The 69455-nt window shown below is 42.3% G+C and overlaps 6 protein-coding genes and 1 long non-coding RNA gene across 8 annotated transcripts in view; 3 read left to right on the plus strand and 4 right to left on the minus strand.

The window, feature by feature from the left end:
* Positions 1 to 27542: 27542 nt before the first annotated feature.
* tmem200b (transmembrane protein 200B) lies at positions 27543 to 28775 on the minus strand (the record flags this gene model as incomplete). The annotated part of the gene is made up of 1 exon (XM_083899783.1): positions 27543 to 28775. One exon carries the CDS (start codon positions 28773 to 28775, stop codon positions 27543 to 27545), a length of 1233 nt encoding a protein of 410 aa, XP_083755909.1.
* Positions 28776 to 37603: 8828 nt separating this feature from the next.
* LOC310935885 (tRNA selenocysteine 1-associated protein 1-like) lies at positions 37604 to 40337 on the minus strand. Of its 2 annotated transcripts, none has more exons than XM_083899881.1 (9): positions 40198 to 40337; positions 39498 to 39595; positions 39318 to 39417; positions 39179 to 39228; positions 38784 to 38915; positions 38585 to 38701; positions 38261 to 38468; positions 38148 to 38181; positions 37604 to 38052 (listed from the first exon to the last, which is right to left on the minus strand). In XM_083899881.1, exons 1-9 carry the CDS (start codon positions 40219 to 40221, stop codon positions 37892 to 37894), a joined length of 924 nt encoding a protein of 307 aa, XP_083756007.1. In that variant the 5' UTR covers positions 40222 to 40337; the 3' UTR covers positions 37604 to 37891. The 2 variants fall into 2 exon arrangements, with proteins under 2 accessions (XP_083756007.1, XP_083756006.1); XM_083899880.1 differs by having other exon boundaries at positions 39318 to 39432.
* Positions 40338 to 43079: 2742 nt separating this feature from the next.
* On the minus strand, positions 43080 to 51841 carry sacm1la (SAC1 like phosphatidylinositide phosphatase a; the record flags this gene model as incomplete). Its single annotated transcript, XM_083900109.1, has 20 exons — positions 43080 to 43216; positions 43303 to 43360; positions 43461 to 43553; positions 44259 to 44352; positions 44453 to 44525; positions 44634 to 44703; positions 44822 to 44960; positions 45054 to 45152; positions 45403 to 45482; positions 45576 to 45644; positions 45727 to 45813; positions 47276 to 47361; positions 47448 to 47549; positions 47673 to 47706; positions 47792 to 47851; positions 48168 to 48317; positions 48501 to 48628; positions 49406 to 49480; positions 49562 to 49659; positions 51813 to 51841. 20 exons carry the CDS (start codon positions 51839 to 51841, stop codon positions 43080 to 43082), a joined length of 1761 nt encoding a protein of 586 aa, XP_083756235.1.
* A 783-nt stretch (positions 51842 to 52624) lies between these two features.
* Positions 52625 to 54694, plus strand: LOC310935472. The gene is made up of 7 exons (XR_014592986.1): positions 52625 to 52699; positions 52908 to 53031; positions 53324 to 53424; positions 53600 to 53651; positions 54028 to 54089; positions 54279 to 54340; positions 54534 to 54694. It is a non-coding gene; the product is annotated as an uncharacterized lncRNA (long non-coding RNA).
* A 2202-nt stretch (positions 54695 to 56896) lies between these two features.
* Positions 56897 to 60523, plus strand: cUnh6orf47 (chromosome Un C6orf47 homolog; the record flags this gene model as incomplete). The annotated part of the gene is made up of 2 exons (XM_083899587.1): positions 56897 to 57805; positions 57911 to 60523. One exon carries the CDS (start codon positions 56897 to 56899, stop codon positions 57797 to 57799), a length of 903 nt encoding a protein of 300 aa, XP_083755713.1. The 3' UTR covers positions 57800 to 57805; positions 57911 to 60523.
* A 4245-nt stretch (positions 60524 to 64768) lies between these two features.
* ppp1r11 (protein phosphatase 1, regulatory (inhibitor) subunit 11) lies at positions 64769 to 68418 on the minus strand. The gene is made up of 3 exons (XM_083899668.1): positions 68199 to 68418; positions 67075 to 67183; positions 64769 to 66172 (listed from the first exon to the last, which is right to left on the minus strand). The coding sequence occupies exons 1-3, from the start codon at positions 68274 to 68276 to the stop codon at positions 65988 to 65990; spliced, it is 372 nt and encodes a 123-aa protein (XP_083755794.1). The 5' UTR covers positions 68277 to 68418; the 3' UTR covers positions 64769 to 65987.
* A 724-nt stretch (positions 68419 to 69142) lies between these two features.
* vars2 (valyl-tRNA synthetase 2, mitochondrial) overlaps positions 69143 to 69455 on the plus strand; it is a gene marked incomplete at its 5' end in the record, with an annotated part of 15444 nt that continues 15131 nt past the window's right edge. The window contains 2 exons of the mRNA XM_083900239.1: positions 69143 to 69331; positions 69436 to 69455. The exon at positions 69436 to 69455 is cut by the window's right edge and continues 59 nt beyond it. Of these exons, the coding sequence (XP_083756365.1) occupies positions 69143 to 69331; positions 69436 to 69455 (209 nt within the window). The remainder of the gene's footprint in view (positions 69332 to 69435) is intronic.

Consider the following 69455-nt stretch of genomic DNA (forward strand, 5'->3'; position numbering starts at 1 on the left):
AACATGAGTAAATGTTATTCATGACTTTCCACCTCTGGTTACACTTTATCAATATTTATGGTTTAAAAAAAAATCCATGTTATTGTGTTTTTATTTTTTCTATTTTTTTTATTTTTTTTGGAAAAAACTTAGAGATAAACTTTATCCACAGCTGAACATCATGACCTTGAGTTGACAACATAGTTCATCTCCACACATTATTCAGCACAAGGACACATTAGAATAAGCAGAGATCCTCACTCTGTCTTTGTTAATCAGAGATATCAGCTGCACCTGTCGTCTTCCTCCACAGCTGAAGCTCATCACTCAGTCAGTGTATAAACACAGAGACGAGACTCACGGCTCATTTGGTTCTCAGGCTCCAGAGAGTCAACACCTTCAGTTGACTTTCTGTGTTGTGTCTTGTGTTGGTCGTTTATTTTATTTTTCTCTCCTGTGTCCAATGACTCCTGGTTCACCTATAGATTTAAGTCCACTTGTTTCCAAGTTCATCTATCATTTCTGATAGGATTAGTGTGAGCCTGTGGGGGAGGAGGGTCAGGGTAGCTTTTATTTCAACTGCTGTCTTGTAGAAAAAACAATTTGTTGCAGTGAGTGTTTTTTTGTTGTTGTTGTTGGTTTCAGAATCTGAAAAATCCATGATTTTTAGGTCTGGTTTTCTGGGGAAATGAAACACTAGATTCATGATTTCACCATGTTTTTGTCAAATAATAAACCACAAAGCAAGTCATTTTATACACATATAAACATGGCTGGGGTTTATGGTTGTGGAAAGTCAAACAAATTAACTGAAACCTGTATTATCGTGAATGGCCATCAGGGGGCGACACCACTTATTTGTATGCAGGTCTGCGAGAAGATTTATCACTTCTTTACATCATTTAATGTCCATAATAAACAATTTTTCCTGAGAAATTGATGGGTTACCATCAGTAGTTTCAGCTTTAAAGGTGCATTATGTAATAAATCTAAAGCAACTGGCCATAAAATCCTCCTAATATGTCACAGAGACTCAGGAATAATGTTCATATAACAAACTGAACCCACCAACAACAACAGTACAGACAAAATATTTGCATTAAAAAAAATATTTTGCAGACTGCAAATCATGTTTATGTTTTGAAATCATGTTTTGGCATGTGGCGCCACCTACCGCCGTCTACACATCATTGCAGTCAGTAGAGTCTCAGCTGCCGAGCAACCACGGGTTGCCAGTTAAGTCAAAAAACGAAACCTAAAAGACCTCGGTATTTTGAATTTAAATGTAGTTGCCGTTTTTGGCCACATTCTTACATATGGCACCTTTAAATGCCTGGTTGCAGGTGAAGTTAAGCTCCGCCCCCACTCTTCCAAATATGGTCACATCTAAAACCAGGACTATTCAATTACAAACTGAGTTGGGCTGCATTTTCAAACTAAAAAGTGCATAAGTGCATTTATATATAAAAAATAAGCATGTTTGTCATCTCAAAGTGCATGAAATCTAAAAGGTGCACGATAATAGCGTTTGTTTCTCTTTAAAATAAAACACAAATTATGTCAAATAAGAGCCACAAACATCTCAAAGTGCCTTTTAACAGAATATAAAAGAACTAAAAATGCTATCAAACCTGTCAGGAATCTATGAGGGGAAAGTGAAAAGCATCTCTTTTGAATATCCAAGATTGTAGGATAATAAAATAAAAACATGGTATTGGACAAAATACTATATTTGAGGCTTTCAGAACAAGTGTTTACAAAGCACTGGGTGAGCTTTTTGTCCTGACGTCTGCGCGACCTGCACATAATAACGTGACGTGAACTCAAGTGTGCACAGTCAGGTTAATGTCACTAACACAGGTTGGTGAGTAACTGCCTGTCAGCTCACACACACACACACACACACACACACACTCTCTCTCACACACACTGGATTTGTTGATGTAGCACTCTGTCAGATTATAGCACATCTGCTGCAGCTGCCCAAAGCTAAATGACTTAATGGCACACAACAGTCTTTGGGAAAGGAGTGAGTGAGAGCAGCGTTAATGTCCTCGCTCTGTGTGGAATAAATGAGTTCATCACATGTGTCGCGCGTTCCATCACACGTGTACGAGTCTTAATTCTATTATTCTCGGGGAAAACGGCCGCACAAAAATGTCGACACGGCTCTTTTTTTTTTTTCTTCGTCAAAAAAAAGGTAGAAGGACGTTGGACGAAGCTCAGCATCCGTTTCCATCTGAGGGGTCTGAGTTCACCCGTGGAGTGAAATCAGGGTCTTGACCGTGCTGTGCTCCCATCCAATCATCCCATAATAGCGTTTGACCTTGAGTGTGACCTCAGACAAAAATGGCTAAAAGGAAGGAAAATTTAAAAAAAAAAAAAAAAAAAAACAGAGGTGGTCACAGGCTCGATGAACCGCGGCGAACCTGTGATGCAATTCTGATGAAAATCTGAAAAGGGCAAATGGATAGAGATGTGTGCACACCTGCATTGATTTACCCGTCAAAATAAAGTGTTTCCATGTCCTCGTGTGACCGACGCCACAATCAAACACCAATAATTAGCTCATAAAGAGTTTTTAATTTTCTCTGTGGAGCTGTAATTGATGTCACAACGAGATTAAAACTCCGCAGACCTGGCAACCACATGGGTCGTCCTCATAGGATAACCCTTTTTGCCTCCAGGTAGAACCTTTTTTATAAAGGTTCCACAAAGATCCCTTTTTAAAAACCCTTTATTCAGGAAAGGGGTTTTAAAGGGTTCTCTGGATCAAAATGGTTCTTACTGGAACCAGTGGTGTTTCCAAGAAACCCTTTCTTTGGGAAAGGGTGTCCAGGTAGAACCTCAGCCCTTGTAGAAGGACCCTTTTGGAACCCTTATTTCTAAGAGTGTACGCAATAATACTTGATTATTCTTATAACTGGGGACCCGATGTCCACATACACTGCCATCTAGTGGTGTCTGTAGACAAAGTAAAAATCCAAGATTGACAAATGGCAACAAGAAATTAAAAAGGACACTTTAACGACACTTTAAATCAAAGATATCCACATTTCTAGTCAAGGAAATGGACAATTCAGAGAAGGAAATAGTCCGTTCTACTAGTTAGCCATTGTCTCACGTCTCCTCAAACCAAAACATACAAGAAAACTATTCCCATTAGCACACTTTTGCTCCTTAACGTCGTCGAAAGTAGTCGTTACCTACTGCGCTAAAAAATGCATATGTTTCATGCTATGAAAACCATCCAATCAAAACCTAAGAGGACCATTTCAGCACCAAATACCAGCATCATTGTTCCCGTCGGAGAGCAATACACCGGTGGGAATGTAACGGCGAAAAAAGCATCGGAGTGAAATTAAAGTGTAAGTGCTTCATGCTGTAGCTCGGAATGTTTAAATAGGGTTATACGAGGCGCTTTAATGTAATCATGATAACCGACTGTGCGTTAAACGCGGCAATTTATGAGACGCTGCAGGTCTCCGTCGTTAGGTTTGCTTCACTTAAATGAAGCGGAATGAAAGCTTTTAACGCCGACGTGACATAATTCAATTTGGGATTGTTGTATTCGTATTTAATTTGAGAAGTTTGGATGCTAAATGGCTAAAAAATATGGCTAAAATTGCCAAAAATCTTTGTTGCAGCCATGTTATCACTAAGGTTGCATTCATCTGGCACAAAGAGTATGTAAAACACTGTCTAAATACCTCATACAATACCATGTCAAAAACCCCGTACTGGCCCTTTAACATCCACTCATTAGCATAATATTCTTGGCATCCACTCCTTCTTGTGCCCTGTAAATGGCTCGGACTTTTTGTGTAAGCACAAGTGATGCGTAAAAATGATTTGCATTTGTAAACTCCGAAGGTCTGTGCAGGGCCAGTTCAACAAATCACGCACAGCTGGCAATGGCCCCCGAGGCCCCCCCAGCTAAAAGAGAGCAGATGATTAGTCCACAGTAACAATGACAAAATAAAAATCCCCTATCAAACATAAACACAAGACTGCAATGACAGCACGGGTGGAAACATCTGAACGAGTCTTTGTAGTTTCAGAGCAGCTGACGAAAGTCAGAGTTGGTTTGGTCAACTGTAGTTTGTAACCGTTAAATGTAAACAAATGTGTTTCAAACCGCTGCCAAAAAGAGTTAACGTAGCGCTGAGTTAGCAGTCGGTTCCACGGCTCTGTCTGTTTCGACGGCTTAGAAAGTGCCCGTGAAAAGTTTCAAAAGTTTCCTGTTTTTGCCTTTTTACATATATATATAAAAAACACATGCTCCCTGAACAGCTGCCTGACCACATGCCTGCACGCTCACTCAACAGCTGCTGCTGTTCCCTTCACCATGCGGCTCCAATTAAGTTTCTTGGACGCAGTCGGAACGAGTAACGCGTAATTTACCGTTTTCTCTTTCCTCTCACTCAGTACGTTTACATGCACAGTTTAATCAAGCTAAAGCCATAGTCCGACTAAGACGGGCAATCTGTAGGTGGCGCTGTATCTCTCTGTAAGATAGTGTGTATTGTTCCAGAAAAACAAAAGGCTGTTGGGTGTTGAGATGGTTGTGTCGGACTAAGCGTATGTATGCAGGAGTAATCGGACTATGAGTCGCATTATCCAGGTATGTTAGTCCGACTAAGGCTAGTGCGATTTTAGTCCGACTAACGTGTTTACGTGATATTAAGAAAACCAAATTATCGTCTTAGTCTGACTAAAATAGGACTGTAAACATGCATGTAAACACACAGCATGTGGGTGGAAATTGGTCAAAGGTCAAAGTCCAGCAACCGCCACTGGTTTTCAATGATAAGTCATTAATCAATCAACAGAGGGCGATAGAGGTCAAGCATTGTAGCGTCTCTGTTGCCAAGCTAGTTTAACCTTGGTGCTGTTTCTAAGTACAAAAGACAAAATCCATATTTCCTTGCGTGTTGTTGACATCCAGAGAAGCTGAGTCAGACGTGTCTTTCACGTGTTGTGCACGTGCACACATACACTCATGTATGTGCATAATTCATGTGCGCGTGTTTGAAGCGACAGTCGTGCCGGTGTAAGCGTGTGCTCGTCTCTGAGCATCTGCACGGCTCTGACTCTGCGTCTGTGATTTGCTCTCCTTCCTTCAGGCTGTTTGCTCTGTCACTTTTGTTTTTTTTTTCCTTCCTCACACTCAGAGTTGTAGCATCACTTCATCTTCTTCTTCTTCTTCTTCTTCTCGGCTCCGTCTGAATTTTCTCGGCTGCAGAGGCAGCAGTGCCAGCGACGCGAGGATTATGAAGATGAAGTGTCGTCGAGTCGCGTTGATAGCGGAAAGCCGTGCGTTCCGCTGAGGAGAAGGATTTTCTGGATTGTTCTCCAGCATTAGATAATCCTTCAGAGGAGCAGACTGGACGAATACTTCTAATCATGTCCGGAATAACAATTCTAACAGTGACCACTTTCATCCCCCTTTTAAATCATCGTGGAGTTCAAAGTTAAAGCTGGAGTGTGTAACTTTTGTTGTTGTTGTTGTTCTGCCTCAATGTAACATCACTTGTCTGCTGCATCCTTCAACTGAATATAGGCTCTGTCAAGCAAAACTATCAGTCCTGACTGAGGGAGCGTTTGTGTGTATACAGCAGCAGTGCAGAGGCGGGTGGGGACAAGAGCAAGATGGCTGAACGAACCTGGTTTTTTGAAAGCAGGAAAATTCACTCCTGTGTTTTCAGTCATACAAACTAAAAACATTTTTTAAAGGTTTTCCTTTTATTTACCAATATTAAGCATCAAACCCTTGCAGCAGACGTGTTCTTTCTTCTTCTTTGCTAACATTAGCGATGTGTCATTCGCGAACGAGCCGGTTCTAAGAGCCGATTCTTTGTCGCTAACGTGAAGAGTCCCGACTCCTGCTCGTTGGGAAAAATTTTACAAATGAGTGAAAACCGAAAGAGAAGCAGCAAGATATTGGAGACTGTAAAGCTCAATGTAGGGTTAGCATGGTTGGTTGTGTACAGTTGGTTTGATTAAATGTTAAAATAGTAACAGAATGGAAAAAATGCATAAAAAATATTTTTTTTATGAAAACACTGATTAAAAAACTGCTTAACAAACACACAAACTACTCCATAATTGCTAAAACAGGGTCTAAAGCACCGAATAGTCCTCAAGACTCGCATTATCCAGGTATGTTAGTCTGACTAAGGCTAGCGCGATTTTAGTCGGACTAACGTGTTTACGTGACATCAAGAAAACCAAATTATCGTCTTAGTCTGACTGAAATCGGACTGTAAACACACTTTCCGGGCTAATTTGATTCGAATTAGAAGAACTGGTGTTAACGAGCCGAGCTAAAAGAACCAAATCTTTGGAAAGATTTCCCTTCGCTAAAAGTCACAGCTCTGCGGTTTAAAAACGGAGTCCAGAAGAAGACTTGTTTTTGGTTTACTTTAGCAGCTCTTTAGCCAAGCAGCAAACCGCGACTGGTCATTTTTTCGCGAACGGCGATCTCGCCCTACAGCGAGAAGTCGGTCACACCCACCGACCCGAGTCCACAGATTAAAACACAAGTGAGAGGGGGAGGAAAAAGTTGGTGTGAGTCAGAGTCTGCTCTACCTCCTCTGACTCAGCTCCTGTGTGCCGTTCAGCAGCTCCTCCTCCTCCTCAGCCACACAGGGATGATGATGATGATGATGATGACGATGTGAGAGGTGAGATGAGCTGCACTGCGTGACAGGGCCGTGCTCGGGCTCACTTAGCGCTCGTCTCCTCATAAAGCCTATTAGCTCCAGCGTCGTCGCTCTGACACCGGTGCGGTGAATTTTTCTGACGGTGGCGAAAGTCAACACGTGTCAGCGAGGCAAACCTGTGAGAGAGAGAAAAATACTGCAGTAGATTTGATTTGAGAGAGGGAAGAGAGAGAGAGAGGGTGGCCAGACCTTCTGCTGCTGCTGCTGCTGCTGTGTTTATGCATTATTGAAGATTCTTCACAGTCTGTGCAGAATTTCTTCTCCCCCTCTGATAAGAAAAGTATGAAGAAGTCCTGCTCACTCATGTTATTTACGCTGCAGTGTGGAGGTGACGCTGTGATTTGACTAAATCAGTGGGATGTTGGGAAGGTTGGCGACGCAACGCAGCAGTTGGGAGCCGCACATGAGTGTTTCTCTGTGATGCGTCTCCCGCGGGAAGCTGCTGTGCTGCAAACGCCGCCTTCACCTCCTTTTAATCAGGTTCCGTGCACAGACCCGACGCAGCATCAGCAGCAGCAGCAGCATCAGCAGCAGCAGCAGCAGCAGCAGCAGCACTGCAGCATTCAATTCAATTACACGGCACACAACGCCGTTTAAATGGGATTCTATTGTTGTAAAACGAGGCAACTTTCATCCAACTGAACGTGCTGCAACCTTTTCCTCGTTTGCCCGCTCTGCTGCGGTCAGTTGACCTTTTCTAGGCAGGAGCTGGCAATTAGGAGAAAGGAAGGAAGGAAGGAAGGAAGGAAGGAAGGAAGGAAGGGAGGAAGGAAGGGAGGAAGGGTCATTTGAGGAAAAAAGTTGCTGCCTGTGCAAGTCTCACCTTCTCTCTCTGTGGATTCATGGATTATCTGCACATGTTTTTTACTCGTAACAGCTTTGTATTCACACCAGTGTGAAGTGTTGCAGAGATTTGCAGATCAACCAAGGATGGAGTTTGTGTGATGAGTTGCTGAGAAAAGCTTTCAGATCTGAGGAGAACTGAAACATCATCTGCCTGCGAATCCCAGCGTTATGATATTCAAAGGGTTTTAGAGAAAAGGTGAAGAAGTCATGGAGTCTTCCTCTGCTGATACCTAAAGTCTAGGTATCGGTCCTTTTGCCCCACTTAGGTCAGGTCTAACAAAGATATAATGAGGAACACTCTGGAGACAAATCATGGGTGCCAGGGTTACACAGAGGCCTTTGTGATTTGCCAGTTTCAGCTGATCTGTACTGGGTTGTTGAAGATCATTTAAAGAAGGCCAAATAATGTTTTTCTCTTACATGAAAGACGCCTCAAAATATACACAAATGTGGGAAAATGGTGCCAGCTCCCTCTATGACGATGTTTCCTTGGGCAAAGACACTTAACACAGGTCGCTCCTTCACCATGTGAATGGGTTTGAAAGATGAGTGATAGAAGCATCTTTGAGTGGTAAATACAAACCATAGATAGATAGATAGATAGATAGATAGATAGATAGATAGATAGATAGATAGATAGATAGATAGATAGATAGATAGATAGATAGATAGATCTCACGGTCGGTTGAGTTGTAATTCTGGTGTCTGAGGATCTAGACGCTAAAGAGGCCCGAGCATCAGCTACTTTTTTGATAAATAAATCATCGGTGATTTCAAGCTGAATACATTTATCCCTTCATTCATGAATGAAATGAGGGGGTTGTTTCTGCTGAGGTTCAGACGTCAGAGGAAAAGGAAGCTTTAGAAGTTGCTCTTTATGTGAGAGGAGGAATATAGTCTAAGGGGAAAAATACCTTTATTTGACTTTTCCTCGCTAAAGGAAAAAGTGGCACTTTATAATACAACCTGCAACTTGTCCTTTATTCAGAAACACTTACAATATACACTCTTAGAAATAAGGGTTCCAAAAGGGTTCTTCTACAAGGGCTGAGGTTCTACCTGGAACCATTTTCTTCTGAAAAACCCTTTCCCAAAGAAAGGGTTTTCCAAGGGTTCTTGGTAACACTAATGGTTCCAGTAAGAACCATTTTGATCCAGAGAACCCTTTAAACCCCCTTTCCTGAATAAAGGGTTTTAAAAGGGTTCTTAGTGGAACCCTTGGAACCTTTTATAAAAAAGGTTCTACCTGGAGAGGGGAAAAAAATATTGGTAGAGAAGGTGGTGTCCAGTGTTTCCTGAAGAAAGGGTTTTAAAAGAGTTCTTGGTGGAACCCTCCAAAAGGGTTCCAAGTGGAACCTTTTTATAACAAGTATAGTTAATAAACTTTAATGTTATTCTTATGTAGACTTAAAAATGACCAATTCCTCCTCCTTTCATTGAACTTTTTAAATGTACAGTTCTTTACAAGAAGAATTACACGATAAATGTTGGGTATTTTTACACCAAAGCTGCAGAGTGGATGAAATCTGCGATAAAAGTCATGTTAAGATAATATGAACCATAGTAAAAGCATAATTTTAACCATAAATACTGCACAAAATATACATTTAACTCACCATGAATGTGAGTCTGCAGCTGGAGACGTTTGCTATTTAAAACATTGAGTTTTACAACTTGGACGCTGCTAAATATTTTTATTTCATTTTATTACCGTCTTAAGGCACCGGAGTAAAAGATACATAAGAGGAACTGCAGAACAGAGACGGAGACAGAGAGGAAAATCCAGCGCAGAGATGACGGATGGATTCAGTGTAGCATGAACACAAAGCCACTGCAGTGAAAATAAACCCAGTAAATCTCGGCGCTACAATGCAGACTACGCGGGGGGTCTTTGTTGGATTAGATTAACGGCCTCGGCAGAAGTGTTTGTCCTGTTTTTACAGAGTGTGATCCTCTAAAGGCCTGACACGACGACCAGATAAAGAAGCCGAGGGAGGTAAAAAAGAGCAAAAGTGCAGATATCACAGTCATTATCCAGCTGACGACTATTTAATCCCAATGTGGAGAAAGAGCCTGTGGGAGTCGCTGATAGTGTCATCACAGCCTGGAAGAGGACGTTTGTTTTCTTTTATTTGGCTCGACTACAATTAATGAAGGGACCGTGTGTGTGTGTGTGTGTGTGTGTGTGTGTGTGTGTGTGTGTATGTGATGGGATTGCGTTTGTAAAGATTAACGATGGTGGCGTTTCTGCACAATGAGGGGAAATTACCGACATGAGAATGAGCCAAAAGGTCACAATTATATAGACAAAAATGTGTTTTCATGAGATTTCTCATTAATCTTAACATGGATTATTATTTTGTTTTGGAGAAGATCGAACACTGAGTATTTAAGTACATTCATTAAGAGTACCGTCGTGTGTGTCCTCATCATTCATTCACCTGTATTCAACATTCATTCACTTGTCCTCATCGTTCACTCACTTGTCCTCATCGTTCACTTGTCCTCAACATTCGTTCATTTGTCCTCATCGTCCACTCACTTGTCCTCATCGTTCACTTGTCCTCAACATTCGTTCACGTGTCCTCAACATTTGTTCACTTGTTCTCAACATTCATTCACCTGTCCTTGTCATTCACCTGTCTTCATCATTCGTTCACCTGTCCTCAACATTCGTTCATGTATCCTCATCATTCACCTGTCATCAACATCCCTTCACATGTCCTCAACATTCATTCACCTGTCTTCATCATTCGTTCACCTGTCCTCATCGTTCACTTGTCCTCAACATTCGTTCACGTGTCCTCAACATTCATTCACTTGTTCTCAACATTCATTCACCTGTCCTTTTCATTCACCTGTCTTCATCATTCGTTCACCTGTCCTCATCGTTCACTTGTCCTCAACATTCGTTCACGTGTCCTCAACATTCATTCACTTGTTCTCAACATTCATTCACCTGTCCTTTTCATTCACCTGTCTTCATCATTCGTTCACCTGTCCTCATCGTTCACTTGTCATCAACATCCCTTCACGTGTCCTCAACATTCATTCACCTGTCCTTGTCATTCACCTGTCTTCATCATTCGTTCACCTGTCCTCATCGTTCACTTGTCCTCAACATTCGTTCACGTGTCCTCAACATTCATTCACTTGTTCTCAACATTCATTCACCTGTCCTTTTCATTCACCTGTCTTCATCATTCGTTCATTCACTTGTCCTCAACATTCGTTCACCTATTGTCATCGTTCACCTGTCCTCATCATTCATTCATTCACCTGTCCTCAACATTCGTTCACCTGTCCTCATTTGTTCACATTTCCTCGTCGTTCACTGCCAAAGTTTCTTGTGCGTGAATTTATTTATTATTTTCTTAAATTCAGGTCAACATTTTTTTTCACTCCAGTAAAATAGAAAAGAATTGTGGTTATGACGACACCAAAAAACATCAAAGTCACTCCTTTATATATCTATTTAAAAAAAAGTATTTTTGAGATGCAGAAGATTCATGTTTTATTCAGGTCACATCAAACCAGCCATTAACTTTGAACACCAAAATGTAATTAGTTCATCACGGAGTCCGAGTCGGCGTCGGTGCCAAATTTGGGAAAAGGATTCTCTGAAGATTGTGTGTGTGTGCGTGTGTGTGTGTGTGTGTGTGTGTGTGTGTGTGTGTGTGTGTGTGTGTGTGTGTGAGAGAATAGGACGAACACAAACATGAAAACATAGGGTAAAGTAAAATAAAATAATGCTGACGCAAGCAAACAGAAAAACCTCAAGTGAATTGAGCTTTTGTTGGACGGATGAAATAGAAATGAAAGAGCCGGAGCTCTTCAGTGATTCAGCAAAGTCAACTTTTTCCTTTTTAAGTTGTGATGCAGTGAATTGTGAATGACAGAATGCACTTTGTTCCTCACACACACACACTCACACACACTTATGCCTGATCCTCTCTCTGTGATTCAGACACGGCTCACGGTGTCGTCTCTCTCAGCAGAAACACTTCCGCAGCTTCCGTGTTATCGATCTGTTAATAGATTAAAAACCTGTAGAAAAACCAGCAGGGAACCTTTAGGTAACCACAGGAACTCTGTGCTCGTTTCCACATCGTCTGGAATCACGCTGATCCACTGATAGAAGAAACGCCCACGCTGATCTACAAAGTGCTGAGTCATAATTAACAGGAGTTTAATATAAAGACTATTTTAAAACCCAACAAGAATGTAATGTAATATTTAAAGCTCCTGTAGGCGAGATCCTTAGGGGAATTATTGATCAATAATACCAAAGAAAATGTTTTTTAAATCTTGCCTACTGTAAGGGAAATTCTTGATAAATACAAACACAATACTTGTCCAGTTGTTATTTAGGGTTTTGTTGTTTTATTGTTTCAGTTTTGAAACAAAACGCGTAAAAACGGAAAATTATCGTTGTTTATCATTTATTAGATCACAAAACCCTTCAAAAACTCACATTTTTCCACCCAAATTTGAGCCGGCTCACTGGGCTTCTTCTCCGAGAAGTCAGAAATGAATCTAACATAACATTCAACCACTAAATAATTAACTAAATTACTATAATTTGACTTTATCAAGAATGAAATTGAGCTCCTGGCTCACAAACAATGTGATATGAGTCTCATGAGGTTAGGTCTTTATGTTCATGTGTCGTCAATCTGTTCTAATAAATGTTTAAAATGCCATCTTTTACTGGGGTTTTATGACACACAATATGTTATTATATGAGTTTTGCACCAGGCAAATACTCAACATTACACTAAAACTAAGCATTTACATAAAATAAAAACAATTAAAGACGCGCAAACCCGCTCTAAAAACTAATTACCAACTAAAAACTAACTATCCTCTCTTCACTGCGTCTATATTTACCATATTACTGTCTCACGCTGTTCCTCAGGTCTCTGAACAGTGAACTGTATGTGGAAAAAATAGACGCCTTGAAGCTCATATCCACTGTTTCTATCGTCGACCTGTTCTATTTTCTGCTGTTTTCAGGTGCTCGTGCTGTCACAAACCCCCCAAAATATTGTCATCTGTAGTCTGGAAAACCGTGTTTTTTAGGCGAGAGAACCCGGAATTTAATGTCATCCGCTTAAATGTTCCATTGATTTTCTTAGCGTTTAAACGACAAAAAAGCCGAGCCGTTTCCCGACCTCGAACGAGAGAAAGTGTAACGGCGGTGATTCGTTTAAGCGTCTGTCAGGAAATAAAAGGCCTCGGTGATTCTCTCTCTAATCAGACGCTCTCTGTGGAATCCCTGATCACGGCAGCATCTCGGTAAAGTTGCGCGTTAAAAGACGAGGCAGTGAGGGGGGAAAAAAGACCTCGGAGAGTTTTTCGAGCGACTGTGATCCAGCATTTCAAATCCTCAGCCATCAAATCACATTTACTCAATTATCCGTGTAGGAGGAGGAGGAAGAAGAAGAGAGCAGAGCGCTGCATGTTTGCGCTGCTTGGATCTGGAAAAAAGCGTAGCTGAATTATCGTGTAACGATTGGTTCAGGGATGCTGAACTCTCATGGACTGACCCCTCAGGCTGACTTTCCTCCCCCTCCGTGTTCACTCCCTAATGAAAGATCAGCAGGAATAAAGAAAATGAGTCATCAGTGTCGGAAAAGAAGGATAAAAGAAAGAACTGAAATGAGGAATACAACAAAAGTGCGTTCTCTCGACTACCTTAAGAGGAATTATTGTACGCGTAAGTCGTGTGTAACGGTGTTTTAAAGGTCTGCTGTGTATCATTTAGAAGGTTTTATGGGCAGAAATGACTAGGTATTTCCTTTTTAAATGTGTTTGCGTGCGTGTAGAACTGCTTTAAAATGGAATACGGTGAGGTTTCGGCAGACTGAGAGTCGTGGATGTTACTGTTTGATCAGACTGTAGCGCGGAAGATCACAGCTCTTCATTTAGACGCCGATCAGAGCAGCCACACTGTTTGTCCTCAGGTGGGTTTGTTATGTGAGTGAGGCGTGGCCAGGCTTTTTTTTTAGTAAACTTTACTGCAAGATATACGCTGAAAATGATCTTCACAGAGGAAGAGGAGGAGGAGGAAGGGTTTTGGTCATTACTTGGACTTCCTCATGGGTGTTTGCTTGTTTTATGGAGGCCGTCATTTCACACATATATATTTTCTACAACAGGAGTCTTTAACTTGAAATGACTCAGAGACTCTGAACGTCTACTCTGGTCAGTAGGGGGTGATATGATCTTCAAATTATTATTATTATTATTATTGCAAAAATTATATTTGTGGTAATATTTCAGCGTTTGTTTTGATACACTCTTAGAAATAAAAGTGCTAAATAGAACCATATAAGGTTTTTCTGATTGTCCTCATAGGAGAACCCTTTTTGGCTTTATATAGAACCTTTTTATAAAGGTTCCACCAAGAACCCTTTTAAAACCCTTTATTCAGGAAAGGGGTTTTAAGGGTTCTCTGGGTCAAAATGGAACCATTAGTGTTACCAAGAACCCTTTCTTCTGGAAAGGGTTTTTCAGAAGCAAATGGTTCCAGGTAGAACCTCAGCCCTTGTAGAAGAACCCTTTTGGAACCCTTATTTCTAAGAGTGTACAGCAACTCCGTTAGTGGGTGAAATCATCGTACAAATGCGATAGTTATCGTATGTCTGGCAACACTGAACGATGTTTGTTTACCCTTTAAAACTGTCGCTCTCATAAGAGTTTGATGCGTTCAGTTGGCTTCGGAAAATCATGTGATCCCCAGTCTCAGTCGGTTTGTGTGATCTTCAGGTCTTTTCAAAATCTGGAACGACTATGAAAGTTCGTATAGTTTGTCCGCACCTTTAGTTAAAGCTCCACCTACTAACACTTCCTCCATGTGGTGGGATTTTACCTCAAACACTCTTGATAACCCTAACCCTAACCCTGGAGGAGCTGGATCGTTGACTTGTTGACTCCAAAACCCCATTGCACCCGATCTCCACTGGGTGGATGGTTGGATGCTTCCCAATCTGACTCTTCACAGTCTGCTGCCAGGTCCGAGTGCTCGAGCTGTTTTTAGCTCATGTGTCGCGTGATAAGCCCTAACCCTGGGTCATCTCCCACACCTCTTACCAGGGATTAGGAGTGATCTCGTTGGGGTCGCTCGTGGCTTCTGCTGGCTCTCTCCTGGTCAGACAAAAGGAAACACTTGGTGTTTACGACGACTCCACTATGTTTCTCCAGGAGCTTCGCTAGTTTCCTCTAGAACCTGGTTGTGCCGCCATCTAAAAGGGTCACTTCCAGACCACAGTGGTAGGTTTTGTGGGCGAGGAAGATTAGCTGCCTTCATAAGCCTGTGGAGCTTCCAGGTATATGACCGTGTGGCTGGTGTCCTCCCAACGGATCCACGCCTTAATGAACTAAATGACTTTATAAACGTTGAAATTGCACTTTTTATATATGCAACATTAAAGTCTAATAGCAGGGTTTTTTATTCCGGGAGACGAGGCTGGTTCTAAAATGTGTCCGCACTAATGAACAAAAGGCTTATTTTTTTTGTTGTTTTTATTTTACCTTCGAGGAAATGAGGTAAAATATGACGTCCAAACGCAAAGTGTGATCTTTTTAATTTGCTGGAATCGTTTCTTCCAGCGCGGCCGATAAATACCGGACGACAGCGTGGAAACGACAGTTTCCGCTCTTGACGGAGAAGCCACAGTTTCCGTTGCCCCGTGTCTGCCAGACACTAATGCACCCGGCTATATTAGCTAATGGAGAGCAACTTTTATGTGCCAATGCAAATGATCCTGGCAGCGTTTTGAATAAACAGAGCCGTTAGTCAGCGCTCTTTTCTCTTCGTCCTGCTCTGTTTTGGTTGGCAGTGTGTGTGTGTGCATGTGCGTGTGTGTGTGTGTGTGGCGGCCGATCAGCTGAGCAGATGGAAACACGAGCTGTGGTCTGCACACACACACACATGTATATACATCACGATAAATCTTCAGACACACGTAGCTCGTTGCGTGGCCTCCTGCAGCCGCGTGCGTTAGCTTCCTGCGTTAGCTTCCGCAGCGAGGCCCCCCCGCCTGCTCGCTTTATGAGCTGGTGGTTTTCCCCCAGAAGTCATCTTGTAAACAACCAATTAAATGGAAAGAGATGGCGAGGAGCTGCATGCCTGACCTGGAGGAACCGTAAAATTTAATAAGGAGGGTAAAAAAAAATGTGCAGTGTCCAGGTTCTGGAGGTTCTCGCTGAGGAGTAATTGCAGTGGCCCCTTTTTCCGTCCTGTCACTGTTCACAGCCACAGGCCGTATATAAGACCAGTGACTCCAGGAAGGAAGCAGCAGTTAATTAAATAGCCACCAGGGGGTGAACTCGGTGAATGAGCCCAATTCGCACTGAGTGACGCGTTTTCCCTGAGGTGTAAGTGTTGCTGTTGGTGTTTTAATTCTTCTACAGTAGAATAAGATGTACGTTTTTGTAAATAATGTTTGCATTCAGAGGGAAATGGATGATAAAATATGAAAATATGACCTTGTCAGCACTTTAGTTTGTAAAGGTTTTGCCTTTTCAATTAAAAATAATTCATGTGAGATTTAAGAAAGAACCCCAACCTGCATACCGCTTAAGCAAGCTACTTTTTTACTTTGACTTGAGTACATTTTGAGACCAGTACTTTTACTTGTACTTTGGTAAAACCTCATCAAAGTAGTGGTACTTTTACTTCTACCTTACATAAATACTGACTATATAAATACTGTAAGTCTTCCAGTTTGCACGGTGAGTCTGAGCAGGAAGTTAATAGCTCACTCATCTTCTGGCGCTTTATCTTCCACATGAGGGTCACAGGGGGCGCTAATGCCAATCAGAAGGTCGCCATTTTGTTAATTATGTGCCATTTTAGAGGGGAAAAAAGGTGCCAAAACTCTCTAAACGTCATGGATCGCGAATGTCAAAGCTGGTTAGTGTGCTTACTGAAAGGCAGCACACTATTGTCCTTCTTAAGTTTTCTTATTCCTGTCAGATGTTTGGTCAGCTCCTGCTCCTAGAACCTTTTGAGATATCTCCACCGGTCCAACTGTGGAACGTCCGGCCGGAACCAGTGTTGTGTGGAAATTGAAGATGGTGTCAGTGACCCTTGTCGTTCTTCCGCCATATTGGATTGAACAGAAAGCGAAACTAAACTTTCACAGGTCACAAATGTTGTCCGATCTTCACGAAACTTGACGTACGTGATCCTTGGACCAAGCCTCATGAAAGTTACCAGAAGGATTTTTGATTTTCGGAAGCATTTGCCCGTCACAGCTAGACGAAATCGGCGGCGTAGCCTCGAAACAGGAAGTTAGCTCATATATCAGGAACGCTTTCATGTATGGAAACCAAACTTTGTACATGAACTCCAATATGAGGAAGCACAAGATCTGAAAAATGAAGTATTGATGAAATTCTCAACCGAAGCATCAACACAACATATTCCACCAGCTGCTCACATTAGTGAAATGCACAAGAACACACTGCAGTTCCCCCGGAAATGCATCGTAGTTTCTTTTGGAACCAGAATACGACTTTCCACTTTTTATTTACCTTCAAGCCCAGCTGGATGTTTTAGGACAGAATGGAATGTGAAGTCCCATTTGGGCTGAGGAATGAGTCTGTCAGGAGGGAGCACGGCGAGATGATTACCTGCTGCATACAAACACCAGCCGGTGCCGTTCCCTCCCTCCGCAGATTGAATAAGTGAGACAAAAAGGAAACAGGAGCTGCCGCTTTAGTTTCTATTTGCAACACAGGCGCAGAAATGTTGATTGATTCAGTGGTCAACGCGGAGCGGGGTACGCAGCCCCCGAGGTTTGTTCTGTCACACTGTTCATAATACGTACGTGGCAAACGGACGAGATTATAGATTTCTGTTTGCTTTCCTTTGTTCAGCGACGCGACCGCGAGCGCGCGGGTCTCTGAAGCCACAGCGTGCAGCGACTGGGGCCAAGAAACGAAACGCCGAGCCGCAGTTCCATTAGCGTTAGTGCGAACTCGGATGTCCTTGGCCGACGCACTGACCGAGCACTCAGCTGATGAGGTCTGTGACACTCACGCCCAACGGAAGACCATATATAAGAAAATGAACTCACGTTTGGAAGCCGAGAAGTCGAGTGGACGATGCTGATTCTCGCTGTGAGGAAACGGTACGAGTGTGTACTGATACATCGAGCGATTCGTTCACCAGTTCAACGTCTTAGACTGTCAAGAAAATCTGCCTCAGCAAATCCCAGAACAATGTCAGACGTTAGATCAGTGATAAAAGACCTACAAATTGCAGAAAATGTGTTAAACTCCAACAACATTTTCTTGACTACAGTTCAAAGGTTTGGGGTCACATAGAAATGTCCTTATTTTTGAAGGAAAAGCACTTTTTTTCAATGAATATAACATTAAATGAATCATAAATACACTCTATACATTGTTAATGTGGTAAACGACTATTCTAGCTGCAAACCTCTGGTTTTTAATGGAATATGTACATAGGTGTATAGAGGCCCATTTCCAGTGTTCTAATGGTACATTGTGTTTGCTAATCACGTTTGATTAGAAAACCCTTGAAAACCCTTGTGCAATGATGTTAGCACAGCTGAAAACAGTTTTGCTGGTTCTTTATTTTGAATAAAAATCATTATTTCTAATCTTGTCAATGTCTTGACTTGATTTTCTATTCATTTTGCAACTCTTTTGATGAATAAAAGTGTGACTTTTAATGGAAAACACAAAAAAACTTATATAAGTGACCCCAAACTTTTGAATGGTAGTGTACATCAGTGATAAAAGACCTAAAAATTCCAGAAAATGTGTATTATTTTCCCGCAAATACAAAGATAATTCACAAAATTGACATCGTGTTCCATCGAAGACGATGAGAAACCAGCTAATTCGTCAACAGACGTCCTTTCAAAGTTGTGAATAAATGACTCCGCGCTAAGACAAAGGGTTCAGTGGAATTATAAATCAGGTGAGAAGTAGAATCAATCTCCTCATTGACTTCCATTCAAACTGAGTTATTTTCTTTTTCAGCCATTGGCACGGCCCCCTGGTGGCTGTTCAATAAATTGATTCTCTCCGGTTGGACGACCTGTAACTCAGAAGAATGCATTTTATCTGCAGTCTGTGGATCAAACGTCTCACGATGTTCTCACAGAAAGTGACTTTTAAAGATGTCCTGTAACGTGGTGACAAAGAGGTTAATCTGATTAGAGGTCGACGTGTATGGATTATGTTTTTTTGGCTGATGCCAAATCTCTTCTCTTGTTTTCCCTCCATCCATAAGCACAGATATAACTATAAAACTCTATCCCATCTGTATTCTGTGTCTGCACTGACTGCAGATGAACTTAAATATTAAATACACGAACGAGGTTTGCAGAGAACTACGCATTTGGGATGAAAGAATAGTTGGATTTTTGAGAAGTGGCAGAATTGAAAAGTGTCAAAAATAAGTCATAACCAGGATAAGGATCATCATCATCTGCAGACGTGTAATAAGTGATGTTTTGGAGCTCAAACACATCTGTGGTTTGCAGAGACGAGACATGAGAAGACGTTTTAGTGCATGTGGTGATGAGGTGACTGTGATCTGCAGGCGTTAAGTTTAAAACGGTTTAAAAAACAACACGTTAGTTCTTAGCGAACAGAAATAAATGTGAACGAACCAAGAAATGAGATGTGGATCACAACTGCACAAACACATGGAGACACGTTTTTAACACACACACACACACACGTTTGTACAGCTATCTTAGTGAGGACACTCATAGACGTCATGCATAACACTTGACCTAAACCCAGTTCTAATCCTAACTCTAAAACCAAGTCTTAACCCACAAAAAGACATGACAAAATCTCAAAATGCTTGCTGTGGTTTATAATGCCGCTTTTCCACGACACAGTCCCGGCACGACTCGCCTCAGCACGGCACGGTACTTTTTTTTTTCAATACCTGCTCTGGCGACTCGAGGGTTGTGACCTCGTCAGACTGCACAACCACTGATTGGTCTGAGAGTCTCGTCACTGGAAGAGTCACGAGCGCGGCGTCCGACTCGAGAATCGAGCCGAACAAAGCCGAACTGTAGATCAGTTAATAAGACTTAAAAATCCATGAAAACGTGCGTCAATCTCCAACATTTAGCGACGTAAATGTCTAAAATCTCAATATTTAACAATGGAGTCTGGTGTCATGCAGGAACAAATCTGATCGAATCTTCTTTTTTTAATGAACTGATTCTAATGATTCAGTACATTCGAAAACGACTGCTTTACGAGTCCCAAGTTACGGCAGTTTCATGCAGCCGCGCTGTGATGGCTCCGCCCACATTGAGGAGGTACTACATTATACATCTGTAATGGAAAACCAACAAAATCGTGTAGATGTGAGGCGAGCAGGGTCATATTATTTGCATTACATATGTGTAAAGGATATCTTTTTTTTACTCAGTTTATATATGTTTTTTTCAGTCATTTACAGTATTTTATTGTTCTTTACATTTATATTTTCACATACTTTTTAATTACAAGGTTTTTCCATGTTATTTCATTCATTTTGAAAAAATATATATATTTTGAAGTCATACATTTTTCGTTGGTGTCAGATTATTTGCAACATAATGGTGATGAACACTGGTCGGAAAGGAAGGGCCCCCTGGGAATTTTTGCTTAGGGCCCCTACAGACTCTAGAATCGCCTTTGGAGGCGAGTTGAGTCGTGACCGTGTAGTGGAAAAGCAGCATAAGTTCGGTCCTCACAAAGATGCACATATACAAGTATGCACACACACACACACACAGCTGTATGCAGGAGGCTCGCCTCATTCTCACAATTCATTCTGTCCATTTGATCAAAGGTTGAGGAGGGTGAGTGTGTGTGTGTGGGGGGGGGGGGGGGGGATGTCATAAATAGTACATTCCAAAAGGATGAAATCAACAGGACAGGAGGAAGAGGAGGAGGATGCGTATCTTGTTTTCATCGCGAGCTTAAGACGAGAGACGGCAAAAGAAGACCTCGTCCTTCATCATGACTGATCGTGGTGTTAGACTTCCTTCTTTTAATCACGTCACTGTAATCATCAAACTCACCCGTCGCTGAGATCTGGCACATGATGACAAATCAGAGAGAGAAAAACATGTGAATATGTAAATCCCTCTGTTTGGAAAGAAACATTTAATGAGTGAAATGGATTATGGGTACATTTAAAACCCTCTCGTTACATCATTCTGACGCTAATACTCTTCATCTGTGCGTTAAAATGTGGCCGAGCAGAATTAACATTAACAGGATTTTACTAAAACTCTAAAAGAAAAGATTTCTGGTGAGGAAAAACCATTTCTGACACTAACATGAAGGACCTGAACCTGGTCCTGGTCCTGGTCCTGGTCCTGGTCCTGGTCCTGGTCCTGGTCCTGGTCCTGGTCCTGGTCCTGGTCCTGGTCCTGGTCCTGGTCCAGGTCCAGGTCCTGGTTTGCCCTTCAGACATTCATTCTTGGACTCTTTCCACCCGAGTTAAGAAACACTTTGTCATTTTATGTTCACTTCAACTCAAACAATGACGTGTAATCGCTTGGAGGAGCATCGAGTCACTGAGTGAGTGGAAAAGCCTGGTTTTAAAGGTGCATTATGTAATAAATCTAAATCAACTCGCCATAAAATCCTCCTAATATGTCACAGAGACTCAGGAATAATGTTCATATAACAAACTGAACTCACCAACAACAGCAGTGCAGACAAAATATTTGCATTAAAAAAATTTTTTTGCAGACTGCAAATCGTGTTTATGTTTTGAAATCATGTTTTGGCATGTGGCGCCACCTACCGCCGTCTACCAATCATTGCGTACAAATAAGTCTTACACTTGCGCCCTTAAGCGCCAAAAGTGTCCCATTGAAACCCATTCAAAAATGGAAATTTTCTGCATTTGGAAAGAAAAAAAATGCTATTTCCACTAGATGGCACTGTCACAAGTGTTGCTTCTAATCGCTGACAGAAAAAAACAACTTATATTTAACCCTTTAAGGTACGCACCAAGAAATAAGCAAAGGAAAAATGATTTCTTTGCATTTTTTATTATTTTATTTTATTTACTTATGATAGCAATAACGACAATAAATATATATATATATATGTATATATATATTTTCTTTTTTTTCTTTTTTATTTTTTTTTTTAATTAGACCCTACAGTATTTCAGATACAGGCCTCTACCAAACGGTTGAGACGTCTGTTCATAATAAAATAATTCATAAAGTACAACATTAAGTATGAGTGAGTTCAGCTTGATGCATTTTTCAATGAGATATAGTGACTTAAAGTGTGCTCGACCAAATGGTTGAGTAGTACCTTAAAGGGTTAATTTAAAACATGGTGGCATCATGACAAAAATCTGCCATTTAAAGGGTTGATACTCAAATACAGTATATAATAATGTATAATATTTTTTGTGCTTAGTGATATGAGCGTGACTAATATTAGACCCTAAAGGTTAAAGGAAATGTGAAGTTTCTTCTTAGATTCCTTCTTATTATTATTATTTGTGTCTTTACGCGTTCCTGTTCTGACTGTAAACTATAATAATTCACTTGTACATAAACGATTAGATCCTCAGCGTGTATTAATACGCAGCATTAGTCAGCGTCTGTCTGTCAGTGCAAATGTGAGGTTCTTACAAATGAGTTCTTTTTTTCTTCCGCATTAATATTCATCACGCAGCAGCCGCCGCCACATATGGACTATGTTGACGGCTTCCGTCCGCGTCCGACATCGTAGTTTGTCGTAAACGTAATTAAATAGTTTATACGATGCTCATGAATACTGATGCTGATGCTGAGCTCCAGACAACGTGGTGGAGGAAGGAGTTTAAGTGAACTGGGAATATGACGAACAGGGAGAGATGATTTGTTGACGGCAGCTAAGACATAATTAGTTTTTACAACATGATGCATTTGAGTTTGCGGATGCATTATCTCTACGGGTGGAGATAACAGCTCATGTAACGGATGAGTCTTTAAAGGACAACTTAGCTTTGATCGTGGCCTCCAATTTTCACAGCGAAACATCATTAAATCACTGTAGTATTTTCCTCTAACGAACCAAGAGAGCATTGAAAGTGGATCTAAGGCCCGACAGACGGTCTGTGGCGCTCTGAGGCTGTTATATTTTGAGTTTTATAAGACTATGGGTGAATTCCAATTCCTTGCATAACCCTCAATCTCAAAAATGTGCTGTCACGATTCTCAGAAACATTAAGTTTCGGGCCAAGTTTAAGGGCTGTATCGCCCTCAATATTGAGATTTTCCGAGACCACCCTTGGGAGACAGAGGGCTACCCAGAATGCAATGCGTGTTTCGCCATAACAAAGATGGTGAAACGAGTACGCTACAAATGAAGTATTTTCTTTGTTAATAGAGATATAAAAATGATGAAAACCATTGTATTATCTTAGTTTAGGCCCATATTATGGATTACTGACGTCATTGTTTGCGTAACATTTATTTTTATTTTACGATCTTTTGTCAATAGCCGGCCGGTGCGGACAAGCAACCGAGTATCATCTTATAACTAACTGACAACCTAATAACTTGACTGACAGACAGATCGTAATAAATAATCCTGACGTAAATGTGTTCTTCTTCTTCTTCTTTTTTTTGGAGTTGACAGACTGGACGCAGCTTTCGCGTTATTCTGCCCCCTACAGTCTGAAGACGTACCTGCATTTAAGGGGTGTCCCATTTCTAAGTGACAAAATAACCCTCAACACTTGGTTTTGAGGGACAGTTAAGATTAAGGGTTGAGCTCGAGGGTTAAGATAGGAATTGGAATTGGCCCGATGTCATCGGCACAACCTTTTTCTTACATTTTTAGCGATAAGGACCTTCTCTACATGATATCATTGAGCTTAATTCCACACTGTATTTTTCTCTTTGTGACTATAGCTGTATTCGGCCGGGATTAGTTTTACATGAGGAGGTGGGGTTAAGTACTTATTACCAGATCCGCTCAGTGATTTTTGCCGTGTCAGTAATCATTACCGGACGATGTCAGTAAAGATTACTTACAAAAGGCCCCTGAACAATTATACCCCATGTAAAACTAATCCCGTCCAAATAGGGCTTAAGATGTCAGGTTAAACTCCAGGTGTAATAATGTCACGGTGAATTTTCACAGCACGTCTGGGATTGAACAAAATCACCTGCATGTTCGTTAATTTCAGGTCATTTAAGGGCCAAGAGCTGGTGTCGCTGGTGGAATATGTGCCTCTGACACACTGTGCTGAGCTCAGCTGTTTGCTCTGACTCCACACTCACACACACACAGACACAGTGTAGTGTAGTGTTCGATTTGTGCAGCTACAGAAGAGGTTGGATGTGTAATAGTTATCATACATGCCTGTGCGAAATTTCAATTTTCACGCTGAAAGAAGCACATAAGCAGAGGTTGAGCGAACAGAAATGATACAGCGGATGAACTCGTCTCCTGTCGTCGTTATACGATAAACATCCACACCTCACACCTCCTCCGTCAGCTCTCAGAGCAGAGATTACTCCAAACAGAGAAGGAGACGGATGAAGAGAGAGGAGATGAGGCCACACAGAAAGCTGGTTGTAATGTTTACTTATATCGTCTCTCTCTCTCTCTTTGGTTCCATATTCTCTCTATTGCTGCGTCAGTTCAGAGGCTGAAGGATGGACCATCTGGTTTAGGGTCAACCTACAAGGTCAAGGAGGAGATGGGTGTCTTTCAACGAGATCACCTCACTAACGTTTGAGTTGAAACCAGGTTCTTCTAGTCCAGGGGTCTGCAACCAATTTTGAGGTTAGGAGGTTGAAACTCAGTAGCAAAGGCCTACTGATCTGGTGTATGGTGATGGTGGTTCAGTCCAGGGGTCTGCAACTAACCTGGGGTTAGGTATAGGGTTGGGGTTCCGGTTGGGGTTAGAGGTTAGGAGGTTAAAACTCTGTAGCACAGGCCTACTGATCCAACGTATGGGGATGGTGGTTAAGTCCAGGGGTCTGCAACCAACCTAGGGTTAGGGTTGGGGTTTCGGTTGGGGTTAGAGGTTAGGAGGTTAAATCTCTGTTGCACAGGCCGACTGATCCGGCGTATGGTGATGGTGGTTCAGTCCAGGGGTCTGCAATCAACCTGGGGTTAGAGTTGGGGTTCAGGTTGGGGTTAGAGGTTAGGAGGTTGAAACTCAGTAGCACAGGCCTACTGATCTGGTGTATGGTGATGGTGGTTCAGTCCAGGGGTCTGCAACTAACCTAGGGTTAGGGTTAGGGTTGGGGTTAGAGATTAGGAGGTTAAAACTCTGTTGCACAGGCCTATTGATCCAACGTATGGTGATGGTGGTTCAGTCCATGGGTCTGCAACCAACCTGGGGTTAGGATTAGGGTTGGGGTTAGTGGCTCTTCAGCCCTTAAGTGGTGGCCCAAACTTGGCCAAACTTGCATATTTACTGTTTATGCCAGGCAGGTTTTGTCAAGCATGAACTATATAAAATCCAAATATTGCTTTATTTATTCCAAAGTGGGTTACTTTTAATTACATTAATTTGCCACAAACAACAGGACGACTAGGTCTGCATACATAATTCTGTAGTTTTTCACTCGTTATTGGTCATAAACAGCAATGAAATGCTTCTTTTTGTAGTTCTTAACAAACTGTCATGTTTTTGTACACATACATGTGATATTATCTTAATTTTATGGGTCAAATGCGGCTCCAGATTAGTTTTATTTGGGTGGACATAAATGGCTCTTTACTGAAGGTTGCAGACCCCTGTTCTATTTTAAAAGTAGACATTCTGTCACTGTTTACCTCCATTATCTCTTCATCAAGCATGCAAGGAATCCTGGGATACGCTGAGGCACCCACCACTACTTAAAAGCTCATGGATGGAAGATTCTTTTCTTGAAAACAGAGCAGACGATAACGCAGCCTCTTCGTCTGAGACGCAGATAATGTTGTAAACTCCGCGCCCAGAACTGCTCCTTCTTTTGATTCTTACAACTGACAGACGCGCGTTCTGCGTGACGGCTAATTAAGAGGTTGAAACGGCAGCGGTTCTTGCCTTTTTAAAAGAAGGTCTTTGACTAAAAGCTCGGCATATTATAGTGATTTTTGAGTGACTGGGACGGGACGGGGTGTCGAGAGCAGGCAATTAAGTGGTACCTCGACGGTCGGCAGCTGAATTATTGATGAGCATCTTAGACAAACGGTGTGTGGCCTATCAATATTTATGTTACATTAATGCTGACTTGTCCGGACTCTAAAACTATCCCCTAATGCTGCACCTGGACGTGGTGTTTGTTTACTGTTCAGTCCTCATGGCGGACAAGCACTGAAAAGTCAGTCTCTGCTGCTGTTGCTGCTGCTTATATAAATGATATTGCAGTTATATTCACAAGTTCAAAACTGTCTTATATATCTGCTCCTGGTCTCTACCTCACCTCTGTGCCCCGTTTTGTCCTTTCACCACAACCTGTCTAGGCACATGACTGCACATCTTTGAGTCGGCTTCTGTCAGAGATTTCTTCCTGTTAAAAGGGAGGGTTTTTTTTTTTCCACTAGTGTTTGCTCATTGTGTGAACTGTTGGGTTTCTCTACTCTCTACAATGTTGTCTATGTACAGCTAGCAAAACTTTGCTATTTTGGTATTTTGGGCAAAAATGCAGCGACTTCATGAAAACATAACACTTTATAAGTGAGGCATTGCAGCAAGTATGGAAGTATCATCAGTTTATTATGGCATGTTAGCATGTTAGACACGCCCCTTCACTGTCCTGTTTATAAAGTGCTTTATAAATAAAGTTGCATTGGATTGGATGACATCTTCGGTCCTTCATTTTACGATTTTTTTACATTTTTGGATGATGAAAACATGACAATAAAAGAATCCTCCGACACACATGTATGGGCCTGATCACAGTTAAGAGACCTGGTGATGTCATCATGTTCCCAGGTAATTGGGTTAGTGACTACAGTGTTAACCTTAATGATGCAGGAACAACAGCCAAATGTGAGACAGTTAGACCCAAAGAGTAATAAACCAGATTGACCTTGTTTTTTTTAGTTACATTTTATACACATAAAACCAACAGTGACATTAATCTGCATAATTATTATTGAGATGTAACATACTGTACATCGCTGCCATGCATTGCATTTTTCGAGTATGAAACCTCAGCCAGGGAAAGAAGAGTCCCCTTTTTCCAAATGCTCGGTGCATTCGCAAAGAGCTGTCAGCACTTTATGGGCACAGAGGTCCAGGTAGTTTGGTTCAAAAATGATTGCACAGTGAAAACAATCCTCGCTCCCGTAGAACTCTGTCTCTGTGTCCTGGAAAATGGGCAAAAAGATACGAGTTCATTTCTCACATGGCTGCAAAAACCCTTCGGTGTAGCCTTTGGGGTCGTACCTATGTTCCCCGGGTCCTATGTTCCCCCGATCGGGGAGCATTGGGTCCTATGTTCCCCACTTTGTGGAAGCCTGGGTGTGGAGCTCCAGGGTAAAGGGTTGGGGTTAAGGTTAGGGTTAGGGTTGGGGTTAGGGTAAGGGTTAGGGTTAGGGTAAGGGGTAGGGTCCTATGTTCCCCAGGTCCTTTTGGGTGAACAGCGGGGAACATAGAACCCTTTTTTAGAGAAAGTGTCCTATGTTCCCCGGTCACATACAAAGCGAGGAACATAGGACCCGGGGAACATAGATACGGTCCCGTGCCTTTCGTCGCTTCTTTGCCCCACCTCCCTACAGAGTGAGATCTGAACACGGTTCACGCTCTTCAGCAATATAAACATCTGTCGACATCCAGCCAAGCAAAAATACTTTGTGTATCGATAATCCACTGAAGATTGGGAACAGGCTGAGGTGTTTTGGAAGAACCTTGTGAAAAGAAAAAAGAAAAAGAAAAAACTGTATTCCAAATAATCTGCTCGGCTCAGTTTCTCGAAGTTTAAAAAAAAAAAAACTTTCTGAATCCGGGGGAGGAAAACGTAATTACCGTAATCACTGAAACGGCCCCGAGCCAAAACTCTTATCCCACTGCGAGCTCTGCTGCTCTAACTGGTCGAGCAGTTTGTCCACCGAGTCCTCTTTGTTCTCCAGCTTCAGGTAGCGTCTGCCGCCGGCCAGGTCTAACCGAGGCCAGCTCCGGTGAGTCTGCTCGTCCGTCGCCATCTGCCCCACAATGTCCACACAGACCTGCGAGCCGGCGTCGGGCTGCCGTCTGTGATCCTCCGCCCCCGGCGCGCCGACGCCTCCCGCCGGACGCTCGCCACCTCGGGCTACGTGAGGTTTAGTCCTGTAGCTCATGCTGTGGCAGCGCCGCTGCGGCTGAGCGGCCGGCGTGTCCACCTCGTCCACGTCCAGCGTGGACATGGAGCTGGCGGACATCAGGCAGTTGTTGAGTTTGACGAGCGTGGCGCTTGGCCGACCCAAGCAGGCGCCACCGCCGCCGCCGTCGTCTATGTGCTCAGACCGTGTGTTTAAGTCAGTCATGCTGGAGTTGCATGAATCGGAGTGCGACGACTGCAGGGAAGGTGGAGACTCGGACTTCTGGTGGTGGAGGGCTTCTGTGTGGAGGACGGCTTGTTGGTAGACGCCGTCCAGGACGTCCTCGCGCTCGGCGGCGCGTCGCGTCTGCAGCAGCGGCTCGGAGTGGGCCTGCAGACACAGGATGTTGAGATGAGCAGCGGGCAAACTGCTCACCCACTGGTAGTGTTTGGCCATGGAGTTGGCCACGGCGATGTCTTTAAGGTCCGCCGAGGGAACCGCCGCCGACACGGAGCAGATCACGCTGCGCATCTGCGCCATCAGCATCTGAGTCTCTCGGTCCCTGTTCTCGTACAGGACCGTGTTGGCACATATGAGGATGAAGAGCCCCACCCCCATGATGACAGGCCCCAGCAGCTTCATGCGGTCACTGTGGACGAGGCTGGCCGTGGACAGGAGGCCTTTAGCGCCCACGGTCCAACCGGACGCCTGCGACTCGGAGACGCTCTCCCTGTCCGCGGCTGCCAGGATGGACGACCTGGATATCCGGTACGGCCAGTAGCCGGCCACGGCCAGAGCCGTGCCCACCACCACCACGATGATGCCCAGCACCAGGAAAGCTCCGGGCATGGAGCGGATGCGAAGGCGGCCCCGGATCACGCCGTCCTTCTTCTTTCTGCTCCGCAACGTGAAGCGAGACCTCCGGCGGCCGGGCGGCGACGCTGGTTTGTCGCCTCGGGTTTTCATGGCGAGGGTCAGGATCAGAGCAACGGGCCCCCGGGTCACACCCTGTCAGAGGACTTAATGAACCAGAGAGGATAAGAGTTAATGCAAGAGTATGAATATTCATTCAGTCTGTTTAGTTTAGACACTGTTATATATATAATCTCCTTCACACATCAAACATGGACACATGGAATAAAGGTTCTGCTCAATGTATACAGTGATGGTTTCTTATCTTTCACACTCTCCTGCAGTTTGAACACTTGAAAACAAATCGTCTGCTAAAACATGAGTCAGAATTCTGAGATTAACATCACAAAAAAGTCAGAAATCGGAGATTAAAGACAGAATTCTGTGATTAAAGTCAGAAAAAGGTCAGAACTCTGAGATTAAAGACAGAATTCTGTGATTAAAGTCAGAAAAAGGTCAGAACTCTGAGATTAAAGACAGTATTCTGTTATTAAAATCCAAAAAAGTCCGAATTTTGAGATTTAAGTCAGAATTCTGAGATTAAATTCCAAAAAAGTCAGAATTCTGAGATTAAAGTCAGAAAAAAGTCAGAACTCCGAGATTAAATACAGAATTCTCAGATTAAAATCCCAAAAAATCAGAACTTTGTGATTAAAGTCAGAAAAAAATCAGAAGTCTGAGATTAAAGACAGAATCCTCAGATTAGAGACAGAAAAAAGTCAATGTCTGAGATTAAAATCAGAATTATGAGATTAAAGTTAGAAAAAAAGGTCAGAACTCCAAGTTTAAAGTCAGAATTCTGAGATTAAAGACAGAATTCTGAGAAAAGTCTGCATTTCATTCCCTGTGCAGTTTGTTCAAAATGTATTATTTAGAGACTTTGGTCAAATGAAACTCTTCGTTTGGACCCACCACAGTAAGTGTGTTACTGAGGTTAGTCCAAAGGGGGCAGCAGTGAATCTTGTCAATGACCTAAAAAAAAAAACACATGGTTTTCTCTATGGACTTTGGTGTGGAAGAGTGACCTGTTTACAAAGTGACACAAAACCTCATTCTCCTGCTGGAAGAGGCTGTGGAACGGTGAGATAAAGACTGAGGACGTTTCTGCTGCAGTATATGTTTTTGTTTTTATACATGTGTGTCCCTGCAGTCGGCCATGTTGTCACTGAGCGTGTGATTGGCTGAGACGCTGACTTACACAACCACACATCTCAAGACCTGACCCTGTCATAATGAAGCTGTTAGCACTGAGATAGCGCTAATGGGGTGGGGTTTTATTTTTTTGTAGATTTCCGGCCACATTGTTGTTGCAGTCAGTCGTCTCTGCATCAACATTCCACACACACACAGTTTGAAAGAGCGAAAAACAATGTGCATCAACCCAAGAAGAACCCAGTGACACGAGCGTGGGACGCACGCGCACAGTATCCTGTTTTTGTACGTGCGTTAAATACAGAAATGAGATGTGAGCGCTCGCCTAAGTAACCCCGAGGACAGAAGAAGTCACTGATCTCCAAGATCTAGGACGAGCCCTCACTCACTCACTCACTCACTCACACACTCACTCAGTCTTTCATGATTAATCTATGAGAAGATCTGGAGTTACTGAGAACGTGAGCTGAGCATCAACTTTCCGATGGGCGGAGCGAGGCTGCGACTGGAGCGCCGTCACCTCCAAACAGATGTGTCGCCCTCCGTGGGTCCACGGCGTCCCTCCCTCCCTCCAAAACCTCTGCCTTTATTCTTAATAAATATCAATAAAACACATGATCTCTGAGCAGATCTCAATGACATGGAACCTGAGGTCTAAATCCTCCACTTGTCATTTTCATTCCGTCTCTTTCTTCTTCCTCTTGGATCATTACCCTCTTGAAAGAGGCTTTTCAGGGCACAAGCAAAAAAAAAAAAGTAAACCCAATGGCCTCTAAAATGAATCAGAGTAAAGCTCCTCACTCTCCAAAATTGAAAGCAATGGTCTATTATAACTTAAGCTGTATCTATATATTACTTTAACGCTTCATATATAGGAGGTAGAATACCAGAGGCAGCCTTTCATTGGTAATAAACGGATGTTTTTGCAGCTACAAATCAACGGCGTGAAAGATTTAGGGTCCGAACAACTGGAATTCATGGATTTTCTTACAAAAATTATCGCATTTTTGAGGCACTAAACATTGGGGGAATATTAAGGGGAATGCGCTTAAATTTGGTGCAAAACGCCGAAACTCAGTGTCACCAATTTTCACCAAACTTGGTGGAAACATGTCACGGCACAAGACGAAGAAAAAAGTCCATTGGGACCACGGCCTCAACTCAACAGGAAGTCGGCCATCTTGAATTTGGTGCCCATCTTTAGCAATTTGCACGTTTCGTATAAATAAACAAAGCTCCTTCAGTCAGGTCTGATAGTTTTGCTTGACGCAGCATAACATTGCATTGTTTCTGTTCACAAAGACCAACAGAAGAGGCAGAATAACAAAAAAAAAAGCTTTATAGAGTGTGTTAGATTTGATGTTTACTGAAGAGGAGGACATGTTCAGCTCCAAACAGAGCTCGTAGACCGTGAGTCAGCTGATCCAAAAACAAAAGACAGAGTAACAGGGGAGAAGAAAGCAGGAGGTTCTGGTCCGGTTACGCTGTGCAATAAAAATATGACAGACTCCACTGCGGGAGGGGGGGAGAAAAAAACGATCGATTTGTCCAAAACAAAACACTTTTTGACGACTCCCTGAAGCCTAAGTGCACTTAATGGGTCACGCGTTAATGCTTTGAAATTACGACGTTTTTTGGCAACGAGCTTGTGGCCTGGAGCTGTTACAGTGAGGGGGGAGGGTTCTCCTGTACTCAGCTGATTATAGCATACACTCTTAGAAATAAAAGTAGAACCATATAAGGTTCTTCAGCTTGTCCTCATAGGAGAACCCTTTTTAGCCAACCCTTTTGGAGGGTTCCACCAAGAACCCTTTTAAAATTCAGGAAACGTTTTTTAAAGGGTTCTCTGGATCACAATGGTTCTTACTGGAACCATTAGCGTTACCAAGAACCCTTGAAAAACCCTCTCTTCAGGAAAATGGTTTTTCAGAAGCAAATGGTTCCAGGTAGAACCTCAGCCCTTGTAGAAGGACACCTTTTGGAACCCTTATTTCTAAGAGTGTAGAATAGATTTTCACTGTGTTTCCTCACCAAATTTGTTCTCCGAAGAACCCCAACCAGGTTTTTGGGCCCCAGGCAATTTTCCCCGCTTCCGCGTGCCCTGCAGAGAGCGATTTTGCGCCTTCTCTTTAAACCGTTGAAACATAAAGAACAGTATGTCAGGTAATCTGGGGAGCGGTGATTTTTGGATCTCAGCGTGAGAACTTAATTAACCGAATATAACATTACACAGTGATAAAAAAAAAAAAGCTAATTATACTTACTGTGTGGTAAACACAACAGTACAGTCATGGTTGTAAAAAAAATGCACAAATTGACTCGTGTTGCTGAGAAGAAACAGATTAGGTTCCTGCAACATCTGGCTTTAAGTGGAGCAGTTCTTATCTGTCATCGTAATGGGTTAGAAATTATACACGGACGTCTGGAATCCGGGCATATTTACTCTCGTTATAATTACGGTTTTTGCGCTTGTAAATTCACAAACAAACAAATGCAAAGGGGGGGGGGAGGACTCTCCTCGCTTCCTCTGCAGCTCCCACGCGCTCGTAAAGGAAAAGCAGGGTGGAAAAACAGCCTCAGACGCTGTAAAGTCTTACAGTTGCTGAACGCGTCACAGCTGAGTCATCGCTGTCTCTCACTGTACTGAGTAATTCTATACGTCTCAGACGGTATAAGGTGCACACACTGCTGCTGCTGCTGCTGCTGCTGCTGCTGCTGCTGCTGCTTTATCTTTATCTGTTGGAAAAAACGTCAACAGAAATGAAATCACACCGTATGTGTGTCAACAATACGTCGCCGCGGCAACGAAGCAGACTCCCATGTGCCCGATGATAAAGTTGCTGACATAACTCAGCCGCGTTGTCAGGCTCGAGTTATGAGAGTCGTTTTCCTGAGGCTAAAAGATAAAGATAAAGCACATTATCATATGTATATATTTCTTGGTCTGAATCGTGCTTATTTAGGGTGAATTCCAATTCCTTGCTTAACCCTCAATCTCAAAAATGTGCTGTCCCGATTCTCAGAAAAATTAAGTTGAGGGCCAAGTTTAAGGGCTGTGTCGTCCTCAATATTGAGATTTTCCGAGACCACCCTTGGGAGCAAGGGCTACCCAGAATGCATTGCGTGTTTTGACATAACAAAGATGGCCCCCGAAAGCAGCGAAATGAGTACGCTACAAATGAAGTATTTTCTTTGTTAATAACATATTATGGATTACTGACGTCATTGTTGCGTAACATTTATTTTTATTTCACGATCTTTTGTCAATAAGTCGTGGTGTGTGGTAACTGTCAGCTGAATATGTCCGTGGTTGTGGTATTTGTATGAGTATCATCTTATAACTAACTGACAACCTAATAACTTGACTGACAAACGCATTGTAATAAATAATCCTGACGTAAATGTCTTCTTCTTCTTCTTTGGAGTTGACAGACTGGACGCAGCTTTCGCGTTATTCTGCCCCCTACAGTCTGAAGACGTATCTGCATTTAAGGGGTGTCCCATTTCTCAGTGACAAAATAACCCTCAACACTTGGTTTTGAGGGACAGTTAAGATTAAGGGTTGAGCTTGAGGGTTAAGATAGGAATTGGAATGGGCCCTTATTCTTTGATATCAACTAAAGGGCTGCAGCTAATGATTGTTTTACCTGTTTGGTCCATAAAATGCCATCACAAACCAAATATCATTCAGTTTGAGTGACTTCTTTGAAACTTGAAAATATTCACATTTAAGAAGCTCAAAATGAAGAAAAACGTGTTTTAATTATTAAAAAACCAACATTCAAATCAATCATATATTAAGTTTAAGTTTAAGTTGATTAGATTCACCCTCCAATATGTGTACACATTTTGCTGACTCATTCTTTTTGGATGAAAAAAAATGTCAAGTCATTGTCGTAGCTTCAATATCTGATATCTTTAGTCATTTGGAAGCTGAATAACTTATTTTTTATCATGGTATATAATGTCAAATAATTTGAATGTAAACAACCTTTAACTTTGTTCATATTTAAAGTTACAAAAAAAAGAAAACAGTTACATACTCCAGTTTTAAACTGTGACATTAGAGACGTCAGATACCGATCTCGTTGACGTGTCAGGTGCTTCTCGCCCGCTTTGTTCTATTTTACTTTTTAATCTAAAATCTTCAATCTGCAAGTCCAGTAACGGAATGTTCCATTCCTGCAGTGACTAAATCACATCAGGACTGTGTGGACGCAGACATCTGATAATCAACAGACCCCCCCCCCACCTCCCAAGTACTAAAATAAACCGCTCCAGCAGTTCCATTTTTTGGCACCCTTTCTTCCCTCAAGCTACCAGAGTGAAATGGAACGGTAAAGTCAGCAGATTGGGGCGACATAACAGGTGTTAGGGTGCATTGAGATGAGCTCTTTCTCGGAAAGTTGTTCGTTATTACGTACGTTATTCAAAAGTTATCGGAGTCCCCCAATCGTAACAAGTCTAGCGGACGATTCGGTGTGAAAACGACCTAAGATTTGTCGACTGTCCGGCTTCTCAAAGTTTGGTGTCTTGTTGAGACAAACGGCCACAAACCGAGCAGGGGAATAAAGAAGAGCTGCTGGAGCGTCCTCCTTTGTTTTCTGCTGTGTCGTCATACGTTGACGTCACGCTACGTATCTGGAATCGAAACTGTACAAAACTGAACCGCAACCATGATGGAAACAGCATTAATCCCGCAAAGCCGAAATTTGCTCTCAGGGGCCCCCTACAGTTGGTAAACGGTATTGTTTGTGACAATGTTTCGTAACAAATTTGTGGAAATGCGTTGACGAGCCGATGATACCAGTGAACTCCGAAGGAACAGGAGCTCGTTTTGTCGCATTTTATGCAAATATGAGTTACGTTGCGTTATCTTTTTCAAGACATTAGTAACAAAAATCGTAACAGGAGCGACAAAGGAACGATATCGCTCCAGATACAGATTATAAACAAACAATTTAACCTAAGTAGTCTAGACCGGAGTTGGACATTAGCGAAATGTAAAACGCAGAAGGGGAACGGACTAAGATGTTTACCGTAAAGTAGAATGTTGTCGTTCGTTGACCCAAAGACCAGGAGCTCCATCGTGGTGCCGCCGCTGAAGGAGATTCGGGCTTTGACAGAGGTGACATTGACCCAGCTCTAAGTTGACTGTTGTAGCATTGAAATAATCTCGTGGGTGGAGGAGGGAATCCTGACACGGTGACACTTTAGAAACACACTTAGCCACGATGGACCGCGATCACCGGCAAGTTTGTGTTCCAGTGGAAGCTGAAGATCTGTGTGTGTGGACACCAGGAGAAGCTCGGACACCAGTGTGTGTGTGTTTGTGTGTGTGTGTGTGTGTGTGTGTGTGTGTGTGTGTGTGTGTGTGTGTGTGTGTGTGTGTGTGTGTGTGTGTGTGTGTGTCATGTAGAGGCAACCACACTGTTCATGAGCATGAGAGAAACCTGGACTGGAGCCAGATCAGTCCCTGGGAAGCCACAAGTTGTGGATTGGTGATGGAGATGTGACACACACACACACAGAAGATGACAGCACACACACACACACACACACACATAGACACACAGAAGGGTGTGGTGATGTTGAGGTTGGACCAACATCAGGATGAAACATTATTCAAAAACAGATCTTTGCAAATGATGCGTTCTCAAGTCTTTACCTTTTAGCGTCGGACAGCCGTTGAGTGGCGTGCCGTGCCGTGCCGGACCATCTCCACTAACATAGTGTCTGTGCTGTGTGGAGGTTACAGACAGACGCGGAGCGTGTGCGCTGCATTCCTCAGCGCAGCGGCATCCACGCACACACACACACACACACACGGAGAGAGAGAGAGGTTTGTGGAGGAGAAATCACTGCAGCAGTCCCTCTCTCTCTCTCTTTCTCCTTCTCTCTGAGTGTCTTTCTCTCTCTCTCTCTCTCTCTCTCTCTCTCTCTCTCTCTCTCTCTCTGTCACTTCTGCAGAACTTGCGTCTGATCCAGATCCAGTCTGAAGACGCAGAACATCCTCATCCTCCTCATCATCATCATCATTATCATTATCAAACACAACCAAAGTGTCCACAGCAACAACTCCACTGCAACAGGAGGAGACGACGAGTGGAGAGAGAGAGAGAGAGAGAGAGAGAGAGAGAGAGAGGAGGGGGGGGGAGAGGGAGAGAGAGAGCAGCAAGAGCGTGTTTGTTTTTTCAAAATAAAAGTATCCACTAAATGCCAAACAACAACAAAACGTCTTCTTAATCCAAACTCCAGTCAGTGAAATTACACTCACTCAGATTAGATTATACTCAGGATTTATCACAGGACACAAAAACCTCTATACAGTATATAAGGCATGATGTGTTGCCACCTAGTGGACGACAGCAGGTGTTGCATTGTGTGAGTTTTGAACAACCAGAGGTCGATGCGAAGTTGAATGTACATTAATTTTTGGACCCTTTTCTAGCATAAACTTTGACCTTGTCAGGACTAGTACTAGTCCTCAGGGAGACCAAAACGTGTTCCTAATGTGGCAAAACAATGACCTTGTCAGGACCAGAAGACCTCATAGAGACCAAAACCTGGTCCTAAAATGGCAGAACCTAATTCCTGAAGAACTGGTTTAAGTTTTGGCGCATGTGTGACCTCTTTATGGACCCTTTCTGGCATAAACATTGACCTTGTCAGGACCAGTAGACCTCATAGAGACCAAAACCTGGTCCTAAAATTGCAGAACCTAATTCCTGAAGAACTGGTTAAGGGCTAAGACTTGAATTGAGGTTCAATTAAGGTAAATAATGCTTTGTTTTGACTGTCCTAATGAATGGAAGTAACGCCGTAGACAAAGCTGCACAATGTGTGTGTGACCTCTTTAAAGGTCCAGTGTGTAAAATTAAGGAGCGTTTATTGGCAGAAATAATATCCATAAATAGAGCTTATGATTTGTTGGAAAGTCCACATCTAGTACAATCATTAGAATATTTAAGGACCAGTGTGTAGAATAGTGACACCTAGAGGTGAACAGGTGAATGTATGTTGTAACTCACTGGACTCCATTTAGTTCACAAGTTCATAATTGTGTGCCTCCATTAATGAAAACACCACTTTAAACAATAAGAGAAAAAGTATTTATATTCTAAAACAAGGTTGGTGATGCATTTTTCTTTTTTAACTGTTTGGAACATGGAGCAGCTAATACAACGTCGTTTAAATTGTAGCTTCTGCTAACTGCATGGTTTCAAATCACAAGTGTATAACAGTTTCCAAACAAAACTCATTCATTTTTGGAATAAGCCTTTTATATGTACTTTAAGCAACACTATGTATCACCAAAAAGCTTCAACAGCAGAGCAAATTGAGTATATCGTATAAGGGGATGATGTTTTTGAAGTGAAAACTGATTATGCAAATGAAGAACAGCTCTGCCCACACAAACCTGATGGAATAAACCAATGAAGATGAAAAAAAAAAGAGTGTTGTGAAACAGTGTTTATGTCATTTCCCGGAGTTCACTGACGAGGAATTCCTCAGTTTGTTAAAATCTGAAGTCTCACCATTAGATCATCACTTATCTTACACAATAGACCTTTAGGACACAGGCTGAGTGACGGTGGAAAAAAGATCATCTCAAGATTTCATGGAGTTGAGCAGGTGTAGATTTTATTAGATGAGCCAGTTTTTCTCAGTGGCTAAATCAAGTTGTTTAACTTGTATTTCTGCTGAAAGTTCTCCAGTTGGTTCTCTGCAACAGCAGCAGAGTGAAGAGTCAAATCTTTGTACATCCACACTTTTAAAAAAAAAATCCTGAACTATCTCTTTAACGTGTGTTGAATTCAGTGTGTTTGTGCTGAACTCAGACCTGTGTGTGCACTCCTGGTTTATAAACAATATTCATATGATGCATTACTTTTGTGCCCTTAATAAAATAATCCTTTATGTCAACAAGACAAAATAAAAATCCCTCAGAGGAGGAAGAGGAGGGGAGGAGGAACGGGGGGGTCAAGTCCAGACTACAGAGTGGACAGAGTTCAGTCTCAGCAGCAGAGCGGCTCTGGTAGGCTGGATATCAGGTGCTCCTGTTGTACCGAGAAGTCCGTCGACTGCCACTGACAGTCGATCATGGCGTCGTACAGCTCCTCGCTGTTCTCCATGAACTTCCTGTTGGCCTCGCCCACGTCAACGTCCGGACTGGGCTCTGTGAACAACAGACGACATGAAGTCAAGTTAAAGTTAAAAGAAAGTCAAACTATCAAACTGATTCAGCCTCAAATATCAATACTCGATACCAACCTTCAAGTCCGTCGTCCTCAACAGCTTCAGCTTCCTGCAACAAACAGAAAAGCTTGTTAGAATGATTCATGTATTTTAACCTCAGCTGTTCCTCAGAGAGAGAGAGAGCTCACCTGTGGTGGAGGATACTGGCTGTAATCATACTGCTGATAGTTGTAGCCGTACGCTGCTGCGTTCGGGTCGTAACCCCAGGGCGAGTAATAACCAGGGTACTGCTGCTGGTACTGGCTATACTGGTCGTAGTTCTGAGTGTAACCGGAGCTCGACTGCCAAGACTTGTCCGTCTGCTGCTGTTGCTGCTGCTGCTGTCGGTTCCTTAAACTCAGAGGGGAAAGAGAACACTCTACTGAACTCTGCCATCACCACCAACTTTGCTTGTGCTCCAGGCACAGATCAAAGTGTTTAATGTGGGGTAAAAAAAAAAAAATTGGACTCACTTGTTAGCAGCCAGGCTGAGTCTCAGAGGTTTACTGCCCAGTCCCATGGCTCCCTGACATTCGTCTAACGCTCGCTTCTGCAGCCGCTCATCTGGGAACTGAACGAAACCACAGCCCCTGCACACACACACAGATGGTTATTACAGAGCTACTCGATAAGTCTAATAACCATTGACCTTAAAAGATGTTTAATACTCACTTGGAGTTGCCTAAGGTGTCCAGCACCACTTTACCGCCTCGACAGGTCGGGTAGCGGTTGTAAAAGAACTCGTAAAGCATCCCATCGTCCACCTCTGGGGTTAGATCTCCCACAAATAGAGAATAAAGCTGACTGTAACGAGACAGAAAGATAAGAAAAAGGTTCAACAATCAATGTTATGGGCTGTGGTATTGACAGTAATGAGAACATTATTTAAATAACACCTTTTAAAACACCCTTAAGACTCTTAAGATACACTATGTATTTCAAAATAAAAGTGTTAGGACATGAAATTATGTATAGTTAACAATTAAAAACTTAGTTATGGTGCAAAATGAATCTATTAATAAAAGAAAACGTGATAATTGGAGGATATTTCTGCTCCATGGACTCACCTATTGTCTTGTTTGCCAAAGTTGGCTCGGTTTAACTTGAATCTTGTGGGCTGCGACAAAGAGACATAAACAGAGGTCATACTCTCCATAAACCAGCACCGGAAAAGAATAAGATGTGAGGAACAAGTTATGGTCATACCGGATTGGCACCAGGCAGAGACTTCCCGTTGATCTTGCGCAGACACCGCTCAGCCGTGGCCTCGTCCGTCATCTCCACAAAGCAGTAACCAAGGGCGCCGCTGTTTGACGAAACACTTTAACATCAGGATAAAATAACTGTAAACAAGAGCGGACAGCTGCCAGAGAATGCGGATCTCACCCCGTCATCTTGTTCCGGAGGATGCGCACGTTGACCACCTGCTCGCCCATGGTGGAGAACGCTCTGATGATGAACTTCTCGTCCATGTAGGTCTCCAGCTGCAGAGCAACAGGAGGGAAAAACATAGTGAGGAAAAACATTGACGGAAACATATATAGATGATCAGAGCTAATTTTACGATCAGGTAATGACTGATTTCAACGTATACTGCAATATTAAAAAGCCATGGTCTCAAAACCACTCAAATGTTTTGTCAAACCAGGCCTAAATTAAAAAAATAAATAATAATCAGCTCATAACCGTGATAGTTTCCATACATCACAAGCTCACACTGTAGAATAAAGGTTTCACAAATCATTGAATTTGAAGTGGATGAAAAATATTAAGTAATTAGCCGAAATCGCCATTTTGTCTGTTTTCAAAACAGAATAATGACTCACATTAAGACTTCTTCAATGTTCCCTGAAAAGCCACAACTCATCTCTGCTCTAGTTTAAAGCTAACCATATTGTATAAAAGCGTATTCAAGATCAAAACAACGCTTCTCTGGTGTTGAATAATGACTTAAAATAACAGTTACACGCAGTTTTTTTCAGGGACTTTTGAATGAGGTTATGTACTGTGCTAACGTCAGGCTAGCTAGCTAGCATAGCTCAACTATTTATCGCGGTGGGGGGAAAAAAAGTCGTAAATAACTCACGTTTCCCATCCATAACGTGCTCATGGCGTCGGTGGAGATGTGTACACTCCAAACTGAAGTGAGTGGAGAAGATGCGCACTGTAATTTACACTAAAGCTTCAGACGTGAACACGTTTAATGAATCCCGGGGAGACGGCACAGCAACAAAACGTGCTGACGTCACTGAAACGAGCGGAACTGTACGTCGTCTTCTTCTTCTTCCTCTTTTGCATGACGATTAACGACCGTGTGACGCATTACTGCCACCTACTGTCAACTTATATTTTCTCCCAAAATGATCGTTATATTTCTCATTAATTAATATGACTTAGTTTCTCATAATTATGACTTAAAATGACTTAATTTCTAGTAATTATGACAGAATATGACTTACTTTCTCATAATTATGACGTAATATAACTTAATTTCTCATAATTATGACAGAATATGACTTACTTTCTCATAATTATGACGTAATATGACTTAATTTCTCACAATTATGACGTAATACAACTTAATTTCTCATAATTATGACTGAATATGACTTACTTTCTCACATTTATGACATAATGACTTAATTTCTCACAATTATGACTTAATATGTCTAAGTTTCTCATAATTATGACTTAATATGACTTCATTTCTCACAATTATGACTTACTTTCTCATCATTATGATGTGAAATTACTTAATTTCTCACAATTATGACGTAATATGACTTGGCTTCTCATAATTATGATGTGATATGACTTAATATCTCACAATTATGACTTAATATGACTTGGCTTCTCATAATTATGATGTGATATGACTTAATTTCTCACAATTATGACTTAATATGACTGTTTCTCATACGTATGACTTAATTTTCTTATAATTACTTAATAATCTTATAATAAGTTTAATTTAAAATAAGTGTACAAAGCAAATGCAGCATTAAAAATAATTTATAAAAGAGGGAAAAAGGAAGAGGAACAGAAAATCAAAGTTGTTTTCACTGGATTTTTTTATTGACAGTTACTGAAACCACAGGTTTTATTCAGGCTCTGAAAAGTGTAACTTAATGCACATGTTCCACCACATACTTTGGAATAGTCCATGTTTACCTGCACGACTTAGACAAAAATAAAAGGCCCGGTTTCTAAATTAACGACTGCAGCTGTACATTAAAGAAAGAAGAAGAAGAAGAAGAGTTCACCTTTTCACCATAACCTCTGTGTTTTATTTTTCAAACGTAGCTCAGTGAAGGCGCTGCAGACTGAATCTCTTCACACCCGCACATCAAACACTCTTACATATGGTTATTATTATGGTATGGTAGGATACACATAATGCATCTCACAGCTACATCCATGGAAAAACTAGTGGTAAGAAAATAATAATAATGCCACAGAAATAACACACGGGACCGAGACGTTTACGGCTGTACAGGTTATTATTATTATTATTCTGTGTTGACTTACGGACGCGATAGTGAAGAAAACCGGTTTGGACAGTATAGACGACATGGATAAACCCTGAAAACCAACATAATAATAACAACACCTGCAGCTCGACACAAAGACGCAAAGAAAATAGACCATTTTTAGCATTTTTCTCTGTTGTTGTGTTCCCAAACATAGCTGAGTGAGGTGCTGCTGGCTGCATCTGTCACACCCGCAAATATTGGACTATTTTGATGCAGGAGGAGAGACTTTAGCTGAATAACAGCACGAGGTGGACGAGATTAAGGACACACAAGGACATTTTACGATATGTTCTGACAATTATTGCACGTAAACCGCTGTAGCGGGAGTTAATGCAAGAGAAACCAGTATAAAGTCGCTGTTAAAGAATAACAAAGCTCTTCTTACGACCCTGATTCTGTCCTCCATCTCATCCCAACTATTTTGAAAGAAGCACAAGGCTGCAACCGCTGAATCACTGACCTGTAAGACTAATATTATGTTTAACAGTTTATTAAGCACGAATAGGACTTTTGACTCGAGTGATTAAGAGTTTAAACACACTGAGCCACAGATGACGATAGAACGGTACGACGTAATTGTGCTCTTTTATTCTCAATAATCGTCAATATCAAAGACACCGTACGTGTTTTAATATGCGTCACATCTGGGAATTAATTACAAAACAATTAAGGTCACAATTATGTGATAAACGTGCCATTGCGTCGCATCTGTAAAGCGACAATAATCAAAGTTTGATGCAACATTTAGGCTAATATTCCCGATTTTACGTCAGTTGAATTTAACGTTCGATTGATTAGTGTATCGTTAAACAACGTCAGTTTACATCATCAACGTTTTTTCTTTTCATTTATTTCATATTCTTCGTCTCTCCGTTTGTTTTTTGGGGGGTTTAAACATCGCTTTTCGTCTTCATCGACCGCAACACAATAACGCAGCTTCACAAGCCCATAATTCAGCGACAGCAGCTGCTTTTACTGCTCTTCTCTGACTGAAGGTCACGTTATAACATCTGTACTTTGAGTTATGAGGGGAACATACTGCACTTCATTCCGATTTTAAAACGACACGCCCCACAATATCGTCTACAGATCCAACAAAGCAGCAGCAGCAGCAGCTAACCCACCAGCTACAGACTCAGTGTGAAGGAATGTAAACCATGTCGAGGAGTGTGTGCAGTACCAGAGGAAAGGTAACGTGTGCTATAGACGACTGACAGGAAAAACCGTAGTGTCTGACAGAGAGAGAGAGAGAGAGAGAGTCTGACGGCAGTACGGAGGCAGCAGCAGACGACAACGACGGGGTCTCGAGTCCAGATATGAGGCAGGAAATGGTGTCAATGAAGAGGTATATGAGCCTGTGGGACCCAGCTGCTCCTCACACACACACACACACACACACACACGGACACATAGACACACACACACACACCATAACTTAGTCCATCTTCTCCTTGTGAACCAGTTTGGGCGCGTCCACAAAGTCTTGGCCGTTAAAGAGGATGATGGTGGCGGTGATGGCGCTCGCCGCGCCCCAGAACATCACGTAAGCCGCCGTCTCCGTCCACGTGTCGCCTGCGAGAGAAGCAGTCAGTCACGGATGGTTTTAAAGGATTAGAGGAAGTGTGTTTTTTAAAAAATGTCAGAGGAGAGGAACCTACCGGCCATGAGGAGACACACGATGCACATGGAAAACGCCACCAGCATAATGATGGGAAGCTGTGAAAACAAACGCAAAAGCACAGTCTGAATTAGTGTAACCGTTCACTGCTGCTGCTGCTGCTGCTGCGAACAGAGACGCTGATACCGATGAACCGACCGTGAGGAACTTCCAGTCCTTCTGCACGCGAAGAGGCGTGGGAAAATCGGACTCGTCCACAGCAAAGTTACCCAAAAACAGGTCGATGGAATCCTGAACACAGCAGACATCACATTCACGTCAGATACACGGACTTAGAAATCACTAAGTCACTTAGAAATGCACTTTTTTTTGAAGGAAAAGCACTTTTTTTTTCAATGAATATAACATTAAATGAATCAGAAATACACTCTATACATTGTTAATGTGGTAAACGACTATTCTAGTTGCAAACGTTGGGTTTTTAATGGAATATGTACATAGGTGTATAGAGGCCCATTTCCAGTGTTCTAATGGTACATTGTGTTTGCTAATCGTGTTAGAAGACTATTGGATAATTAGAAAACCCTTGTGCAATGATGTTAGCACAGCTGAAAACAGTTAAAAATCATTATTTCTAGTCTTGTCAATGTATTCACTATATTTTCTATTCATTTTGCAAATCTTTTGATGAATAAAAGTGTGACTTTTAATGGAAAACACAACAAAAATTGTATAGGTGACCCCAAACTTTTGAACGCTAGTGTACACAGAAGAAAAACAGCAGAAAAACTAGGCCTATCGAACATCCAGGGTTATTATTCAGCAGCAGAAGCCTCCTCTCAAACTTTTGCGCTGCTATATGAAGCCGTCTGGCTTTAGAATTCTCGCTTCCTCTGTCATTGCACCAAAGATGTGAAAACAAAATGACAGCACTGTGGGAACTCATTTGACAATGGTTTTTTTTTAAAAAAGGGTACAGGATGTCTCCGAACGCACCTGTCTGAACCCGTCAGAGAAGTTGTTCTTGTAGTAGCGAATCATGGAGTTCCATCCGTCCATCAGCAGCCCCCACCTGGTCCTCTTCCCCGTCCTGACGGAGGAAGACACGCATTAGCCAGCTCATAACATATGTGTGTATATATGTGTGTGTGTGTGTGTGTGTGTGTGTGTGTGATGTGACAGCGCTGTACCTCGTGAAGTCTGTTTTCAAAGCTCCAGTTCCTGCGTACTGCACTGCACAAGCGTTGGCATTGTCAGCCCATGCTGGTTAGAGAGCACACACACACACACACACAGAGTGAGGAGTGAGTGAGGGGTTAAAGACACTGAAAACACAGCACACATGCTACCAGGCTACACCGAGACACATACCGTTCTTGTAGACCTTCTCGAACTCGACCTGCTCTTCGATCTGCTGGCCCACGTTCAGAACCCCGACTCTCTGTCAGTGACGCACACACACAGACGTTCATGAGATTCAGGATAAAGAAACAGGAGGATTTGGGTGAAGCTGAAACCAACATCATTTGTGGGGGGGGGGGGGGGTTTGTGCTACACACCTGCAGCTGTGACTGTAGAGAGCGTCGTGCCAGCAGACTCTGGATGACGTTGGTTCTGTCCAGACAGTCCATGCAGTTACTGCGGAAGACTCCTCTCTGCTGCGCCACCGTCTTCCCCTCCGAGTTCACCATGAAGTAACTACACACACACACACACACACACACACACAGAGATGTACGTTAATGCTCTTTTCACAGTAGATAAAACACATCTGATTACCGGTTCCCTTACCTGTATTCTTCTTGCGCCTCACTGACGGCGTCCACTAAGATCTGCAGGCGGTCCCATCGCATGTGGCTGCACTCTTTGTGGAAGTCGAAGGGGAAGTAGCTAGAGAACAGAGGAGGGAAAATGTCCTACAGTGAGACTAAGAGGAGGAGATGGTCTTCTTTTATGGCGTTACACTACACAGTCCATCATAATCCTCATCATTTCCTGTCCTTTTCTCATCTCCTGTCCTCCTTTAATCAGCTTTTTTTGAATATGCAACCTTAGAGCTGCAGCCCAACTCGTAATCGATTAAAATCCACAACTAACATAATCGGCAAAGTAGGAAAAACTCAACTCGAGCGACACTTACTTGAGCATACCGTTGTTCATCTCTGACACCATCTTGGCAAAAGCCTGTTCCAGCGGCTTCTCCGAGCCCTTCTGATTCACCTGGAAGGACGAGACAACACATAACAACGATCATAAGCTCAGTGTTTTCTGTACATCGGAGATGAGATAATAGAGAGAGAGAGAGATTCTCACCAGGTTGAGGATGGTTTGCTTCCCATAGATGAGCAGCTGAGAGTCAAAATGGCTCTGGAAAGCGTCCAGCTGTACAAAAGGGTTTAAGTGATTAGCATCTAATTCTCACATTTACAGCCAATGGGGGGGAAAAAAGGACACTTTCTCTTACATGAGTGGGGGTTTTGCTGATGATGGGTTTCGGCTTGTATTTCAGGTTGGGCCTCTGACTCCAGTAGAAAGGCATGGAGCCTCGTGTCTGCGGATGTACAAATACAAGCTGAAACGTCTGAAAATGATGGTTAAATGCTTAAAAGTGGTCGTGTACATCAGTGGTTTTACATCCCGGCACACAGGAGTTCTTGGTATGGTCAACTTTCTAATTTTTAGAGCTTTTAGAGCCACTGATTCTTACGATACATGATTAACACACACATGTAGGGTGATTATGATCTTCTACTCATTAAAAACTAGCAGCATGTAGCCGTTCTCCTCCTCACACACACCTCTTTTCACACAGGAAGTGTGTGCGTCTGCTGCAGAGCTGCTGCTGTGTTTTACAACGCTATTAATAATATAGTTTTGACTGAGCGTTTTTTAAATCTTCTGCACTCAACAACAAGACGCCGTTTCAGCGTGGAGCGACGCGTCACGAGTCCTGCAAATATGTTTCACAGCAGCAGCTTTGTTGAAAGAATTAGGATTATGGATTTTAAAGGGAATATAGAAACGCTCGAGTGCTTTTACTCGACAGTTTCAGAGAGAGAGAGAGAGAGTGTCGACGTGCTGTGAGCCGTCACAGCTGCAGTGAAGCGTCTCATCAAGCTTCTCCTCCTCCTCAACGCTGCAGCAGTCGGACTTCACCTCGGTTACTATCGAGACGCATGAGATTAAAGGCGCCATATGTAAGAATGTGGCCAAAAACGGTTACTACATTCACATTCAAAACACCGAGATCTTTTATGTTTCGTTTTTCTGACGTAACTGGCAACCCGTGGTTGCTCGGCAGCTGAGACTCTACTGACTGCAATGATTGGTAGACGGCGGTAGGTGGCGCCACATGACGCCAAAACATGATTTCAAAACATAAACATGATTTGCAGTCTGCAAAAGATTCTTTTTTAATGCAAATGTTTTGGCTGTACTGTTGTTGTTGGTGAGTTCAGTTTGTTATATGAACATTATTCCTGAGTCTCTGTGACATATTAGGAGGATTTTATGGCCAGTTGATTTAGATCTATTAGATAATGCACCTTTAAATCATTTAAATCGACTGAAAACCCTTGTTATTCGGAGTCTTTTGTGTTTTAAATTCTTCTTTCTAATAAAAACAGAGGTGATTGCTAATCAGGAGTTATCGGCTGCACCTGTTTTCTTGCACAGCTGAGTTGTAATCGGCCTGAGCTGGGAGGTGATATAAAGGAGGAGATCCAACTTCCTCAGTTGGGTTTTGGGTCTCCAGAGTGTCAACACCTTCAGTTGGCGCTCTGATTTGTGTTGGGTTGGGTTTTAAAAAGTGTATTTTATCATGTTTGGTCATTTATTTCTATGCTCTTTTAGCTTAGAGGGACACAGGATGGGTCTTAAGATGCTAACAAGTAGCTGAAAGTTGGTCTGGTCTGAGATATCTCATGCTAACAAGCCGAAAAGAAGCATACCATACAACCAAGCGTTGACAACATTGAATTTTCACCTTTATATATGTACGAGTTCACGCTCACCTGTACAAACGAAGCCTTTGCTCCCTCGTACAACGCGATCTGCTCCGTCTCCACAAAGTTAGCGGCGTGACCTTCAGAGTCGATGCCTGCGCAGACAGAGGGACACGTTTTTAAATAAAACAACCGTTCTCCAGTCGTTTCATGTTAACTCCACAAATAAATAAATTCGTACCTCGAACGTAGTATCTGACACCGGCGCGGAAGCAGCTCCTCCTGGAAATGAGGATCCACTCAAAGATCTTCCCGTTTATACGGCACGGCTTTATGACGATGACTGAGCCGCGAGGGTCAAGGAAACACTTAACCTTCAAAAAGTTATTATTTTAATCTTAATCTAATCTCAAGTGAGTCAAAGACAAATATAGGACGATATTCATTGGGGGGAAAAAAGGGATACATCCATGGACGATCGGGAGCGCAAACCTGTGAAGCTGCAGGGACAAAACAAAATGTGGTGAAATGAAAAAAAAAGAGCCAAAAACTAACAAAGATGGTGGATCAGCATTGACGCGTTACCTCTGGCTGTGCGGCCAGTTCTCTCAGGAGATTCCCGTTCCACACAAACCTCTGATCTGCCTGGAAAAACAACACAAGAGACACCAACGATGACACCAACAAACTTAAACAAGATCTTTTTAAAATCACATCGCCGAATGCCGTCAACACCTTAGGCAGGTTTAGCACTAATAAAAAACCTAAACTGGCCATGAAGACCAAGGCTGCAGTGGACAACGCTTGTGTAATCAGCATTAGCGTCTGGCTAGAGGCCAGTTGGCATCGAAATTTAAAGACCTCTGCGAGTGGGACACGGCGCCCAGTAGAATTCACATCTGCACGAGAGCAGACTGTGACACCACTGCAACAGGGACTGTTACTCCGCTCCTTTTCTCACCCTCTCCAGCAGAGTCATCTCCTGGAAGTCCGGGCTGGTGTTGGCGAGCCGCTGCAGCGTGTGCGTCAGGTCGTAGTCGGTGCAGAAGTAGAAGCCGTCCGTTGTCAGCACGTTGTTAATCATGGACAGGAAGGTCTTGTTCTCCTGTGACTGGAGCAGGAAAGAAAACAAACAAAAAAAACTCATGACGGTGCAGACTTTTGCAGAGCGTAGGAAAAGTGCACACTCGTGTGTCAAGACTGTCCAGATACTGTATCTGTATGTGTATTTAGAGTGTCCAATTTACCTAATCCCCACATTGCCATATTAGTAGAGGTTTAAAAAATAACCTACCTGGATCTCTGACAAGTGCAGCACCGTCTTCTTGTACGAGATCACTTCAAAGTCCACCACCTTCCACACCGCGTGGCCCAGGAGGCTGCCCACGTTCCTCTTCCTGGTGATGACGATCAGGTACATGCCTGCGATGCCAAAGACGGACAGAAGATAATACGCTTATTTTAGACGGTGAAAACACAAAGTTTTGACCTCAACCTTTCCCTCCAAGTGTGTTTGAGAACCTTAACACAAACCCAAACTCTACACATATTCAGTTTGTCCATTGTGGTGGATTATTGGAAAAACACGGTGGTCTATTCACCATTAATTCATAATAACACTGTCGGTTGTCGACTTTACACATTTACATTATAATGAACTGAGGCTAAAAGATTGACAATTTCCAGAAATAACACTTGAAGGAGCAGGATATATTTAAACGCACCAACCAAAATAACTCTCCTTTGCACAGTAGTACACAAAAATGGACATGAATCACAGTAGCGAGCCGTGACCTGCCTTTAAAGAGTAGTTTTAAGCTAGTGTGTGCAGGACTTTGTTCATTGTTTGGTTGCCAGGCAACAGTAGTCAAAGTCAGCAGAACTGTTTATATTGGTGGAGTCAAAATCATTGATTAAATAAGTTCTTAATGCATGACTCGAGGTCATGCTGCGGCATCGCTGCAACTTTTAAAGACAAAGTCAGTGCCATGCAGGAGGTTTGAGGAGCGTGCATTTGTCACTCTGAGGCAGAAGCTCACAAACACAGAAGAAGAAGAAGAAGAAGAAACGTCCTCGCTGAGAAGTGAAAGCCAACGTAGTCCCCCGACGCACTTGGGGAAACGCGACGTGGGACATTTAATCTCCATGTGTGGCTTTGTGTACTCAGTAAATTAACCAGACGCGACACAATGATCCTACCTGCAACCAGGCGAATGGTTCCCATGATGCCACATATCGGCCTGGTGACGGCTGATGGGGGGACATCCTTTTTACCTGTGAATTTAAGTTTATATGTTGTTATAAAAACAGGGGGGGGGGGGAGTTAATAAAAAAAAAAATGCATTTCTGGGTTACCTGCGAGGGTCATCTCATTCGAAACCCTGTCGATGGCCAGCACAGCATCTGCCCCCTCATCACAGGCCTCGACGAAGAACTTCTCTGGAGTCGTGTGCCTGAGAAAGAAAATCCAAATAAAGTGCATGGCGATCGTTTCCATGACGACATCATGGATACAGTTGTTCATCTGTGGCTCTGGAGGAGCAGCTTTACATTTGACCATGATCTCCGACTTCCTTTTGAATGATTTAGTGAATATTATTACACATTTCCCTGATGTAAAGGCAGTGTGTGGAGGAGCGTGTACTGTAACTACAGCAGCACCAGTGCATAATAAAGTCCATCTCAACATGAATTATACAGTCATCGCTACTTTTACTATGACTGAGAACGGGAACCGGACGAGGTTCAAGCGAAAAGGGAAGTAGAGACAGTCAGTGAAAGGGATTATTAAAACTGCAGTATTCCTCTGTGTTAGACAACGGCTTTAAATCCCTGCAACAGAAGAAAAAAAACGTGATCTCCTGTTGAGCTGCAGTGACGTGTGGGACACACACACACACACACACGGCCACACAAACACTCCATTGTTGGACTCGAGTAATCAAGACCACACTGAACGTGGCGTTTCTTTAAAGCAAGACGGCGGTGCGGTTAAGATCGTGTGAAACGTAATTTTACTGTGTACCGGGTGTAAGAATTAGGGACATCTACTGGTGAAGCTGTAGAAATATCGGAATCCTCCACACCATCTCCACCTTCCTTTCCCAAACAGCAAACAAACGACTGTTGACTTTGCATACCGAGAGACGGACGTCAATATTCTTTGTTTGCATAGTCCACTCCCACCGCAAAAACGCATTGGTTTGGTTTGTCCACTTGTCTGCGTTCCGTAAAGCAAAGGCCCCATGGGTGAATTTCATATAGGAAAAAGCTAATTCTAAGCTACAAATTATTACCCGATCAGTAGGGGTCGCTGTTGTGGGTTGTTTCAGGTTGTTGTGCTTTTGGCTACAGTGAGATATGGCGTCCGAGCGAGAACGACTGTTGTTGTTGTTGTTGCGGCGAAATAACATTGAAACAGTTTCTCACCTGAATTTAATATTTTTCTGTCCCGGTACGCAGTTTTTAGGTAATTTGAGGCGAGAAATTAGCCATTTAGAGTCTAAACATGTGGTGCGTGTATTAAGATATGACGTATTTATAGTTTAACAGCGACGTTGTCGGCGGTGATCAGCTCCGCCTCTGTGGACGCTTGGTCCGCACAGTGGCCGGCACAGAGCAGCGTTCCCTCAGACTGTCCTGAGAACCAATCGGAGCCCTTGCTATCTCCATTAGCGCAGCCGGAGACGACGGAGAGGCTCTCTGGCGACGTAGAGGGGTCTCCGTAAACCTACGTAGAGCACTTTAAGCAGGAATATACTGTGGCCTTTAGGGTCGAGGGTTGCCAGGTTGAGGCTAGGATGGCTAACTTTGGAGCCTACTTCTTCTGCTTGGGGGGGGGGGGGGCTTATACTCAACCTACTGGTGGGGCAGAAGTTCAGTTCGTGCACGCACCCAACACGTGGTTCAAAAATCTGGGCTGCACGCGCAACCTACGCAATTGCGACATTAACACCATTATACCAGGACCTTAAGGGGCAACTCCTTCCTTCTCAGTGGACTTGCCTGGGGGGCCCCCAAAAGCCCTGGAAACGCCTCTGCTCCATCACAGTAAACGACAGGCTGTCATAACTGTGACGCAACCCAGGCGCTATTGACCAGAGCAGCTTCATGACAGATGAACAGAGGAGGGTTTGTCTTAAACTTTCATCAGTCAGTCAGAAACAACAATGAGTCGAGAGTCATGAAGAGTAAACAATAGTGAACCTTATTGTGACACATCTACACCTCACATCCGGGTATGATTTGAAAAAAATAATAACAATAACTTTAACTTTAAGCCTCTGTGTTCGCACTAAATGGCAACAGGCCCTTTCACTGACACGAAGGCACGTCACACGCCTGCCCGTACACAACAGTGGCAGGACCGCTGCCTTCATAATGAATGAGGGAACAGTGAAACTTGGCTGGTTCTTGCTCTACCAGCCGAACCTGTCAGCGAACTTTAGCCGCTGTGTCATCTGACCGGCTGCCATTTCACGCCGCTCACGAGCGTCGCCGCTCTCGCCCGGCCTCGTCACGGACGTTCGAGGGGGGGACGGGACGAGACAGCGGGGAGAGGGGTTTAAAGAAGACACTCAGATTAGCCAGTTGTATGTGTACTTACAAATTATATCTCTCGTAGGCGGTCGCCATCTTCGCTCCGTCTCGCTGACCTCAGTGACGACACAGTGGGTTGTGTGCGCGTTGCCAGATACGAGTGGTAGACGCGAGCGGAGAGGGCGTAGCTCTTAAAACGCGGTTTACCCTCCCAGCACAAGTCAACCTGGCACCCATGACACGCGCGAAGGATGCCGGTCCTTGAAGTTCTACGACCGCGATATAGCTGCCCCTGCTTCTGCACGAGGAAAATACTCGGAATAAGATTGGATTTGTGAGTGTTTCGATCAAATGCTACTTGGAAACTGAATGTATACCTTTCTTTGGAGCGTAATCTAATCTATAATGTTGTATCTGTTACTTATTACTCATATTCTGTGTGTAAAAGGTTGTAAACATGTACAAAACTCTGCCCTGGGCATGTCATGAGCAACAGATATAATTTTAACAATGTTAATTTGATCTCTTACAACATAAATAGCCTAGCCTTTGATCTGCTCTCATCACTTATACTGAATAAAATAATAATAATAAACCCGTGTCAATAGTTCTGTTTGTAATAAAACTGCTATAACCCGTCACGTTGTTGTATTTGGTGTCAGTGTTTATGTATTTAATCATTTAATCAATTGATTGTGTTGTGTTCTCCGTTACCGTTGTTATGACGGCACTTTATTTGGTGACGCCGTGATTGTTCATTTAACGTCAGGCAGTAGTCAGGACAGATAATCAGGCAGTAATCGGGACACCTAAAGAGTCAGGTCCGGCGAAGGGCCCTCATATATAAACCATGGGCGGACGCTATCTCAGTCTTTCAGTGCTCAACTTTCAAGCGACTTTCCTACTACTTCCAGGCTGCAGCGGCTTGAAATAGCAGTTATTTCGCAACAAAAGGTAAATTCAATTGTATATGATCTTTTGTTTGCATGTTTCCTCGTCTTTAGTATACGTTTTGAAGAACAAGGTTGAACGGAACAGAATAGTTAGCGCTACTTCTGTACTGAACACGTGGTATGGCTGGTGGAAAAACACTTGCACTGGAATGGAGGACGTAGAACTGGGCCATTACTTAACATACATGTCATATTTGTTTCCTCACCAGGCTGAAGAATGAACCCTGTGATCATTAAAACTGCCGATGCGATGGCCCAGTGTCTGAAGATGTGCTGGAGGAACACGTGTGCAGATGGATGAACGTGCAAACTGCAAAACGTGGAGACATGTTGGTAAGAAATGTCACTGTAACTGAACTGTACATCTGAATAAATGTAAATATCAGTTGCTGAGAATTTCCTAGTTTTTGAAATGTGTGTAGGTTTCCCTATTGATAAATAAAACCATGTTAAGAAAAGTAGTTCTAATGGGATTACTATCTAGGTATAACATTTTTAACATTGGGCATGAAAGTGATGCATTCTGATGCATATTAATTATGAGGATAACTGCATCAAAGCATATTAATAAAATATAATACTGATTTGTGCTGAAACATTTAAAATGTCACTTTCCTGTTTTTAGGATTACACTAATGATGGCCACAGCGACCTCTGGTGGCTCCTGATGGAACAGGGTCAAGCCTCTTGAGTCTTTGATTCTACAACTGTGGCCGTGAGCTAATGGTGAGTGATGGTGTGAATTGGCGCAAACTCAACCTGCTGCTATGATGATACACTAGACTAGAGTCTCTGATTTTACAGTGATGCTATTCACAGTGCACTGAGCATGTGTCGAACACGTCTTTATATACAGATGGCACACGTGAGAACTGTTGCTAATACTCTTTGTTCTCACCAGGTGGTTTGCGCTTGGTCGACTGACTGGATTAATGAAGAGCTCTCTCCTCTGGGTAAGTGTGATTTAAGTCTCTGTTCTGGGCTCTTGACCATGTGGGATGATGATTCACTAGACTAGAGTCTCTGACTAAAGCATGAAGATGTCTTCACAGTGCACTGACCACATAACCTCACCAGAGGTTTGCTGCATTTGAACCATTTACTGCAGATCAGGGTTATTTAAAAAGAGAAATGACATGGTGGCTTATCTGTCTTAATGGAGTGACACAAAGTTAGTTGGCTGTACTGACGGATGTGAACATGATTAACCTGATCTTACACCAGTCATTTGAATGCAGTAATTGGGTCAAAGCAGCTGAACAAACTAGTGGGAGTTCCCTTGACTTTATGTATATTTCTAACATTGGGATACCTCTGTTTTCCATGCAGCTCATCCACACTGAAGTCGTCATCCTTGCTCTACAGCTGCGAGTCCCTGGGACTTTGCTCATGTAAGTTGTGAATGCATTAAACTAATGCCCTTGTAAAGCTTTTTGTCGGTGATGATTCATGATTTCGGTTCGACTGATGTATACTGATGCTTACTCGCAGCGCACTGAGACACTTGAAACTGTCTGAGGTCCCTTGACTTTTAATGTATGTGTTTTTTAACATTGGGGTGCCTCTGTTTTTCCATGCAGCTCATCCACATTGAAGTCATCGCCCTTGCTCTAAGGCTGCGAGTCCCTGGGACTTTGCTCATGTAAGTGGCGAATGCAAGTAATAACCAATGCCCTTGTAAAGCTTTTTGTCGGTGATGATTCATGATTTCGGTTCGACTGATGTATACTGATGCTTACTCGCAGCGCACTGAGACACTTGAAACTGTCCAAGTGTCTGTAAAATGTTTCAGCTGAACAAAAATGCTAAAATTGTTCTCATTTCCATCTTGATAGGTGTTGGTGACTGTGGCAGCTGAAGCTTGGATGACATGCAGACCAGCTGGACGTGGGTGACAAGGTGTTGCATGCAGAATTAAGAGATGACTGATGGCCCTGGATGACTGCTGGGGCCAATAAGTTGGCTTTAAGTTCTTCAGCTGAAATTTCTGATTTAATAAAATGGCTGAAACGCAAATATGGTTGTTTCTTTTTTCTCTCATGGCTGATATTTGTAACAATTGGAAGAAGTTGCTAAATTAAGATGCTAACTACTTGACCTTTATTAAACCAGTTGTTGCAGATCAAAGCTCCACGTGTACAAGGAAATGAACATTTGTCTGGCTCCTCCAGTTGCATACATGAAGAAATGTCTGTTTATTAAATGAGCTGCTCTTGAAAGGAATCATTGTGCTTGGTAGCCAAATATGATCAGCACTGATAACATTAAAACCCGTCATCTGTTTTTGAAACGCCTGACGGGTCTCTTCCTCATAAAATTTAGGTCGGCTTGGTCGGTTTTTTACTCTAGCACTTGCACATTCCTGTATGAGACAATATGACTTCTGTATGCTGAGCTTTAAATTTGGTTTAAAACAATGAGATTTGGTCAAATGAAGTTGCCATTTATAGGTTCATGAATCGCTGAGTCTCATGATTCCTATTTGCCATTAGTATAGTTTGTTAGCTCATGGTTTAATAACCCCTACGTATGTACATTGACTTCCGAGTCGACATACAATTTTATATATATATACACGTTAAGTTTATTTATAGTATAACCCTGACCCATCATGTTTATTGTAAACCATCATTCCATAAACACTTTTACTTTAAAATACCCTCATAAAAGGAAGTTACTGTGATGGAACATTGTGGTATGATTAGAAAACATTCCACATGACCAGACTGGTACTCTCATTGGCCCCAGGTCTGTTTTTTTTTTTTTTGTCATGTCCACATGGACAAGAAGCAGATAATTTGCATGATAAATAATGTTAATTTTCCAGGTTTAATGCTTGAGAATGCAGGCAAAACTGTGACAGTTTGGAAGGACATTGGTGAAAATAATAATAGAGTTATACAAGTGTATAAATGTACTTTTCCCACTCGAGAGGGCACATTGGGGCACCCCCCACCCTGGTCCCACCTGTGCACGCCACTGCGATACTTCCTCCTCCAAGTCCTTCCACACTTTTCGAAAAAGCTCGTCATCGCACATCAAAGCCGCTTTTCCAATTTGTCTGTTAAACACAAACTTGACTTCAAAGTTTATTAAGAAGTATATAAACTTATATAAACGCATATTTTTCTTCACTGTCGGTTGTAAAGAGTTGTGTTGTGTGGACAGAGCACAGAGGACAGACCCGAGTTTATTTTGAAGGTTGGGACAAACACCGGTAGTGAGTCCCGGCCGAAGCGTTTCAGGTATCGACGGTTGTGTCGTCCTGTCCGGCTTCAGTATCGGTATCGTCCGCCCGTCCGTCAGTGGGAACCGGACTTTCTGTCAGTCCCTCACGGCGGATATAAAACACCGCCGGGAGTGTTGTCAGTTTTCCAGCGGAATTCTGGCGCCGAGGAACTTATTCTTCTACGTTCTGCGTGGCGAGTTAAAACATTTGATGCTAACAAAGAAAAGCTAGCCGCGGTCTGTCTGTCTGTGTGTGCGTGTGTCTGTCGGACGGACAGAGGAAGAACAATAGCTAACGTCAGCTACGGTGAGTTTTTATTCATTCTGCCGTTTACGAATGTAGTTTTAAAAAGACACCGAAAACAAACAATACGTTATCAAACGATGAAACGGACCGCGCGTTAGCGGCTAATTTTAACTTTTCAGTTGAATTGTTGGCTAAAGCGAGAGTGAGTAGCACAAGCTAGCTGCCACTATTGACTTGGAACATGATGTAATAATAATAATAATAATGATAATAGTCAACTGTTTTTTTCTTGTCTTTCTTGTCTTTGCAGGTGAGAGGACCAGTGGAGCGTGTTTGTACGTGAAGTTATTTTTGGCTAGCAGGTGTTGAAAGCTATTCAGTGCTAACCTGCTCACTCTAACGTCTTAACGCATTACTGACAGCTTCACTTGCTGCCAGGTTAACACCAACGACATGTAGGCTATACATTCGACTGTGAAGTCACGTTGAGGCCGTTTGTGACTTATGTGAGTTTGGGGGGTCACCCCTTCTTCTTCAGCTGAACCGCTCAAACACGCCCACAGGTGTGTTCGTGGCCTGTGGACGTCATTTTTCCAATCCATTTGAACGAGTCTTGCAACTTCACGACTGCACCAGCAGCACATGCATGCTTTTCCTGTTCCCTCGCAGAGCCGTGCTGCCAAGTGAAAACTTAGAGAATCCTAAGATTAGAGTGAGAAAAGCATGACAGCTGTGGTAGGGCGAGCACTGGGCTGGGTGTGCTCATGGGGGGGAGGTTCTCGGTCAAAGAAGATTGAAGGGTTTGAAACTGAGGGCCTCAAGCAAAGCTACAGCAGTAAAACCACCAGCGGGTGGACCTCTTGGCTCTGGGGAGGGTGGAGACGCCAGAATGTCCAAAGTAGTCCGGAGGAGCAGTTCTGGGAGGCCCAGGAGAGAGTTCAGCCCCTGGAAGTTGAAGAGATCTATGCGGGGAAGCGTGACGGCGTGCCACGTTCGGAACACGTGTCCAGATGGTGGAATAAATACCTCCCCACTTCGTACTTTTTCTGGCCAAGACAAACGGATTCAAGCACACTAAGGCAAAGGAAACACCAGGGCCTGAGTCGAGGCGCATGGGACGATGTTGACGGGGACTTCAGGACACCACCTCCATCTCCTGTCCCGCCTCCCTCTCCCCTGACGTCTCCTTTCCGACTCTTCATGGACAGCTGGAATGTGGAAATCCTACCAGAGCACTACGAGGTCTGCTTTAACTTCCTGCGCCATTTGTTCGACCTGTTTGTCGTCGGCTTCCTGTGCACGGTGTCCCCTCCCACCAAGCTGATCCTGGAGGTGTTGGGGGTCCAGGGAGCGATGCGGCTGTGGATTCATGGCATGGCCATGTTTTTTGTGTCCACGGTGGGGATGGCGGGATTACTCTGGGTGATCCAGGAGTATCTCCCCCAGTTTGCGCTCATCTATGGCATCATACAGGCGGTGGTGATCTCTGTCAGCGTGCGACAGAGTGTGCTGTTGGACGTGGAAGAAGACGAGGTGGAGACGGACGAGGGGAAGGAGACGGATGAAATGACTGATGGTTTGATCCTGAAAGAAAAGTCTGATGTGGACAAGGTGAAGACAAGTTAAACTGATGTAAGTATTTTCATTTCTGATAACTTTTAAACATGGACAAATGTACATTTGTACGTTTTCCCTCCATCTGACCTAATAAACTTGTGTCGTGTGTGTTCCCCACAGATGCCGATGAGCCGCACCAGAGTTCGCCCAGGCGTTTGTCGTCACAGCAGTGAGTGTGACCGTCACACAGAGACTGACTCGACGTTATTGTGTTGCACATTCGATTACAAACTCACAGAAGTTGTACTTATGTCACTTTATGTTCACCTCAATTCTCTGCAAAGTTTGTCCATACATATGTGATAAAAGGGTGTCGCATACACACGGACGATTGCGGCTATACACAGTTTTTAGCATTAGCGCGTATCCTGCTGTGATAATCATAGTTAGACGTAATGACGTCGATGAATGTTGAGTGAAACATTTGTTTAACTGAAAATAATCCACAGTATTAGGCTAAAAACTGCTTTTATCGTGTTTGCGTATTACTGTGCTGACAGTTGCCTAACCTGTGGTGCATTCTGGGTGAACCCAAAACAACAACATAGCATCATAACCCAGGTTTCACACACGTCACAAAACAAACAACAAGCACAGATTATGACTTAAGATAATAAGGTAACGCTGCACATTTTAAAATGGATAAACCAGCCATTTTTAAGAGAGATATGTTTGATACATGAATGAGCTTAGTTGTTAGTGCAGTTATTTAATACATCGTTAAATAAATGTTTTTTGTTTTTTTTTTAAAAAGAAGGCTACACTACAGACTGAGATCTGATAGTTTCTCTGTTTAGACTCCCGTGTTCACTTCCCGTGGCAGAAACCGAAGTACACAAAGAGGTGAATCTTTAATCTGAAGTGTCCATTATATTTAGTTCTTTAGCCACCGCCTTTTGTTCTTTTAAAGGTGCAGTTACGTTTTCACCTGCTCCGCATAAATATTCCTCGCAGCTTTTAGTTAAACTTGACGCGCGTATATCGGACTCATTTTTTTTTAAGCACGTACCTCTCTCTACGATTTGCTTTCGCTTTTCTTAAATGTCAACCTGTGAATTGCTGCAGTCGCCTCTGCCAGGAACTCTCTTGTTAATTGTGTCATCACATAGTTATGCGCAAACGTGGACTGCCTGTGATGCTCGCGCTACTTGGTATTTATGTAAGGAACTGCGTCCGACCTGTGAGAACACGTTCCACTCCTTCGTTTGTTTGTTTTTTTGTTGAACGGAGGCACTGATGTGAATTCAAATCCGTAAATTGGCATCGAGAACACCTTTTTATCTTGTTTTTGTGAAACACTTCCCGATAACCGTTGGTAAATAACGTCGTCTGGAGAAGAATGTGGTGTTTGAACCCTTTGCAGTGGCTGCTTGCGTCGCTGTTGCTAGGTGACTCGGAGACGACGTAGTCACTGTCAACAAAGCCGTCAGCTGCACCCTCCTCCTATTGTACACTTTTCCAGGCTCTGACTTTTTCCACTTAAAGGCTCACCTTGTAAAATCTACACTCTCTGTTATCTCAAGACTGTGTTTATCTCACCAAGCCTTTTCCTACTGGAAGCTAAAGTCTGAAATCTGGTCGCAGAAGTGGATCAACAGTGCCGTGACTGTAAAATCGCCGATTTTCTCAATGTGCAAACGTAATTTTCCAGCCAGGAAAAGGTCGTCTAAACTGCGAGATGAAGCCATAAACATGTCCTAGAGATCCTCCTAGACTCCAGCTGGGAAAAGAAAGAAAAAAGATCTGGACTAGACTGGAGAGGACTTTTAACAAATGAGAACAAAGTGTTCTAGAAACGAATGACTCTGCAGGAGCTGCAGGTTCTCGCACATCTGTCTGTCGCACACAGCGAGACTAAAGTTAAGCCATAAAATCTCCTTTAATGCAGCGTTAAAACCTCACATTTTTTACGCGTTTGGAATAAAGCGCGTGCCTTTTGGAATAGAAAGACTTGTTCGGTTTCACGCGTTGAACCGAACGGGACTTAAAGTGACACTAAAAAAAGCACATGATCACATGACACTATAGTTCCTCTTAACGTCTCCCGCACGTGACGCTTCTTATCGTCGTAGGAGAGCGACGACACTAACCCGCGTAGAGATTTACCAGCAGCACACAATGTTCCAATGTGTTTATTTCTATTAAACACTCGTATGAATTAGCCTTCTGTGCAATGTTGTTACCGGTAATGTAGGCCACATGCTTTCTACATTAGTACCCAACCCTTTTGATGAAATGTGTTGTTTGTTTGTCATGCTTTTGAACTTAAAATGCACAAGGATGTGGAGACCAGCAATGTTCAGTGATGTTTTCTACTCGATGAAACGTATTTGACTTGTACGATTTATATATAGCACGTGCCACTAATCAGACATAAATTCATAAATTGATGCACAATTATGAGGTTTTTATGAGGATATTATCAGCTACAGACTTTGATAAGAAAGAATGTTTAACCACCTCAAGCTTTTTTTTTAATATCGCACCAATCTTGTGTTTCCTCAGCTCTTTTGTTGCTGTTATATTCATCCTTTGTTTTGCTTTTTCTGGAGCTTATACTGAAGTGATATTAATCCCTTGCAAGTCAAAGGTATTTTTCTATGAGTAACCGGCACGACTGCTGTATAAAGTGCTGGATCACTGTAGCTGAAAGCAACCGTGTCCTGCTTCTGTCGCTGAGGACGACGAGGAGCAGCAGGAGCAGCAGCAGCGTGTTTGTGTGTGTTATTTGAACTGGGACTCAGCTGTGAACCCCCCAGCCCACTTTAAACCATCACTACACTGAGGGTAATTTCTCCCACTGGCTAAATAAAACCTATAAATGTTCAGTCTGCTCGTCTTTGTCTTGATTTGTTGCACAATTTTAAACAGAAAGTAGTACGTGAAAGCAGTTTCCCAAGGCTTAACCACTTAATGCATTGCTCTAATCTTAACCTAACCACCCTATGCCTTCTACTGGTCCTGACAAGGTCTTAAATACAGGTCTTATAGAGTTGACGGATACAAGAACACACACACACACACTGTGTGCTTATTACTGTGCAAATGTCTTGAGCCACAATTACACGCGCCCTTAGGTTAGTTGTTTTAGTAAAGTCATACTATGGTATAATCCATTTATCAATGACTTCATTGGAACACGTCCAAAAATAGGGAAAACGTGTTCTGAACAAATGTTCACTGGTAAAAAACCTGTGTTCGACCATTTAATGACACACATCCGCTGTGAAATGGCAGGTTTGTTCAACTGATCACTTGTGTATGTATATATCCATATATCCGTATATGTGTATGTATATATCCATATATGTGTATGTATATATCCATATATATGTATGTATATATCCATATATATATATGTATGTATATATCCATATATATATATGTATGTATATATCCATATATATATATGTATGTATATATCCATATATACGTGTATATGTGCATGTATATATCCATATATATGTGTATGTGCATGTATATATCCACATATATGTGTATGTATATATCCACATATATGTGTATGTATATATCCACATATATGTGTATGTATATATCCACATATATGTGTATGTATATATCCATATGTATGTGTGTATATATCCATATATGTGTATGTATATATCCATATATATGTGTATGTATATATCCATATATATGGATATGTATATATCCATATATACGTGTATATGTGCATGTATATATCCATATATATGTGTATGTGTATGTATATATCCACATATATGTGTATGTATATATCCACATATATGTGTATGTAAATATCCATATGTATGTGTGTATATATCCATATATATGTATACATCCATATGTGTATGTATATATCCAAATATATGTGTATGTATATATCCAAATATATATGTATATGTGTATGTATATATCCATATATGTATATATATTCCTATATGTGTATATATTTATGTGTATATATCCATATATATGTTAATGTGTATATATCCATATGTATATATATATATATAATGAAAGACTATAAAACACAGTTAATTCACAGTTCAAAACTTTTACTTCACGTTAAATCAGCTCTCAAATGATGCTTCATCGTATATACAGAACGGTGCAATTACCAGTACAAGAACAATGTACATATGTAACAATGTCTTTTTTTGTTTGTTTTTAAAATGGTACAGAAAAAAAAACCGTAGCGGCGTGAGTGAAGTCAAAGAGTGTATAATCCACAGTCGCAAACCAAAAATGCTCGGACACCGACTGTGGAGGAGGAGGTGGAGGAGCAGTTTATCATCGTAGCGGTCATGCATCGTCACCTCTCCTGTCTCTGAAATAGTTCGTAGATTTCTCTTTTACTGTCATGCAGCTGAATTCAATGGGAGCCAATGGGTGTTTCATCCGACGACGAGTGCGTGGATGAGTGCGTTAATACTTCGCCGTATCATCCTCCCGTCTCATTTCACTCATTAACAACGTGTGCAAAAGAAACAATTCACCAAAATATTCCTCTGATGCCCAACAACAACAAAAAACTAAAAAGGAAAGAAGAAGTCTGATTTCCTGATTGTCCGGTGAACGCAAGAGATTCACCTTCAAAAAGAAAAAAAACAACAACAATCAAGCAGATGGGAAAACAGCAGAGGATTTAAAGGTTAAAACAGCAGCAGCAGCAGCAGCACTCCTGTTAATGAGGCCTTGTCCAATTCTAAAGCCCTCAGAGGCTGAGAGAACAGATCGGTGTGGACTGTTCAGTCAATCACTCACGACTGAACACTGAACACAAAGAAGCCACGCTTTAAAGACCGTGTTCAGACCTGGTGTTAACACATGTGGACACAGCTCTCCTCTAATCACGAGATCCGTCTTCCCCCCCCGCTCTTTACGCAAATATACACTCAGTCAGTACGTTTACGTGCACAGTTTAATCAAGCTAAGGCCATAGTCCGACTAAGACAGGCAACCGGACAACTTCATTAGACATCCGACTCCAGTTAGACTAAGCGCATAGAGCACAGGAGTAATGGGACTATGAGTCGCATTTTCCAGGTGTCTTAGTCCGACTAAGATTAGCCCGATTTTAGTCAGACTAACGGGTTTACGTGACATTAAGAAAACAGAATTATTGTCTTAGTCCGACTAAGACAGGCAACTGGACAACTTCAGTAGTCCGACTAAGTGCATACAGCACAGGAGTAATGGGACTATGAGTCGCATTTTCCAGGTGCGTTAGTCCGACTAAGATTAGCTCGATTTTAGTCAGACTAACGTGTTTACGTGACATTAAGAAAACAGAATTATTGTCTTTGTCCGAATAAGGCTAGCTCGATTTTAGTCAGATTAACATGTTTTCATGACATTAAGAAAACAGAATTATTGTCTTAGTCCGACTAAAATTGGACTTTTAACGTGCACGTAAACGCACTGAGTGTTAATATTGTGGTCAGTTAACAGATGTTCGTCCCTAAAGCGCCCTGAGGATGAGCGCATTCAGACCTGAACTTAGCAAGGGATCTGGGTGTAATGAGGGGGGGTCACTCAGGACAGATGTCAACACCAGGTTCTGGACTGGTCTTTTTGTATGAAAAGCTTTGGGAATCAAACTGCAAAACGGCAAAATTTGGCCTTAGACGATCTGATCTGATCTGAACAGAACTACAGGTCTGCATGTTTTAAAAAAATCACACAAAGATCTCAACACCACCCACATGTCCACTAGAAACACTGCAGTCACACAGCATGATGTCACCCTCATTCAGTCGTTGTTTATGATGATGTAATGGTAATCGAATAATAATAATAATAATAATAATAATGATGATGATGATAATGTCTCTTCATTCAACCACAGTCAGCTCTTTAGGCCATTACTGAGTACTGAGTCAGTCGAATCATTGTTTATTCTGATTACAAGATTTTTGCCATTTTCATAAATAATTGGCACGACCTAAATTATTACTTATTTAGGTACGTTTACACATTTTTTGTTCAAATGCAAATGCAGCGACATGCAAAGTTTCAAGTATAGAATGTTAAGTTTATATTTTACTTGGACACAAAGTGCAAATTGGGGAGACTAGAATATTGTCGTTAAATATGTTTTTTTATCTAAATGAAGCGATGTTGTATCTTATTGGTTATTACGATACGAAGGGAACTGGCCAAGAAAATAAAATCCGCACCATATATCGACTGCCCTGTTTTCTGAAGATCAGCACAGGTTCTCCAATACTGATTTATAGTGCTTAAAACTCAGTAAAGACACAAAACGATGCTATACTGGAGCTTAATTAACATGGTTGCACACGGCGGCTTTAAATAATGTGTGTGGTAATATCATAATAATGTTATTAAACGCGTGTTCAGTCAGTTCCAAACGCTCACATGATGCTGTGTCACTGCCGTTACCCTGACTGACTCAAATATGTACAAGTGTAGAATTAAGACCAGCAAATTAAAAAATAATAAAAAGTAAATGTCCTGCTTTATATACAGTTAACTGTGTCACTCACTGTGTCAGGAGCTGAGTGCACAGGCAGTCTGAATCTAATCTAACAGTGTGTGTGTGTGTGTGTGTGTTCTTGTACTTACGGTATACTGAGGACCACTGTGGGTTTTTAACCAACAAAGTGAGGTCATTTTTACGAAGTGAGGACATTTTGGCCAGTCCTCACTTTGTTTTCACTGAAATCAAGTCCTTGCGTTGTAAAAATGCTACACTTTAACAGAGATCCTCAATTTGGTACCAAAACCCGTTTTTCCAGCTCTGGAGGATTCACAAACTTTTTGCTCTGGGGCTCCACCTGCAGACATTTTATGGTACTGCACCCAGTAGTTTTTTTTTATATAGATGTCATTCATGAAGTAGATATTTGTAATTGTGTTGATTTATAAAGTGTAAATGCTGGTCCTCACTTTGTCAGCACTTTTACCCGGTCCTCAGTATACAGCAAGTATAAGAATGTGTGTGTGTTACTGTGTGCTGCGTTCCACACACGCGTCACCGTCACAGAGTCCAGTTACACGAGTCAGAGTATGAAAGCCGATTCAAGTCCATTCACGTCGCGCGTCAAACACTCCCTTTTTCTAGGAATAGGTCTTTTGGACGATGGTGTGCATGTATATTTGTGATGAGCGTTGCAAGGTTCCATGAATGCATCTCGTAGCTGTTCCTCTGAGCTGCTAAAGTCCACAGAGAAATTTTTGTGTTAATAAGTCGCCGATTTTCACTCATTGCTCTGCAGTGTGATCATATCAGGCGAAAATCGGTGAAGTCAACTGTTATCAAAAAATTAATAATCAACTAATCCATGTTTTGTTGCCGTGGTAACATCGCTGTACATCAGCGAGTGTTTATGACACGATGTGCTCACCATTCTCCTCTTTTACATACAGTACATGAGCAGTTGTTTCAATATTTATTGCCACTATATTTATATTCTATGGTGACAAACATGCGTCAAGAGAGGATTTTTAGGCTTTTCGGAACAAACCAATTTAATGCCAGTGAACATGATTTTTTTTTGTCGTCACAGCCAAAAAATATGAACATCTTAAAAAAGAACTAACCATGTACATCCTCTCATGTGTCAATAATAATAGTGAGAAATAACAATAATAAGAAAGCAGCTAACCCTTTTCAGCTCGGGAGGGTTCGATGAATCACGTGGCAGTTGAGAGGAAGAGTGCGTTCCTATTGGCTGTTGTTACTAAGCAACTGCATCTCCATGTTTTCCTTCAGTTTAAAGGTCGCTATTCCAGCACTGATGACAACTAATGTCTAAAAGAGTTATCCAATAAAGGTAATGACCAGAGTTTCCTCCAGATCCTGCCTACTGCAGCTTTAAACAGAGACGTAAATAATCATATAGTTTAGTCCTTTTTAGAGTTTTTACATACAGTTCAGAGATGGCACAATACTGCGTACGTTTTTACTTCATAGAACGCAGAGAATGATTTTCAATTAAACGCCTCCATGTGGTAATTTCCAAATGTTTTGACTGTTTTATAGCAAGTGTCCATATCCCGACCGGACTCTCTGACTCGTGACGAGAACGCAGCACCAGTCCTGCCTCGACCTCAGTGAAGAAACTTGCCTTCAAACAAAAGAAAAGAAATAAAAAGAAAAGAAACAAGTGCAGTTTTGAAATACACCATAGTCGTGGTGACAAACCACACTCACACACTCTCTCTCTATCTTGCCCTCTACAGCTTATTAATGGCTGTGCGAGCCTCCAGAGTTAGGGGGCGCTGTGGTTCCCCCGGGCCCTCTCTGTTCGTGGTTTCTCCTGCCGTGGCCCAGGACGCAGTGAGCGCTGCCACACCCTTCGTCGTCGTCTTCGCCCTCGCTTTCGGACGATGACTCCCCAAACTGTTTTGGCTTCTCGTAAATACAGCAGCCTGGAAATGGACACGACGTGATTAGATTATTAAGAGTCATGTGATCTAACAGCTACTGCGGTGATGTCTTCTGTGTCTCAAACTGAAATCAAAGACATCAGCGCGACACCGACTTCAAACGCGTGCGGTCAGAAATAGTAACTAAAAGAGAGTGTTGTGTAAAAATAGCTTTTCTGCTGCTGTTTGAGTGACACAGAGGGAGAAGTGTTTATTAACTGCAGTGAAATATGTGTGTGTTGGGACAATAGAAAATTAATTATTTATATATATAATATAATATATATATATATTTTTATTTTTTATTAATATTTTTAATTGACAATTGCAGACAGCAGCCTTTCGTTAGCCTAATAGCATAATTGCCTAAATAATTTTTTTTGGGGTAATTATGATATCTGCCTAACTTTACCAATGTGCTTGCTAAAAAAAAATAGTTTTTTTCTTGTTTTCTGAAAACGTATAAATATGTCTTAGGCAACTATGCTATTAGGCTAACGATTTATCAGTGCAAGAAGTGACTTTCCAATCAGCTGATGTATGAAGTGCATCTATTGCCACCAGGTGGCAGCAGCAGCATCAGGCTTTTGGTTGATGGAGTACATGTATATTTGTGATGATCGTTACAAGGTTCCATGAATGCATCTCATAGCTGTTCTTCTAAGCTGTTAATAAAACCCATAACTCGCCAAAGTCCATAGAGAAATGTTTTCCTATATCAGTAACACTTTATCCAATCAGGACTCAGAAGTCCACAAAGAGGCGGGTCCTCTCTGCTCATGAGGTTAAGATGGTTTATGGGAGGAGAATGTAATGACAACAATCGACTAAAACTTTTACCAAAGCAGCTTACTATACTATATGTATTAATGAGATTCCAGTATGTTCTTACGAAGGAAACTCACACTTTGATGACCTTCTGCCCAGGTGCTCATTGTCAACAGTGTCACTGGACCACTCCACCTTCTTCTCAGTCTTCCTCTTCCTCAGTTTGATTGTCAGGCTTCGTCCCTCCTGTAACATGACGACAGGTCGGCTGTGAGATACTAAACTGTACTCCTCAAAGAAATCTATATCAAATACTAAAAACTCCCTTGTTAATAACCTGGTTTTCAGTTTTTGCGAACATTGATTCGGAGAAAAGAGCCGATTCAAACGCATTACTTTTATTATTAGCGGTGGAATTAGATCGTGATTGGTTAGTCATTCAGAATAAACATCTGAGGCAGATGATCAACTGCAGGAAACAGCCAGCATCATGATTACCTTTCAGCAAATAGGTTATTGACTTAATGCACTGTTGCTTTGTTTGTTTATCTGCTTGTGAGCAACATGAGTCACAATTCTTATTACAATTTCTGAAGATGTAGGTATCTAGTATCCAGGAATAAATTATTTTAAAACAAATACAATTATAAACCTTGCAACTGAGACAGAGAAATGTATTGATACAGTGCGATTGATTGGCCTCGGTGACGGTTTGCTCTCTCAAGGAGCCGGTTACTAACTGATGTTATTATGTTTAAATGGTCAGTAAGTAAAGTGGCAGGGTTCCCTCATCCATCATGGACACCACCACAACAGATGGAACCATCATCATTTATCTCTCAAGTGTTTTCTGATACTTGCCAAGTGTAAATAAGAATGTGTTCTTCTTGTTTTGACTGATAAAATAAAGGTTAAATTGAAAAATAACCACCAAAACACCTGATTTTGTGCCTGGCTGTTGTCAGTGCATTAGACTCACAATGAAGGTGGTAATGAGTGTATAATTACACATACTCAAGACTATTAATACACACATGACTGACATCACGACGAGCTCTGACAGCAACAGAAGCTCACTCTTACTAACAGGTTAGGCCTCATCAAGCATTCACTCAGTCATGTGTAGGGAGTTCAGGATGAGGACATGATGCCTCCTCCACTCCCTTCACTGCTGCAGCGCTGTCAGTGTGACACAGTTCCACCGCTGGCAGTTAAATCAGAGCCCCCCTCTTCCTCTTCCTCCTCCTCCTTATGTACTTACCTGTTGGGGCGGCGGCGGTGTGCTAGTTTCAACAGTCTCCGTTATCGTCTCACTCGATGTCCCGGGAACCTCCGCCATCCCTGCAGCTGCTTTGCTAACGCTAACGTTAGCGAGCTTTAAGGTTGTAGAGTCGGTGTTGTGTGTGTGTGTCTGTGTGTGTGGAGTTGCAGCGTTACGTAGCTACAGTCGTCACTTCACTTTTAAAAAACAGAGCCCGTTATATAAAAAAATAATAATGGTTGTTGCTGATATGAGGCCAGCGGTGTGTCTGTTCAGCGCATCAGCAAGATGTGGCTAACATGGAGTCAAGCTACCTAGCGAGTGAGTTAGCAACACTCAAACAGGAAGTCGATTGTTTTCACGTCAAACAAAAAAACAAAATACAAAATAAGTATGACACACCAAAGCAATACGATTGCCTCAATAAGAACACATTTCTATTACATACTATACTTAGTATCAATTGACACAAATTATTTAATTTTTTAATTTTTAAATTGCTTACGTGCTTTTATTTTTAAAAATTCATGGACAGGTACGTTTTTTGAGTTCAGCTTGATAGAGAGGGGGGAAGATATTTTCAGACGGACAGAGATCGTTTCCGGTTGTCCGTGAGATATTACAGTCCGTGTGAAATGTCATGTCCTCATGACAGGTATATTAGATTATATAAACAGTATAGCAGCGGGATATGAATTAGCGGAACATTTCCGCTGCGTTATGAAATAAAGTACGATTTAAGACGGCAGCACAGACTAAATGGAGCTTCACGGGATTACAATGACGAAGTTAAAATGTCGTGAGTGAACTAACAGAGCACTGAGTGTGTTGAAAATACAGTAAGTAAACTTAGCTATTTAAAAAAAACAATGGCGTTCTTATTGTTTAGCTTCTAATACACGATAAGGCTATGACTCTGGTCTGTTTCCTTGTGACGTGTAGTGATGTGGAGGACAGGCGGTGTCCTCGGGGTGAGGCTGGCAGGCAGAGGAGCAGCCGGACTCTGCTCCAACAACTCACAAAAACCGCCCTGTTCGTCGTCCAAGTCACAGTCTTCTCCTGCTCGACCTCGGGCTGAGAAACAGAGGCGCAGACGAGAGCGGGAAGAGGCGATACTGTCAGGTCAACACGGTGTAAGTGATGCTAAAGTACAATTACACACACACACACACACTCAGGTCAAGTAATAATAATTAAATAATTAAACTTATTCTTTTTTATTGTTGATACTTTTCAGGCTGAGGATACGTCTGTGAA

The sequence above is a fragment of the Microchirus variegatus genome (genome assembly GCF_963457635.1).
Source record: "Microchirus variegatus genome assembly, chromosome: 13".
Classification (NCBI taxonomy): Eukaryota; Metazoa; Chordata; class Actinopteri; order Pleuronectiformes; family Soleidae; genus Microchirus; species Microchirus variegatus.

What these genes read in the sequence shown, in the direction of transcription:
- ppp1r11 (XM_083899668.1), bottom strand. Translation starts at nt 68,276, where the DNA reads ATGGCGGAGGTTCCCGGGACATCGAGTGAGACGATAACGGAGACTGTT. An exon ending in CACCGCCGCCGCCCCAACAG is followed by an intron (nt 67,184 to 68,198) that starts GTAAGTACATAA and finishes GTCATGTTACAG; the next exon opens with GAGGGACGAAGCCTGACAAT. An exon ending in GGGCAGAAGGTCATCAAAGT is followed by an intron (nt 66,173 to 67,074) that starts GTGAGTTTCCTT and finishes GTCCATTTCCAG; the next exon opens with GCTGCTGTATTTACGAGAAG.
- LOC310935885 (XM_083899880.1), bottom strand. Translation starts at nt 40,221, where the DNA reads ATGAGCACGTTATGGATGGGAAAC. An exon ending in TTTGGCAAACAAGACAATAG is followed by an intron (nt 38,916 to 39,178) that starts GTGAGTCCATGG and finishes GTCTCGTTACAG; the next exon opens with TCAGCTTTATTCTCTATTTG. An exon ending in TGAGGACGACGGACTTGAAG is followed by an intron (nt 38,053 to 38,147) that starts GTTGGTATCGAG and finishes TGTTGTTCACAG; the next exon opens with AGCCCAGTCCGGACGTTGAC.